This window comes from Schistocerca nitens, chromosome 6, assembly GCF_023898315.1.
Source record: "Schistocerca nitens isolate TAMUIC-IGC-003100 chromosome 6, iqSchNite1.1, whole genome shotgun sequence".
NCBI classification, from domain to species: domain Eukaryota; kingdom Metazoa; phylum Arthropoda; class Insecta; order Orthoptera; family Acrididae; genus Schistocerca; species Schistocerca nitens.
The window spans coordinates 475545365-475617453 of NC_064619.1; the positions used below are offsets into that span (position 1 = coordinate 475545365).

General features: G+C 42.7%; 1 protein-coding gene across 1 annotated transcript; it reads left to right on the forward strand.

Moving 5' to 3' along the window:
* Nucleotides 1-9836: 9836 nt before the first annotated feature.
* Nucleotides 9837-31168, forward strand: LOC126262830 (allergen Tha p 1-like). The gene is made up of 3 exons (XM_049959683.1): nucleotides 9837-9910; nucleotides 18219-18354; nucleotides 30810-31168. The coding sequence occupies exons 1-3, from the start codon at nucleotides 9851-9853 to the stop codon at nucleotides 30995-30997; spliced, it is 384 nt and encodes a 127-aa protein (XP_049815640.1). The 5' UTR covers nucleotides 9837-9850; the 3' UTR covers nucleotides 30998-31168.
* The last annotated feature ends 40921 nt before the right edge of the window (nucleotides 31169-72089 follow it).

The following is a 72089-nucleotide window of genomic DNA, read 5'->3' on the forward strand; positions in this document are numbered from 1 at the left end:
GTGCTGGACGTGCAGACCGCGTGAGACGACGCTTCATCCAGTCCCAAACATGCTCAATGGGGGACAGATCCGGAGATCTTGCTGGCCAGGGTAGTTGACTTACACCTTCTAGAGCACGTTGGGTGGCACGGGATACATGCGGACGTGCATTGTCCTGTTGGAACAGCAAGTTCCCTTGCCGGTCTAGGAATGGTAGAACGATTGGTTCGAAGACGGTTTGGATGTACCGTGAACTATTCAGTGTCCCCTCGACGATCACCAGTGGTGTACGGCCAGTGTAGGAGATCGCTCCCCATACCATGATGCCGGGTGTTGGCCCTGTGTGCCTCGGTCGTATGCAGTCCTGATTGTGGCGCTCACCTGCACGGCGCCAAACACGCATACGACCATCATTGGCACCAAGGCAGAAGCGACTCTCATCGCTGAAGACGACACGTCTCCATTCGTCCCTCCATTCACGCCTGTCGCGACACCACTGGAGGCGGGCTGCACGATGTTGGGGCGTGAGCGGAAGACGGCCTAACGGTGTGCGGGACCGTAGCCCAGCTTCATGGAGACGGTTGCGAATGGTCCTCGCCGATACCCCAGGAGCAACAGTGTCCCAAATTTGCTGGGAAGTGGCGGTGCGGTCCCCTACGGCACTGCGTAGGATCCTACGGTCTTGGCGTGCATCCGTGCGTCGCTGCGGTCCGGTCCCAGGTCGACGGGCACGTGCACCTTCCGCCGACCACTGGCGACAACATCGATGTACTGTGGAGACCTCACGCCCCACGTGTTGAGCAATTCGGCGGTACGTCCACCCGGCCTCCCGCATGCCCACTATACGCCCTCGCTCAAAGTCCGTCAACTGCACATACGGTTCACGTCCACGCTGTCGCGGCATGCTACCAGTGTTAAAGACTGCGATGGAGCTCCGTATGCCACGGCAAACTGGCTGACACTGACGGCGGCGGTGCACAAATGCTGCGCAGCTAGCGCCATTCGACGGCCAACACCGCGGTTCAAATGGTTCAAATGGCTCTGAGCACTATGGGACTCAACTGCTGAGGTCATTAGTCCCCTAGAACTTAGAACTAGTTAAACCTAACTAACCTAAGGACATCACAAACATCCATGCCCGAGGCAGGATTCGAACCTGCGACCGTAGCGGTCCTGCGGTTCCAGACTGCAGCGCCTTTAACCGCACGGCCACTTCGGCCGGCCCGCGGTTCCTGGTGTGTCCGTTGTGCCGTGCGTGTGATCATTGCTTGTACAGCCCTCTCGCAGTGTCCGGAGCAAGTATGGTGGGTCTGACACACCGGTGTCAATGTGTTCTTTTTTCCATTTCCAGGAGTTTAGTTATCTTTCTTGTACCTATATTTGTTCGTTCAAAATCTGCGGTAGTTCTTTTGAGATATGTCCACACCTCTTTAACTGAAATGCCTACTTTATAGCAGTATCCAAATCATTAGCGTACTTGAAAAGCGTCTCATCATTGCTCAGTATTTCAATACCGCTCTTCCTTCCATTCGGATTCCACCGAATGATTTTCTTGAATTTGTCTATCCTTCATCACTAAATTACGGTCTGACTCTATATCTGCTCCTGGGAAGGTCTTACATTCCAAAATCTGATTTCGGAATATCTGCATGACCATGATGTAACCCAGCTGCAATTTTTCCGTGTCTGCGTCTGTTACAAGTACACCGCCTCCTGCTGTGTTTTGAAGAGTGCATTCACTATTACTACCTGGAATTTGTTTCAAAACTATCTCATACCTACTACCGAACAAATATTCACCCTCAACTCTTTCCTCTAAACCTTCCTCTTAGTACAGAGTTCCAGTCGGCAACAGTCACTAGATTTTCATATCCCTTCAGTTACTGAATTACCCGTTCAACATCCTGATATACTTCCTCTCTCTCTTCATCTTCTGTTTGCGACATTATCATGCATACCTTAACCATCGTTGCCGGCACAGGTTTGCTGCCGATTCTGATGAGTAAAGTTCCATCACTGAACTGTTCACAATAACTCACTGTGCGCTCTACCTTCCTAATCATAACGAGTCCGAATTCCGTTTTACCATTCTATGCTGCTGTTGATATTCATCTGACTAGAAATCCTTATCTTTCTTCCATTTTACTTCACTTAACCTCATTAGGGTCTATATTTGGAGTGTGCTTTTGTATTTCTCTTTTCAGATTTTCAATCTTTTCGACCACTTGCAGACTTCCGGCGCTCCTCGCAGTGATTCGTAGAATGTTACCGTCTCGTCAGTTAGGAATTGTTAATTGAGTGAAATGATTGAAAGGTGCATGTGACGTGGTAAGAAAAGATACTGACGTATCACAGACGACCATATTATATCGACGATATACGCCGCATATCAGGAAACCGATCGACTTAAGCGTCTTCCACAAAATGCATGGCGTGTGGTAACAAGCAACTTGGGAGCGGCTGGTAGCATTTATGGAAGTGTTTGAATGACGGCGAAACCACGAGTCGATAGATTTGGACGTTTACGTCTCACAATGAGACTGTACGGATTTTTCCTCACCACTTTGATTCATACTGGCAGTCTGTGAAGGACATAACTAGGACTTCAACATCTGTAAATAGCAAGACACAACTCTAAAGCGTTTTCGAGGATATCGAGTCCGAACATTTTGTGCGTCCGTATGTACTTCGTATAGTCTCTATCAACCACGGATTTCACAGCCATGCGCGTAAGTACTTATTTTCATAAGCGCAGGGTCTGTGGATAGAATATCACTTAGGGTGCACTTTTTTTTATTTCATTCCCGCGTAATTCTAACAACAGGTATCCTTGTGATCAAAAAGAACCGCTAACGAATGTAAGCTACGTTTGTTTTGCAACAGAAACATTGAAAAATCAAGGCACATGTGAAGATCCGGCGTTCATTACACGTACTGTATGTCACAATGACTGTTGTTTCCCATATTTACGTGATCAGTACCACCCTGATACCTACAGTGCTCCGTAGTTCACACTTTATATTTGCCACACATGTAGATAAAATAACATCAATAAAATGACGGTCCTGTTTTGGATGAGAGTTCTTGTGTATCTATTTTTTCCAATTTCATTACGAAAATCTCGTTTTCCCTTTTTCAGGATAACTATTACGAAAATCATAAATGAATCATTCAATAATGACAGCTTTCACAGTCACAATAATTACGTGGGAGGAAAAAAATAGAGGAGGAGACAATCGATCCCTGGACCTTGCTTTGCTGAAATTAACCGCTAAACACGCTCGGATGCGGACTTCTCGAGTGCCAGCTACCATACGAAACACCCTGATCATCTGAAACATTATGACCACTGCCCACAGCGACGCTAGGTGCCGTCTGGAGATGTTGCTGGCACGTGACACGGTAACGAAGGTATGTAAACGGATTCAGAAAACATCGTTCTTGTGAAACACAAATAGCTCTTTATAGTCATGAAGTGATGAATGCTGTCGACAAGGGATGTCAAATTGATTCCGCATTTTTAGATTGCCAGAAGCCTTTCGACACCGCTTCTCACAACCGTCTTCTAACCAAACTGCGTGCCTATGGAATATTGCCTCAGTTGTGCGACTGAATTCGTGATTTCCTGTCATAAAGGTCACAGTTCGTAGCAATAAACGGAAAGTCATCGAGTAAAACAAAAGTAATATCCGGCGTTCCTCAAGGAAGTGTTATAGCCCCTCTATTGTTCGTGATCTATATTAACGACATTCTGAGTAGCCCAGTTAGATTGTTTGCAGATGATGCTGTCATTTACCGTCTTGTAAAGTCATTACATGACCAAAACGAATTGCAAAATGATTTAGGTAAGCTATCTGTATGGTGCGGAAAGCGCAAATTGGCCCTGAATAGAGAAAAGTGTCGCATAGTGCTCAGAGCCATTTGAACCGTTTTTGAACTAAAAAGAAATCCGCTAAATTTCGATTACACGGTAAGTCACACAAATCTTAAGGCTGTAAATTCAAGTAAATACTTAGGTTTTACAATTACAAATAACCTAAATTGGAACGATCACACAAATAATGTGGGTAGACCAAATCAAAGACTGCGATTCATTGACAGAACACTTAGAAGGTGCAACAGGTCTACTAAAGAAACTTCTTACACCACGCTCGTCCTCCCCATTCTGGAGTATTGCTGTGCGGTGTGGGATCCGCATCAGTAGGGACTGACGAATAACATCGGAAAAGTTCAAAGAAGGGCGGTTCGTTTTGTACTACGGCGAAACAGGGATGGTAGTGCCACAGACATGACACGTGAATTGGAGTGTCAATCTTTTTCGTTGCGAGTGGATCTTGTCATGAAATTTCGATCACCAGTTTACTCCTCCGGTTGCGAAAACATTCTGTTGGCAGTCACCTACATAGGGAGAAATTATCATCATGATAAAATAAGAGAAATCAGTTCTCACACAGAAAAATTTAAGTGCTCGTTTTTCCCACGTGCCGTTCGAGAGTGGAACGGTAGAGAGACAGCTTGAAGGTGGTTCACTGTATCCTCTGCCGGGCGCTTTATTGTGAATAGCAGAGCAATCACGTAGATGTAGATGTAGCAGACACGGACGGGGGATCAGCCTAGCGAAGCTATGGGCTGCAGATGGGAAAAATCCATTGAGATGAGTGACTTTGCAAAAGTCGGATTATTATTATGCAAAGCCTATCAACGAGTGTCTCGAAAACGGTGAAGCTGATCGGAAGTTCACCTGCTACTTTCGTGAGCATCTACGAAAAGAGGTAGAAGGAATGTGAAACAACCACGAGGCGCTAAATGGTTGGACGTTCACGACTATTCACAGAACGTGGGGTTCGGAGGCTTGCCTGTTCTGTAAAGTAGCATCCCTCCCGGAAGTGCACAATACTGGTGCACGCCCAAGTACGAGGTGCATTCAAGTTCTAAGGCCTCCGATTTTTTTTTTTTCTAATTAACTACTCACCCGAAATCGATGAAACTGGCGTTACTTCTCGACGTAATCGCCCTGCAGACGTACACATTTTTCACAACGCTGACGCCATGATTCCATGGCAGCGGCGAAGGCTTCTTTAGGAGTCTGTTTTGACCACTGGAAAATCGCTGAGGCAATAGCAGCACGGCTGGTGAATGTGCGGCCACGGAGAGTGTCTTTCATTGTTGGAAAAAGCCAAAAGTCACTAGGAGCCAGGTCAGGTGAGTCGGGAGCATGAGGAATCACTTCAAAGTTGTTATCACGAAGAAACTGTTGCGTAACGTTAGCTCGATGTGCGGGTGCGTTGTCTTGGTGAAACAGCACACGCGCAGCCCTTCCCGGACGTTTTTGTTGCAGTGCAGGAAGGAATTTGTTCTTCAAAACATTTTCGTAGGATGCACCTGTTACTGTAGCGCCCTTTGAAACGCAATGGGTAAGGATTACGCCCTTGCTGTCCCAGAACATGGACACCATCATTTTTTCAGAACTCGCGGTTACCCGAAATTTTTTTGGTGGCGGTGAATCTGTGTGCTTCCATTGAGCTGACTGACGCTTTGTTTCTGGATTGAAACATGGCATCCACGTCTCATCCATTGTCACAACCGACGAAAAGAAAGTCCAATTCATGCTGTCGTTGCGCGTCAACAGTGCTTGGCAACATGCCACACGGGCAGCCATGTGGTCGTCCGTCAGCATTCGTGGCACCCACCTGGATGACACTTTTCGCATTTTCAGGTCGTCATGCAGGATTGTGTGCACAGAACCCACAGAAATGCCAACTCCGGAGGCGATCTGTTCAACAGTCATTCGGCGATCCCCCAAAACAATTCTCTCCACTTTCTCGATCATGTCGTCAGACCGGCTTGTGCGAGCCCTAGGTTGTTTTGGTTTGTTGTCATACGATGTTCTGCCTTCATTAAACTGTCGCACCCACGAACGCACTTTCGATACATCCATAACTCCATCATCACATGTCTCCTTCAACTGTCGATGAATTTCAATTGGTTTCACACCACGCAAATTCAGAAAACGAATGATTGCACGCTGTTCAAGTAAGGAAAACGTCGCCACTTTAAGTATTTAAAACAGTTCTCATTCTCGCCGCTGGCGGTAAAATTCCATCTGCCGTATGGTGCTGCCATCTCTGGGACGTATTGACAATGAACGTGGCCTCATTTTAAAACAATGCGCATGTTTCTATCTCTTTCCAGCCCGGAGAAAAAAAATCGGAGGCCTTAGAACTTGAATGCACCTCATATTTTGGAGCATGCCGTTCATCGTACGTTGTTGAACATGGAGCTCCGCAGCAAACTACCCCTACGTGTTCACATGTTGATCCAACGACATCGTCAATTACGACTGCAGTGTGCGCGCGACCATCAGGATTCGGCAGTTCATCAATGGAAACGTGTCGGCTTTTCGGTTGAATCACATTTTTGTTATTCTAGATCGGTGGTCGTCTCCACAAACGCCCTCATCGAGGGGAACGGCGCATCGAAACATGCAGCGCGCCACGGGCGCAGGCCGGTGGGAGCAGTATTATGCTATGGGACCTGTGGCAGTACTCGAAAAAACCCTGACAGCGGTGAACCACCTGCATTCCTTCATTCTTTGTCTTCCCCGACGGCGACGTCATCTTTCAGCAGTATAATTGTCCTTGTCTCGGGAGTCAGAAGTGTGACACAGTGATTTGAGGAACATTATAGTGAACTCACGTTGACAGTTCGGCGGCCAAATTCGCCTCGTGTAAATCCTATGGAACCCATCTGAGGCGCTATCGGGCGCAATCACCGCGTACGCTAATCAGGAGCCCGCTATTTGCGCGAATTACACGCCCTGTGCGTAGACACACACATTCACAAACATACCAAGCAACTGTGAGACTCCTGATGCAAGGAAACAGTGATATTTTTATTTTCAAAGGCACAAAAAAAAGCTTTTAAGCAGGTGGTCATAATCTATTGGCACATCATTGTATATAAATACGCATAAAATTTTCAAACTTGATTTTCTCAAAACAGGTTGAGAGCTTCGTCTTCCTGTTTACATTTGCTGAAGTCGTAGTTCTGCCCTACACATCCGGTCAATATGAATCAAATCGGTGAGGGGTTCGTAAGTCGCTTTGCCAGCACAAGGACATGGAGGCTTCCTCACTCTGGTAGTCAGAACAGGCTGCGAGAATATAATGTTGATACAGGCGCTTTTTGGAGCACGTTGTTCAGTGCACATAGTTGAACAGGGGTCTCCATAGTAGACGATTCTTGTGCGTTACCATTTTGACCCAATGACACCCTCAATTACAGTTACAGTGGGAACTAGATCACCGAGATTGGACCGTGGCTCAATGGAAACGTCTAGTCCGATGAGTCGCGTTTCTAACTACACGAGGTCGATGGTCGTGTCCGGATACACCGTCACCCATGGGAATGGCCGGGCTGCTCAGAACATGCACAGCACCACAGACGTTGCTGGTCGAGACAATACCACGCGTTGGAGGACATTCATCTAGGCTTAAACTGAAAATGTAGTAATGATCGAGGGTGTCACGACAACTGTGGACTAAACGAATATTATTGTGGTCCACCGTCTCCTCTTCTCCAACGGTGAACGTACCTTTAAGCAGTATAACTGCCTATAAGATCAGAACCGTGCTACAGTGGTTTGACAAGAATGATTGTTAACTCAGGCGACATCTATGCCTCCAGTCTGAACGTGGAGGAAGGCAGTTGGGACAGTAATAGTCGATGGTTCTGCGTCCATAAACCACTGGCCGTAATATACTGGTATTACGTTATGTGTGCGCCGTCATGTGGTGCCACATACCTCCGGAAATTTACCAAGGACTTACCAAGTCCATGCTACGCTGAATAGTTACTGTACTGCGTTTCAAAAGTGAACCAACGCGCTATTCAGCAAATGGATGTAGGTTTTGGTTCTTCAGTACACGTATTCATATTTCCCCAAAGATATTGAAACTAAAAGGCCCCTACTCTTCCCTAATACGATCTAGTACTTCGTCTATAACGACCCCATCATCCACTAGGCGTTAAATCCTAATATATTTCCCTCTCCTCTAGTCATTATGTGTAAAAGTACTGTAGAGGGTGACTACTCCCTTTGCGTCACAATTTGAGACTCAGATACAAGGGGCATTCTACAGCTAGCTTATATATGTAAGCAGCCATCTCAAATAATTGTTAAACGTAGATTTGCTGGGTGATTCGAAATGAATGGGACAAATAGATAGTATTCCTGTGACTTCGGTAATGACTATATTTCAGAAATAATACGCACCGAAAGTTTAACTCTCACAATTTGGGTTGGCAACAATGAAACAATGGAAAGTCGCCGTTATTTTCACGCTGTCGTTATTATTCTAAATAGTGTCATCCGCGATAAGAAAAGGCATATTGTATCATTTAATTCGCAAAAATATAGTCAATAATCGTCGTTAAGACACTTTTGAGCCAAGTTTGATAAAGTAGCATCACATCGTCACAATGCTGCTGAATGGACGAAGCAGTTCCAGAAGACAGAATTCATATACAAGAAGAAAACCACTGCAGGACCTACTGTCGAGGATGAAGTGGTGAAAAATATTCTTACCATCTACGAAAGCTACCAAGCGGGGAACTGAATGTATTGCAATCGACAGTGTGGCGAGCGTTGTGCAGGCGTATACAGTTCAAGATTTAAAGCGCTCAAATGTTTCAGGGTCCAAAATCAACCGATAAACCAAACCGGAGAAAATCATGCATTTATTTTCAAGTGCGGATGGAGGTGGATGATTTCTCAGACAGGCTTTTGTTGTCTGCATAAGCCACATTCAACTTAAGTAACAAAATGAACAAGCGCAATTTGAGAGTATGGTGTACATAAAACCCGTACGTATGTCTGCAACAAGTAAGTGATTCTCTGAAACTTAATGTTTTTTGTGCCGTAACCAGGCGTCTGGTCTTTTCTTCTTCGCAGAATCTAACACTACAGTCATGGCCTATCTCGATAATCTTTCTCTCTGGTTGTTGCCTCAGTTCACGGAAGAAGTTCCCGACTTCATTTTACAGCGGGACGGAGCCCCATCACATAAGCATAGCGTCGTGTGTAGCCACCTCAATGAACATCTTTCACAGCTCTGAATTGGTCGTGTCGGCTCAAGTGATGTGCCATCATGTTTTGGCGCACCAGGTCATCAGACCTTGTAGCACCGATTTTCTTTTCTTTTAGGGATATGTGAGCAATATGGGTTACGAAACCCCGAATTCCACAGAACTTACAGTAGCTGAGGCATCAGATATCCAGCGCCTTTAACTCACTGATTGGCCTACGTTGGAACGCGTCTGGCAGGAAATGTAGTACCAGATAGACATGTGCTGTCACAAATTGGCCCCATATCCAATATCTTTCAATGTCCAGGGGAACTGTCAAAGTTAATCTTTCGCTCTATATGTGTATTTCTAAAATAAAGTCATACCGTGGTCACACAAATACTATTTTGTCACATTCATTTTGAATCACACTGTGTTTACTTAAGCGTTGCCAATATTGGGCCAGGGGACACCAAGAAATCTGCGTTGCCGCCCAATGGAGAGGAACATTAGGATGCGATCCTCGGAGACATGTTGTTAAACATCAGTGACTTTTTACTATTTCCAACGTGGCAGCTAACATCCCTACAATTAGGATTTCGTGTGTGAAAAGTGTCGCCGCAAAGTAGGAAACACCGAATTCTGAGTTGAGGCAGAGCAGGAAGGCAGTGATTAGAAACAGTTTTCGCAGAACGATAGCCGGAAGAGACTTCTCCAGATTGCTGCGTGTCACGCAGTGCGGACTGCTGCGGAGGTATAAAGACGGACGATGGGCGAAGACAGACACCGCTCTCCGCCGTCCGCCATGAAGCTGTGTGGTCTGTTGCTGCTGTCCATCGTCTGCACTGCGGCCGCCGCCCCAGGGGTAATATGATCAGCTTTCCGTTAAGCCTTGCTTTTTCCGGTAGTATAGATTCTCCTTCTACTGTACACTGCCGTCCATGTCTTCTTCTCGAGTACTAATCACTTCATCACTTCATTCCCAAGAAACAAACGTATGCAGCGTGTTGCTAACTTCTATAACTGTCTTCCGTACAATTTTATCTCTTCTACTTCACTTATAAAATGAAATGATCGAAGACACCGTAGTACATGTGTCAAGAATCTGTACTTCGGTGACGGTTTCAAGATCGTTTTTATTGCTGGCATATTCTAAGCTGTAAAACACTTCAGACGTTTCCAGTTTCTTCTTCATCGCTTTCCCACAATTTTCATTTTCAATTCTGCGTCGCTCATTACGCACAGTTTCCGACATTTCATTCTCAGTTCTGAGCTTGGGACGGCATCGATAGGTTTCTTTTCGGAATAAAAATATTTGTCAGATTCTTGTGTTCCTTGCTTATTTTATCTTATGAAGCTTTGCCTCCTAAGTAGCAGTGATGGTTCAGGCAGTAGACTCATAAAAACCACTTCCAAACCTTCTGTTTTAGGTTTCTTATAACTTCGCCAAATCACTCCACGTGATTCTCGGGGTCGATTCTTGTACATTTGCATCTGCACTGCACAGTTCAACGTTCAACTGTTGATAGAGGGTTCCTGTGCACTCCAGCTCTTGGCATTTCATTCACGTATTGTGAACCAAAGTCAACTGTCAGCACTTCTCCAAAAACATTTTCTCATGTTTATCATAAGAAATTTATTTTACCATGCACATTACGTGTAATAACTATGGGAGTAACGTGTTTCCTGACTAAACGTGTCGGACATACATGACATATGAAGTCCTCCTTACAGTCTCCTGATGAATCCAGTTGAACATTTCGGTAGCGTTACCGCTGTCATTGAGAAAAGTCTATGAATAATATTGTCCACCTCTCCTTGATACCAATTTCTACGGTTCTGTCTTCGGCCAGATAAAGAATTTGTAGGGGACCTACTTCGAGAATGAATCGCACTTGACGTGAGAAATGTTGTATATGTCAAAATACGGTCCCACTCTTTCCCACAACTAGAGTAACAGATCTACGGTGGTGTAATAAAATACTGTCCAAAACTTTCGCGTATGAAAGCGAAGTACAATGAATTTGACGAGCATCAGCGTCTTCCTGCACTTCGTTACCATTCTCTACTTATGCAATAACTGTGTACACAAATGGGTCGTATCCTAACTCTATTATAGATTAGCCTCCGTTATCTAACGCATCACTTACATACAGTTCCATCACATTTCCTTGCGATTCGCCCGACGTCACTCACACATTCGCCTCAAATTATCTAGATCTACATCAAAATTTTCAATCACATGTAAGTGCCTGCCAGTCTCTTCTTCGAACCACCTTCACAATAATAATAACCTGCGCGCCATTCCTGCAGTTGAAATGCTTTGAAATGTGCCGTGTCAAGGCGGTGACTCCAGCCAGCCAGCGATGTTCCTTCTGTTGCTCCAAAAAGTACTAAACTCTGAAAAGGGGTGGATTATTTAACATGGCATGTTAACAATATGCATTAAATAATTCCAACATTTATTTTAATACATATATTAAAATACACTACTGGCCATTAAAATTGCTACACCACGAAGATGATGTGCTACAGACGCGAAATTTAACCGACGGGAAGAAGATGCTGTGATATGCAAATGATTAGCTTTTCAGATCATTCACACAAGGCTGGCGCCGGTGGCGACACCTACAACGTGCTGACATGAGGAAAGTTTCCAACCGATCTCTCGTACACAAACAGCAGTTGACCGGCGGTACCTGGTGAAACGTTGTTGTGATGCCTCGCGTAAGGAGAACTGCGTACCATCACGTTTCCGACTTTGATAAAGGTCGGATTGTAGCCTATCGCGATTGCGGTTTATCGTATCGCGACATTGCTGCTCGCTTTGGACGAGATCCAATGACTGTTAGCAGAATATGGAATCGGTGGGTTCAGGAGGGTAATAGGAACACTGTGCTGGATCCCAACGGCCTCGTATCACTAGCAGTCGAGATGACAGGCATGTTATCCGCATGGCTGTAACGGATCGTGCAGCCACGTCTCCATGCCCGAGTCAAGAGATGGGAACATTTACATGACAACAACCATCTGCACGAACAGTTCGACGACGTTTGCAACAGCATGGACTATCAACTCGGAGACCATAGCTGCGGTTACCCTTGACGCAGCGTCACAGACAGGAGCGCCTGCGATGGCAAAACGTCATTTTTTCGGATGAATCCAGGTTCTGTTTACAGCATCATGATGGTCGCATCCGTGTTTTGCGGCATCGCGGTGAACGCACATTGGAAGCGTATTTTCGTCATCGCCATACTGGCGTATCACCCGGCGTGATGGTATGGGGTGCCATTGGTTACACGTCTCAGTCACCTCTTGTTCCCATTGACGGCACTTTTAACAGTGGACGTTACATTTCATATGTGTTACAACCCGTGGCTCTATCCTTCATTCGATCCCTGCGAAACCCTACATTTCAGCAGGATAATGCACGACCGCATGTTGCAGGTCCTGTACGGGCCTTTCTGGATACAGAAAATGTTCGACTGCTGCTTTGGCCAACACATTCTCCAGATCTCTCACCAATTGAAAACGTCTGGTTAGTGGTGGCCGAGCAACTGGCTCGTCACAATACGCCAGTCACTACTCTTGATGAACTGTGGTATCGTGTTCAAGCTGCATGGGCAGCTGTACCTGTACACGCCATCCAAGCTCTTTTTGACTCAATGCCCAGGCGTATCAAGGCCGTTATTACGGCCAGAGGTGGTTGTTCTGGGTACTGAATTCTCATGATATATGCACCCAAATTGCGTGAAAATGTAATCACATGCCAGTTCTAGTATAATATATTTGTCCAATTAATACCCTTTTATCATCTGCATCTCTTCTTGGTGTGGCAATTATAACGGCCAGTAATGTACTTATAACTTTTACACACCTTTTGTTCTGCTGCACTCTTTACTAATTATACATTCGATCGATCATAGAGAGCAAACTTTTTTATTGGTACTCTTAACATGAATAGCTTGAAGATGTTAGATAATAATAATTAACGATTCTTTCTTCAGTTAACATAACAGCAGTACATGTTTTATTATCTGGTACATCATATAATAATAATTATTATTTTCATACAAAGGAGTCTCCCATATTATAAATGTCACATAATTTGTATCACACATAGTACATTGTACATCGTACACACATCATATTTATTCTTGTTGACGGTTTTTTACCTGGTTACACTGTCATTTCGTATGGGGACGCTACATCGGCTTGTGTACAGACTTTTAATTGCATTTATGAGATGAGATGGATAATGCGTTCAGTCATCATATTCCATACCACTCCCTGTTCATCATTTAATGCCTTTTCAAATTCTATAATAGGAAAATGGATTTCCCTATTGAATTCTCGTCTCTCTTCTACTACTTTCTGTAGTTGTATACCATTTTCGATAGTTGATCGCCCCTTTCTAAAGCCTGATTTTTTTATACGTGACAGATGTTCCATGATACCTTTTCGTCTTGCATTTTGGTATACAATGTATAGGCTGAAACCAGGAAACTTACGCCTCTATTGTTATTACATTTATTTTTATCACCATTTTTAAAAGTAAATGTTACTTTGGCCTTTAACCAGTATTTTGGTAGTTCTTGCTTCTCAAAGTATCTTGTTTACTATGTACCATTGTTTAACATTAATTAACGCTCCTCGTGAGTAAAATAAAAATTGTATCAGATTTATTCAACGAAATTAAAATTATCTTCTCGATTCTTGTTCATCTGAGCTAGTTGTCTGTCCATAAAGAGTTTGTCGACATGACGTAAAATAGTAACTTTGCATCCTTTCCATCTTTTTTATGTTTTGCGAAATTTGATTCTTAAGTTGGATAACTCTGTTTTCATTAGAATTTCTCTTTAACAGTTGCGTTATAATTTTGTTTGTAACTTTCAGGAAACCGAGAACCGCAGAAATCGACCTGTTGCCTTTCGCAATCACTTTTAAGCCATTTTCTCCAGAGCCCCCTTCAGGCATGATTTCAGGTGGAATAGTGGTAAAACGCTATCTTGTCCTAGAGTCTGTTGGATGTGATTTTCCATTTCTATGATTCTCCCGTTCTTGTGTGCATCTCAGTTTAGCATAAAATATATTTTCACCCCGTTGTGGTCACTATTCCGAGTATATTATTCAGTATTGAGTTATTATAAACTCTCAATTTATGTGACCGAGAACTCATGTACGGTACTTCCGTTTTGGGTAACTTATGTGTACAACAGACGTTACAGAAATTCAATTAGTGCGTGAAACCTCAGAACATACATTGAAAGGTCTGATTACAATAACGATGAAGTCCAAAAATTGTAGTTTCTGGAAGTTTTCCATGTAATTTCTTTTTATCGTCGTGTGGAAATACTTGACTTACGACGGTCTCGTTTAATGTGATGGAAGTTTCCACTTTTGTCAAAAGAGATGAAGAGACAGTAAAAGGTCAATTATTATTCTGATGTCTGAGAAACTCAGGTGGGACTCTCATCAAAATCTTATCTCTATTTTTTTTTTTCATTTCATTCATGTAGTGCAATTGTTGTGACCAGAGTTCCAGACATTCAGCGCCTAGCACTCGAAGGAGCATATATAAGAGTTGGATACCTTCGAGGTTAATCTAAGCATGGGACTACGTGGGATGTTCAGCAAAGACTGGCACTAATCTTTGAGTCTCTTGAGTGAAGCCATCTATCATCGTCAAATAAATCTACACGACAGACCGTGCAATTATCGGCAGTGTCGTTTTCCGCGCTCTCTTAGTTGAGCTGGAGTGGTGGATGTAAAAGACTGCATTTTCGGCACCTCCAAAACTTCCACTTCTTTTAGTTTCGTGAACAGCGTCAAAAGACATAATTTTCTGATCCCCTGAACAAAGATGGCTGGGTGACATACGACAAATTCTAGAGAGATTTTGTTGAGTGTACCATGTCAGTTCGAGCCTGTTTTCGTTGGCCCAAAGCATTCCAAAACGGCCGGAAAAGTTGCGAACGGCAAGGAGAAGGCGCGCCCATTGCGGCCTTGACAGAAATAAGTCATTATTCGTAGTGATCGACGTTACACTCCATTAAAAAAGTTTTGCACGTGTCTAGAAAGTACGCACACCGGATACGGCGATTCCTTACTGTACACTTATTCGCCCACTGCTTGAATACTGCTCACCGGTGTGGGATCCGTACCAGACAGGGCTGTTGGAAGTGATAGAGAAGACCCAACGGAGAGCAGCGCGCCTCGTAACAGGATCATTTAGTGATCGCGAAAGCGTTACGGAGATGATAGATAAACTCCAGTGCACGACTCTGCAAGAGAGACGCTCTGTAGCTCGGTACGGGCTTTTGTTTAAGTTTCGAGAACATAACTTCACCGAGGAGTCAAGCAGTATGTTGCTCCCTCCTACATATATCTCGCGAAGAGACCATGAGGATATAATCAGAGAGATTAGAGCCCACACAGAAGCATACCGACAATCTTTCTTTCCACGAACAATACGAGACTGGAATAGAAGGGAGAACCGATAGAGGTACTCAAGGTACCCTCCGCGACACACCGTCAGATGGCTTGCGGAGTATGGATGTAGATGCAGAATTGTGTAGAAGCCTGAAGGAAACGTAAAGGCATATGAGAGGCAGTTGTGACGTTGGGGTTGATAATGGAAGCAAGACCGAAGAAAAAGCACGAGGCGTTCAAAGGACTTGTCGACTCAGTAAAAGTGTTCTATAATCTCAAATGGTGTAAGATGTTCGAAATTCAGAGAATAATAGGAGCAAGCTAGAGGGAAAGATGGGTGATATATATAACATGTACAAGAATCAAGACATAACAATAAGACTGGAAAATCAAGAACGAAATGTTAGGATGAAAATGGGCGTAGGACAGGGATGCAGTCTTTCGCTCCTACTGTTCAATCTGTACATCGAAGAAGCAATGACAGAAATACATAAATGGTTCAAGAGTGGAATTAAAATTCAAGATGTAAGGATATTAATAAGATTCCCTGATGACATTGTTGTCCTCAGTGAAAGTGAAGAAGAGTGATAGGACCTGTTGAATCGAATGAACTGTCTAATGTACAGAATATTATTTTAGCGTAAATCGAAGAAAGTCGAAAGTAATGAGGAGTAGCAGATATGAGAAGAGCAAGAAATTTCGCATCATAACTGCTTATCACGAAATAGATGTAGTTAAGAAATTCTGCTATCTAGGCAGCGAAATAACCCATAATGGACGGAGCACATGAAAAGCAAACTAGCTGTGGCAAAAAGTGCATTCCTGTCCAAGAGACGTCTACTGGTATCAAACGTATTCCTTATTTTGAGGAAAAAATTTCTGAGGATGAACGTTTGTAGCACAGCATTGTATACTAGTGAAAAATGGACTGTGATAAACCGGATCAGAAGATAATCGAGGCACTTGGGACGAGGTACTGAAGGCGGATGTTGAAAATTAGTTGGACCGGAAAGGCAAGAAATGAGGTGGCTCTCTGTAGAGGCGTCGAGGAAAGGGATACATCGAAAATACGGACAAGAAGAAGGTACAGGGTGATACGACGCTAAGACAGCAGGAAATAATTTCCATGGTACTAGAGTTAGCTGTAGAGGGTGAAAACGGTATAGGAAGACAGAGATTAGAATACATCCAACAAATAACTGAGGACGTTGGTTGCAAGTGCTGCTGAGATGAAAAGGTTGGCACAGGAGATGAATTCATGGTGGGCCGCATCAGACCATTGAGAAGACTGATGATAAAAAAAGCCTGAGAATAAGTCCATGGTCATCACAATTTTCGATTACCTCCATACTATTCGAAGGGACACTACGGGATACTACAATCATTGCAGCATACTAATGACGGCCCTAAGGCAATTGATAAAGCATGTTGTGTGGTATAAGCTCCATTAGGATTGTGCCAGGCCTCTCGTTGCCTATACTGTGACATAGGCTTCGACCAGAAAAGGCGCTTCTACAGCAACCCATGTACTTATCAGTCCATACTTCCCTGTATCATAATACCAAAAAGGACCTTCATGGACATCCTTTTTACAACGATGCTCTGAGAATGAATGTTTTACACTAGATTTTGAGGTGTATGACAAATAACGACCTTCACTGTATCTTTCAGGAGTGGTAAAGGAAGTGCGACAAGTGCTTCACATTTTTGTGAACCTTACTGAAGATAACAAAAATTTGACTTCAGAAAACGAGTGCCAGGCTTAACTGAAAGTCTCTTGCACATGCTAAATATCTAAATATATCCTCGAGTGTGAGCTCATTTGAGCGTACACTGCTATCAAGAAGAGAATAGCAGTGACACATCGATAAAAGACGATTTTCCGTATTTGAAGGTCTATCCATTTCCTTTATATGTGTAGTATACTATTTTCTTGTCATTTCAGTTGTTTACGTAACGTAATAGGAAGAAAAAAATATGGAGAGAGTCACATCGAATAGTCGTCAGATCGAACTATAGATTGAATTTTGAAACGAATTTTTGTGGACTTGTAGTCCGTCATCCCCGTATTGATTCTCCTCTGTTTTCATAACAATGTTATTGGTTCAAATGGCTCTGAGCACTATGGGACTTAACTTCTGCGGTCAACAGTCCCCTAGAACTTAGAACTACTTAAACCTAACTAACCTAAGGACATCACACACATCCATGCCCGAGGCAGGATTCGAACCTGCCACCGTAGCGATCGCGCGATTCCAGACTGTAGCGCCTAGAACCGCTCGGCCACCCCGGCCGGCTAACAATGTTATTCCAATTAGCACTTTACAAGCTTATCATCGTGATGTACGATAGCGTTTACCCACTCTTTTGTTCTTTGGGAATATTATGACAAGTCTTTTCTGGTAAACTGGTGATACGTTTCCTGTGTTACAGATTTGTGAACTCAAATACAATTTCTGTTTCCTGCACCTCTCACGGTTTTTAATTACTTCGACTCATGCTTTCAGGTCGTTCAGTGCCCTGTGATCTCCTGACCCTTGCTGGGTCAGTTTTTAGTTGTACGTTAGTTTTGATCTAATAGATCTTCGTAAAATTACTTATCCATCTTACAGAAATTACTCTCGTGTGAATTTTGTTCTCCGCTTTGCAAAAATCTCCGACTCTGCCACAAAAGCTGCACCACTTACAGTCTTGTACAACGAATCCTTCAGACTGATGAAAGTAATTACCCTGTTCTCCAGGAGACGTACCCGTCGCCGTACGAGGACGCTGATGCCGACGCCATATTGCAGGATGACGCCAAGGTGGAGTCCATCCTCAAGTGCCTTCTCAGCGATACGGACGACGTCTGTAGTAAGGAGGACAAGCAGGGCAAAGGTCAGAGCACAGTGCTAACCAATCTCTCTCTCACATATAACACTCGTATTGCGTACCGTTATGTCGACATTCTCCTTTCTCACATTTCCTTTGCGTCTTCTACACTCAGTTACAAGGCATGAAAAAAATCACGTTATTCGCTCTGGTTAGGAAATGTAATGCCTGGGAGAATTCCTAAAATTGTGCGCTTTCCAAGCTGCTAGGTAGTGATAAGTCACTTACATAGGTCATACTTTACGGGAATCAAAGTGTTCATCTTGTCTTAATTTTTCTGAAGCGGCGGGGTGCTAATTGAGGAGTAGTAAGGTGCTGAGTGAACTAAATTGTATGCAAGATGTCTCTCCTAAGAGTCGTCAGGCGCATTTTGAGTGTGTGTGTGTGTGTGTGTGTGTGAGTGTGTGTGTGTGTGTGTGTGTGTGTGTGTGTGTGTTTCGGCAGCACTGCCTGGCCCGAGCTGACTAGTACAGCCATCCAGTAGCAGCGGGGCTGAGTTGCTGCTGGAGTAATGGTTATTCTTGCTGTTTTACTGACCCTGTTATTGCATATCGATAAAAAGAATATCGAATACACTACTTTGGGACTGCTGTGTCGATTGGGCACGTAAAATCCAGCTTTAAAAATCATTTTGCTTGTAACGGGAAACAGACTGACGGTTTTCATCGGCACTGGGTGTCCACATGAAAGACTATATGAGCAGTATTTGTTTGGGCCGACTAAGCGTCTGACTACTCTAAGGGTAGACATCCTGCATTATCGAAAAATAATCGAACACTTTACAATTAGTGAAATACAATACAACAGTGGCAGCACTGATAACTAATACACTGAAGCGCCAAAGAAACTGGTATAGGCATGCGTATTCAAATACAACAAGCAGAATGCGGCGCTGCGGTCGGCAACGCCTATATAAGACAAAAAGTGTCTGGAGCAGTAAGGTCGGTTACTGCTGCTACAATGTCGGCTTATAATGATTCAAGTGAGTTTGAACGTGATGTTACAGTCGACGCACGAGCAATGGAATACAGCATCTCCAAGGTAGCGAAGAAGTGATGTTTTACGCGTACGACCATTTCACGATTGCACCGTGAATATCAGGCATTCGGTAAAACATCAAATCCCCGTCATCGCTGCGGCAGGAAAAAGATCCTGCAAGAACGGGACCAACGACCACTGAAGAGAAGCGTTCAACGTGACCGAAGTGCAATCCTTCGACACATTGCTGCAGATTTCAATGCTGGACCATCAACAAAAGTCAGCGTGCGACCCATTCAACGAAACATCATCGATATGGGCTTTCCGAGCCGAGGGCCCACTTCCCTACCCTTGATGACTGCGCGGCACAAAGGTTTATGCCTCTCCTGGCCCCTCAACACTGACAATGGACTGTTAATGACTGAAAACATGTTGCCTGGTCGGACGAGTCTCTTTTCAAATTGTATCGAGTGGATGGACGTGAACGAGTATGGGAGCAACCTCATGAATCCACGGAATCTGAATGTCAGCAGGGAACTGTTCAAGCAGGTGAAGACTCTGGAATGGTGTAGCGCGTGTGCAGTTGGAGTGTTATGAGGCACCTGGCAAGTGTAGATACGATTCTGACGGGTGACACTTAGGTAAGCATTCTTAGTCACCTGCATCCATTCATGTCTATTGGGCATTCAGACGGACTTGGGCAATTCCAGCAGTACAGTGCAACACCCCACACGTCCAGAGGTGTTACACAGTGGCTGTAGGAACACTCTTCTGAGTTTAAACACTTCCGCTGGCCACCAAACTCCCCAGATATGAACGTTACTGAGCATTTCTGGGGTGCCTTGCGACGTGCTGTTCTGAAGAGATCTCCATCGTCTCGTGCTCTTACTGATTTACCGACAACCCCACAGGATTAAGTGTGTCAGTCCCCTCCAGTACTACTTCCGACATTAGTCGAGTCCATGCCACATCGTGCTCCGGAACATCTATGTGCTCGCAGGGGCTCTACACGATATTAGGCAGATGTACCAGTTCCTTTGGCTCTTCAGTGTAAATAACCCAGTTAAAACCAAGGCTCACCACATCAATAAATACAGTTTTTAAAATGCTCTGGTGCCAGGTTATAAATTAAGAAAAGAAAGCTAGCCGCGGACCCAAAATAAAATGTTCTTCCTTTTCTTATCAAAGCAATTTAAAGTACTGAGCCGTTGTAGCAAGACTTATTAAGAGCCACACGGCGTTGTGCGTTAACAAACAAGAATTTCAAATGATCAAACAGCTACACGTAGCGACTGCACAAACAACGAAGCCTTTTCAAGCAATTAAATTTTACATACAAAATTCATTAACGAAGAAAGTGGCACGTTCCTTAATAGCGCCATATGGCAACGCTGATGGCAAAATTGAACAATCTTATGTGAACAAATTTTTACTACTCACAAAACTTTAATGACATTTAAGGCAAATACAGCATAACAAAATCAACGGTCGACGGCCATGCAAACTAGTTTTACAATAGGAGAAGGTGCTTTAGGATTTACACGAAGTCTGGTTAAGAAAAGATTACCATTAACAATTATTTTAATGGCCCTTACGCTTACTCCAAAATACAACCCCGCGTATAAAATTAGTAAAGATTACGGTGCAATAGTCGATCAAAAACACCAGGTACAAGGGGTGAAGTTCGTGACACCTCCGCAAGAAATTGACTAGAATATATACGCTGCCACAAACGGCCGAATAAAACTTGACAGTGATGCTCGGATTTAGCTTAGCAGCATTTAGAAGGAATCAGTTGTAGTTAACGTGAGGGGAAACTAATTACAAATAGTAAGCCCCCTGTCCTATATCATGCGCAACTGAAATATAGAACGAAGCGTTAGGTAAACGCTTAATCTCAGGGGGTCACAGGCAAGCAGATAACAGTACAAACAAACGAATCACAATGTAGTTATTATAAAAATGGCTAGTACTGCAGACAACTAATAACAATTAATGCGGATTTACTAGACGCAACTGGCCCCTGTCTTACTAAAAGCCGGCGGATATGGCCGAGCGGTTCTAGGCACTTCAGTCTGAAACCACGCGGCTGCTACGGTCTCAGGTTCGAATCCTGCCTCGGGCAGGGATGTGTGTGATGTCCTTAGGTTAGTTAGGATTACGTATTTCTTAGTCTAGGAGACTGAAGACCTCAGATGTTAAGTCCCATAGTGCTAGTATCCATTTGTACCATTTTTTTCTTACAAAAAGATGACTCTGTCGTTGATGTACGAAGAATGTACATTACTAAAAATGATTTGATCAAAGCCACAAGACCAACTGAGAGGCCCTTTTCCTGTTTCACTCTTGAAAACAATAAACATGGTATTGAATAATGGCTAATCTGTCCCATAACATACGCATAAGCAGAATTAAACACTGTTATAATAAAATATAGTACACCAATAAATAAAACTAGGCTGGTAAGCACTGAATAGATAATATGCCAGACAAGTAACTTACCGAATTTTTTCCTGTAAGCGCTGGCCTACGTCCTTATTCAGTGAAGCCACTGTACCCAGGAACGTAGTCAGCAGGAGTCAAAATCCAAATAACAATGCACGGCTACCACACATCGCGAAAACGTGTCAAGCAAACCGTCTAAACACAGTCGGATAGAAAAATACAAACGAATGCCTTCGATTCCAATAAAATATCGGATGAACGACCACTAATACCAGGTAGTACGGTAGTGTTCCTGTGTTTTCAGGAGTACGATGCGAAGTTGCTTTGGACACGCAGGCATGTTCAAAAGAACAGGAACTGCAGCGGACAGCCATTTTGAAATACGTGAAATTATGTTCGCAGTTGCGAATGTGGAAAACGATAAGCTGTATAATGGAATGACGCCAGTAAAAAAAAGTTTTATGCAATAATTTCCACCAGCCGTATGTATTGTAGAAATTTATTTTCTGAACTTCTTATGTGTTACCAGTTTCGGCATTACATTGACGCCATCTTCAGGCCCCACACGTCATAGTCGTAAAATCGCTATACACGGATGGAGTCATGTAACTGGATACGTCAATCAAATCGTTATGCAACAGCTCTTGGTAGCCAGGTGACACAAACTTGGGCGGTTAGCAAACATCAATAATTTTACGACTATGACGTGTTGGGCCTGAAGATGGCACCAATGTAATGCCGAAACTGGTAGCACATAAGAAGTTGAGAAAATAAATTTCTACAATACATACGGCTGGTGGAAATCATTGCATAAAGAAATACTTACCAACCGTTGTCCCATGTTCCATAATGGATCAACAAAGATTACAGTAAAAATTTGTGCCAGACCGAGATTCGAACCCGGCTTTCCACATATCACGAGCGGTCGCCTTACATGCATGCATGTCAGAAGGAACATTGCATCATACTTCTGAATAGCACAACACAGAAATATCACATTTATCCTCCGACACCAGGTAAGCGATTTTGAAATGAAATGTCTCCCCTGTACTGGAATGTACGTATTGGATGTACGAGTGCAGGTTGTAGACATATAGTTGAAGACTCATTTCGGGTCTGGCCGTGAAGCGTGCTCGGGTAGCCTAACAGTGAGGCAACCGCTCGCGACGTGCGGTAAATCCGCTTTGGAGTGCCGGTCCGGCACAACTTATCTTTGTCGTCATTCCATATACAGCTGATGGTTGTCCATATTCACAACTGCGAATAAACTTCATGTAATATCATATAGATCCGAAAGGAACCAGGATGCAGTGGGTCAGAGGTCAGTTACGAACAAAATTACTGCACATTACATAAAGGGCTCACTCCTAGTATCATGGTGTGAAGAGCCATCAGCAATGACTTCGAGTCACAGACGGTAATAACTGAGGGAACTGCGATGACGGCACAACGATACGTCACGGACTTCTTGCGTCCTTGAGAGTTACCTCTAATGTGACAGTACAGTGGTGCGATTTTTCAAGACGATAACTATCGATTACATTTGGCTCAGGTCTCTATGAACCATCTAAGTGATGGTTAGTTGCTTCTGTAGCCATCAAGATCCCCAGATCAGTCCCCAGTAGAACACGCATGGTACCATCTCAAATGTCACCACAATCCCAGTGCCAGCACCCTGGATATCATTGACTAGATACAACAGTTGTGGGCCAAGCAGATAATTCGACTGCCTTATGACATCCTTTCCAACCGAAACAGTGCATGCATGCACGACAGACGCCAGGCGGATAAATGGGCTCATACCTCCAAATTCTTTGTGTAAATTTCACTTCATTTTGTAATTACTGATATAACGCCACGTATCATTATTCCGGTTCCTTTTCCCCTTCTTGGTGAGCCGTACCAGAAATGAGTTTAGCGTTAAACATAAGATTGTTATTATATACATTGTTATTATGCACTGAAGAGCCAAAGAAACTAGTACACCTGCCTACAATCGTGTAGGGCCCCCACGAGCACGCAGAAGTGCCACAACACGATGCGGCATGGAATCGACTAAACTAATGTCTGAAGTAGTGCTGGAGAGAATTGACTCCATGATTCTTTCAGGGCCGTCTATAAATCCGTAAGAGTACGAGGGGGTGGAGATCTCTTCTGAAGAGCAAGGCATCACATTTATGCTCAATAACGTTAATGTCTGGGGAATTTGGTGGTCAGCGGAAGAGTTTAAACTCAGAGTGTTCCTCCAATTTCTCTGCAGCAATTATGGACGTGTGGGTTGTCGCATTGTCCTGCTGGAATTGCCCAAGTCCGCCGGAATGCACAGTGGATATGATTGGATGCAGGTTATCAGATAAGATGCTTACGTACGTGTCACCTGTCAGTCGTATCTAGAGGTATCAGTGGTTCCATATCACTCCAACTGCAGGCGCCCCACACCATTACAGTTCCTCCACCAGCTTGAATAGTCCCCTGCTGACATGGAAGGTCCGTGGATTATTGATGTTGTCTCCATTCCCGTGTAAGTCCATCCGTTCGATACAATTTGAAACGAGACTCGTCCGACCAGACAGCATCTTTTGTCATCAGCAGTCCATTGTTGGTGTTAACGGGCCGAGGCGAGGGGTAAAGCCTTATGTCGTGGAGTCATTAAGGGTACCCGAGTGGGCCTTCGGTTGCGAAAGCCGGTATCGATGATGTTTCGTTTAATAATTCACTTATTGATGTCCCAGCATTGAAATCTTCAGCAATTTGCGGGAAGAATGCACTTCTGTGATGAACGATTCTCTTCAGTCGTCGTTGGCCGAGTTCTTGCAAGATCTTTTTCCGGCAGCAGCGTTCTCATAGTTCTGACACTTTGCCCTATTCCTGATATTCACGGTACACTCGTGGAAAGGCCGTACGGGACCCTTCATCACTACTTCGGAGATGGTGTGTCCCATCGCTCGTGCGCCGACTATAACACCACGTTCAAATTCACTTAAATCTTGATAACCTGCCATTGTAGGAGCAGTAACCGATCAAACAACTGCCGCAGACACTGGTTGTCTTATGTAGGCGTTGCCGATCGCAGTGCCATTTTCCTCCTGTTTACATATATACGTATTTGAATACGCATTACTGATATCTGTATTACCTGGATGTTGAGCTTCAGCTGTCTGATCGTGCCTGCGATAGATGCTCCTATTTCGTTTCTTGCCAAATTACAGTATGGCTGCTTGGAAATGTCACTAGAACACAAAAAGAAAATACTTTTCGATTCCGCTCCAACACCAGCTTATTACATCACATGTCATGTTACCATAAAGTTCAAAACAAGAAGTCAGTATCCAATTCTTTGCCACGTACAGTCCGATGGAAATTTGTTTGCCAAACTACAATATGGCGGACGATTCAAAGCACATGAATCTACAGACACGCTGCAGTTCTATACTTAGAGACCAGACTTCTACGTCCATGTTGAGTAGAGATCACTCATACGCATGCCTATACCAGTTTCTTTGGCGTTTCAATGTATTGGCAGCAGAAAAAGACAAGTCTACATCGAACATAGTTCTTAATTTAAGGAAGGTAATTCTGAGAATGTACATCTGGAACAATGAATTGGCTGGTTCAAATGGCTCTGAGCACTATGCGACTTAACTTCTGAGGTCATTAGTCGCCTACAACTTAGAATTAATTAAACCTAACTAACCTAAGGACATCACACACATCCATGCCCGAGGCAGGATTCGAACCTGCGACCGTAGCGGTCGCTCGGTTCCAGGCTGTAGCGTCTAGAGCCGCACGGCCAGTCCGGCCGGCAACAATGAATTATATGGCAGTATGGACTGAGGAGAAAACTAGAAAAGAAGAGAATCGATGTATTTTAGCAGTGATGATACTGCAAATTGTGTGGTCTGATGAGGTTAGAAAGAGGAGGTTCTCCGCAGAATTTCAAGGAAAAGAATACGTGTAAACCACTGGCTACACTGTTTGGAAGAAAGGAAAGGATGACAGGGCGCGTCTTAAGACATCAGGTAATAACTTCCACAGTTCTTAAGAAAGCCGTTAAGTGTGAAAACCGTAGGGAAATGGCAAAGTCGTGAATTTATCCTAGCACTAATCATAAAATTGAAAGTAAATGTTGGTCTGCGATGTTGACACCGGGGAGGAAGCTATGGACGTGGCATCAAACGAATCAGAAGCATGATTAGCCCAAAATAAAAAGCGTCTATCTAAGATTACGCTTTCCTCACCAAATCATACTTAGCACTAATGTATTTCTAATATTTTTATTATACTCTATTCACTTTTACTTTCCCTTCTTACAACGTACGACAAGAATCATCTTAAAAACTGAAATTGTGAAATGGAAGCCTCCTGTGTGGAGAACATTTCTCTGTCCATTTCTGGTTCAGTCTCAACGGACCAGCCATTACTTTGTGGACTGCAGGACGCACGGTGGTTTGTCCGCAGCTCGTGGTCGTGCGGTAGCGTTCTCGCTTCCCACGCCCGGGTTCCCGAGTTCGATTCCCGGCGGGGTCAGGGATTTTCTCTGCCTCGTGATGACTGGGTGTTGTGTGATGTCCTTAGCTTAGTTAGGTTTAAGTAGTTCTAACTTCTAGGGGACTGATGACCATAGATGTTAAGTCCCATAGTGCTCAGAGCCATTTGAACCAAGCCATTTTTGACGCACGGTGCTGGACGTCGGACTTGCAGACAGACCAGCTGCTCTTGAGCCTTGTTTACGCGGAGAACTGCTATTCCTGAATTAGCTGTACACTGCACAGACAGTTGCAAATATCATGCACATAAGGTCAGAAATCAGTCCTCCAGCAGACTGTACGTTCTAGACTGACTTTGTATCTCGTATCTGTCTCCAATGAAATGAAGACTGCAGCACTTTCACCGCTACCGAGACTGCGCGCTTTGTATGACCTGCTTCAGGGCATCAGAGAACTTCGATAATTGTTCCCTGAGAAACAAAAACACCAATGCGTCTTCGTGGTGTCACCTCCCAAATTTGAAGAGACTACACTCTTTTGGCAACGAAAGCTAAACACTATTGAGACTTCTGGGCTGACACACTGCATTTAGTTATTTTTAGACCAGAGGATATTCTTTTCCTGTGTATGTTACAGGATTACGACTTGTAGCAGAATTTTAAAGGACATTGACGATTGTTCTCATTTTATTTTTCGATAATGCCTATCTCTTGGACATCACTGCTGTATTTTCCGATGATGATATTTATATCAAATTTGGTTTCCAATAAATAAGTTATTTATTAATGATGATTGCACAGCATTAAAGTGAAGCAATTACATAATTAATCATCGACAAAATATAAAACTTAAGTCTTTTAACAAATTTAGGTAGTGGTTAAAAATATTTGTGTAAAAGTATGTGAACAATATATCGTCTGTATGGTACTTTCGGCTAACCATCTACATAGTGTACATTTACTAAAAATCTATCTCCATGAAGCCGCTTTTATTTTTCAATACAGTCGATAACATTTTCCATCTGCCTAATTTTCTGAAACATTCAAGTCATTCATTCCGTTAATCATGTGTTTTGGTATAAAACATTTATAATTTCCCGAAAATATAACAGCCTACCAGTTGCGGAATTAAAGCATTATCGACCGTTTCCCATAGTTTCGACAACTACAAATTTTTCTTCTTCTGAAAGAAAATGGATCTATTGAATAAATTATTACAAAATAGTGCAAATGTCGAACAGACAAGAAACCAAGCACTTTAATTTGTTCACGTAGACTGCTTTATCATTCACGGCTACTTCCCTGTTATGTTTCTTCATAGTTTATAATTGAATTCCCCCCCCCCTCCCCCTCTCCAACATTTTTGTTTGTTTTTTGATTTGTTATATTCCCTCCTTTCCATAAGCATATTTTCTTTAACGTTAGTTGAGAGTTGCTTAATATCGCTGTATGCATTTATGCCATTTTACATTATGTTAATATGTGTTATGAGGGGTATATGTTTTAGATAATGTTACTAATATGCAAAGAATTGACACTGTGTTCACTTGCGCTTTACAAGCCATATGACTTTAATGTATCCCTCCCCCCCCCCCTTCCTGCTTCCTCCTGTTTGGTTAGTCTTACTCCTTTTTAATTCTGGCTTTTACTTGCTGAATCAGGCATTCACTGCTCAGTGAGCCTATGGGCATACTCGATAGCGCAGTAAGCGCTATCTGCCATACTTTACCTATTGCCATCTCCTGCACATCTTAGGGCTCATGTTACTAGCTTTGCATGCACAATACTAAATGTCTGCTGGATCCAGACTCAAGAGCATTTTATTGTAAATGTTTTACGACAAAGCCATACAGAACTGGACTACTGCACTTAATTATACATTGCGACTGTTGATATTTGTGGTTCATATGCACACTGTGCCAGACAAGACTCTTTTGGCTCCAAGATCAGTTGTTGATAACATATGAATCTGAGTACGCTTTCCTAAAAATTTTGTAATTTTTGTTTATCGAATTTGGTTCCTTCTCTGTTTGACATTTGTAACTACACTGAAGCGCCAAAGAAACTGTTACAGGCATGTGTATGCAAATACAGAGATATGTAAGTAGGCAGAATACGGCGCTACAGTCGGTAACGCCTATATAAGACGACAAGCGTCTGGCGCAGTTGTTAGATCGGTTACTGCTGCTACAATGGCAGGTTATCGAGATTTGAGTCTGAACGTGGTGTTATACTCGGCACACGAACGATGGGACACAGCATCTCCGAGGTAGCAATGAAGTAGGGATTTTCCCGTACGAACATTTCATGAGTGTACCATGAACATCAGGAATTCTGCAAAACGTCAAATCTCCAACATCTCTGTGACCGGAAAAAGATCCTGTAAGAACGGGACCAACTACAACTGAAAAGAATCGTTCAACGTGACAGAAGTGCAGCCCCTCCGCAAACTGCTGAGATTACAGTGCTGGACCTTCAACAAGTGTCAGCGTATGAACGATTCAACGAAACGTCATCGATACGGGCTTTCGGAGTCGAAGACCCACTCGCGTATCCTTGATGACTGCACGACACAAAGATTTACTCCTCGCCTGCTCCAGTCAACACCGACATTGGACTGTTGATGATGAAAACATGTTGCCTGGTAGGACGAGTCTCGTTTCAAATCGCATCGAACGGATGCTCGTGTACGCATATAGAGACAACCTCATGAATCCATGGACACTGCATGGGGCCGGCCGGAGTGGCCATGCGGTTCTAGGCGCTACAGTCTGGAACCGCGTGAACGCTACGGTCGCAGGTTCGACTCCTGCCTCCGGCATGGATGTGTGTGATGTCCTTACGTTAGTTAGGTTTAAGTAGTTCTAAGTTCTAGGGGACTGATGACCACAGATGTTAAGTCCCATAGTGCTCAGAGCCATTTGAGCCCTTTTTTTTTTTTTACACTGCGTGCAAGCTGGGGTATGTTCAAGCTGCTGGAGGCTCTGTAATAGTGTGGGGCGTGTGCAGTTGGAGTTATATGGGATCCCTGATAGTCTAGATGCGACTCTCACAGGTGACACGTACGTAAGCATCCTGTCTGATCACCTGCATCCTTTCAAGTCCATTGTGCATTCATACGGACTTATTGAGCATATCTGGGATGCCTTGCAACATGCTGTTCATAAGAGATCTCCACTCCTCGTACTCTTACGGATTTATGGATAGCTCTGCAGAATTCATAGTGTATATTACCTCCAGCACTACTCCGAACAGTGGTCGAGTCCATGCCACGTCGTGTTGAGGCACATCTGCGTGCTCGCGGGGTATTGAACAGGGTTACCAGTTTCTTTGACTCTTCAGTGTATTTCGTAATAATTTGTTCAACAGGTCCATTTTTCTTCTGAAGAAAACAAATTTATATTTGCTGAAATCCGGGAAAAAATTTGATAAAGCTTTAATTCTGCAAGTGATTGGCTTTTATTTAGCAAACTTATCAAGTGAGCCACGTATAGTATTTTTTAATAATTGAATAATTTTTGTGCTTGTTTTCCAATGTATATCTTCCATTGCTTTTTCTGCTGAACTGCTGAGTTGTTATCAACTCCTGTCATTTCATCGACAGGATGCCTTGCTATTATCTATTAATAACCCATCCATAATATCAACAAAGACCAATTCGTATTGTAAAGTAGGTAAGGTAAGGTCATTGCTAGTCACCAGTGTTATTTAATATGCAGTAAAAGCGCCAAAAACACACAGTGAAAAAGCTTTCAGAAGAACAGTATGTACAATAACGGTCCTAAAGCTCGCAATGGAGCTGGCCGATCCGGCAGAAATAAGGAAGATTTGACACAACTGCGAATGCAGCGAATAAGAGACAGAATATTGCTCGAAGACAGATATTTGTAATACGAATGTTGTAACGAGTAGTAGAAAACAGAACAGCAAATCTCATAACATCAAAATTGGGGGGACACAGAGAAGACATTTTCCTGTGTACGAAGCAAGATCTTCAAAATCGAGAGGAGATGGAGCGTAAGCGGAGAAAGATACCCTGCACTAAATGTCACTACAGTTGATAAAGATATTCTGGAAAGATTCGCGCCCTTAACACAGCATTGCGTGAAATTGAAACGTGGATTTAGTTAAGTCTAGAGAAGAATAAACTGGGCCCGTTGATGTATCATGTCAGAAAAGGGTGCTAAAATTTAATGGACGGACAAACAATGAATGTAGAGCTGATAGAAAGGAATTCTATGGAAAACACGATAGAAGAGGGACTTTACTGTGACCTCTTCTACGGCATCCACAAATATTCAACATGGTGCAGGAATGAACAGCAGAGAGGAAAATATTGCAGTAAAGAGGATGAACAGATGCTAGATGTTGGTTATGAGAAGTATCAAGAGACGAAATGCTTAACGTCAGGTTAGTGAGAGGTGAACGACACTGCTACACCATCCCTTTAATAGAAGCCTCTCTGCGATAGAATGTGACGCTTTTATTATTTCGCAACTCGTGACGTGGGAAGTGTATGATCGGGACTGTTTCCTTTTCTTCTGTTTTCCAGACATGCTGCCTGAGGCGCTAGCCACACAGTGCGCTAAGTGCACCGAGAAGCAGAAACAAGGCATGGCCAAGTTCTTCGCCCACGTGTCGAAGAAGTTCCCCGACATGTTCAAGCAACTGGTCGCCAAGTACGACCCCACGGGCGAGCATCTGCCCAAGTTCGCGGGTGGTCGCAGCCTCACAGCCTAGCCCAGGGGACGCCACTGCTAAGGTGCTTCCAGCTATATAGGGTGCAATGTCCAGCGAAAAAACTACTACTGGAATTAATTATACTAAGTTATGTTCAGTTTAATTTGAAATTATATCAAATAAGTGTGACTGTACATACCTAAGTAAATTAAAACAATATGTTCTCTGTTTTGTACTATCTATGTCGTGACCAGACTTGTATTCCACACGCAGCGTTCTTCTGTATCACAGTTCATTCTCTTCATTCCCGAGATCTAAAAGAGTGAGTTCACGTATCTTCTGACTTCTGGGAAAATTTTATATTTTCCAAACAGCCATCCACTAACATAATGTCTCTGAAATGTCAGATTAGGTATCTGAATTGACTGATGATTACCTCTGGAAAATGGAATTCATTTCTTCTTGTCATGGAGCGATAATAACATAGTGAATGTTGCAGGAAAGTGTTACACAACCTTTAGCTTCCATTGAATGTGGCCTTTACTGTAAAAAAGGTAATGCCATGTACGTAAGCTAACAAAGAGACTAGATTTTCTTTAATTAAACTATCGCTAAGGAGATGAATCGCAACCTTACAGTAATTAGTGGTACTCGTCCCTAATTGATGTACAGATTTTATCATGGAGGTGGTAGATATTAGAGACATTTCTTTTGAAAGGCTAGAGGAAGTATGAAACACCTATGTATGTCAATTATAAAACTTCCGCCCTGCTTGTTCTTTAAGTATCGTTTGACAACTTGAGACTCAGACCAACCTGGTTATACTGGTCAGATATTCAAATCGTCAGAGTTTTGTTAACATTAGTGAGAAGAGCTGCAGGAAAACGATTTTGCGTCTCGTAATAGTTTATCCCTAAAAATTAAGAGAAAGCACTCTCAAGATGAATCTAGAACCATGTAATTTGCAGCACACAAATACTTCTCCCATAATGACTGTGCCACTAAAATAGGAGAGATTCGGACGTAAAAAAAAAGGGGGGGGGGCTTTCTGACTAAGACGCCAGTTTTTGGTGAGAAGAAAAATAAATGATAGATTAGCTTCTAAACTGCACGTCGTCCCCTCATGGAGAAGATAGCTGAAGCAAAGTCAATGGGTCATTACTTAGGTATAATTTTTGACTTTTGATTGGTGTTACAATTTAAGCTTATTTTCTTATTTAAATTTCGTTGTTGTTGTTGTTGTGGTCTTCAGTCCGAAGACTGGTTTGATGCAGGTCTCCATACTACTCTACCCTACGCAAGACTTCTGATATCCGAAGAATTATTGCAACTTACATCCTTAGTCTGCCTCTACGATTTTTATTCCCATCACTTCCCTCCAGCACTAAATTGGTGATGCCTCATAATGTGTCATATCAACCGATTGCTTCTTGTATGCCCTCTGCTTCGGCCACAATTAGTTAGTTTTCTGCCCAAATAGCAAAACACATTTACTCTTTAAGTGTCTCGTTTCCTAATCTAATTCTCTCAGCATCACCCGATTTAATTTGACTACATTCTTTATCTTTGTTTTGCTTCTGTTGGTGCTCATCCTGTGTCATCGTTTCAAGACACTATCCATCCCTTTCAACTGCCGATCGAGAATCTGTGGGACCACCTCGAACAGGCTGTTCGCATGAACCGTGGCGCAGCTGGCCACGGTACTGGAGCCGGCATGGCCCCATTTCCCTGCCGCTGCCTTCCACTCATTGACTCCCTTCCTGCAGGTCTCGAAGCGATCCACACTGCAGGTCGTTTTTGAGGGTTTTGACAAACGGCCACATTAGTGTGACTAGATAGTGTATTTACTTCACCTCAAAACCTAAGAACTTAATAGAGCCAATTTGAATAGTAATTATACTGCGATTAAAATAACGTATAAATCATGTAGTTGTTGTTGCTGTTGTTGTTGTGGTCTTCAGTCCTGAGACTGGTTTGATGTAACTCTCCATGCTACTCTATCCTGTGCAACCTTCATCACCCAGTACCTACTGCAACCTACATCCTTCTGAATCTGCTTAGTGTATTCATCTCTTGGTCTCCCTCTACGATTTTTACCCTCCACGCTGCCCTCCAATACTAAATTGGTGATCACTTGATGCCTCAGAACATGTTCTACCAACCTATCCCTTCTTCTTGTCAAGTTGTGCCACAAAATCCTCCCCAATTCTATTCAATACCTCCTCATTTTTATGTGATCTACCCATCTAATCTTCAGCATTCTTCTGTAGCACCACATTTCGAAAGCTTCTATTCTCTTCTTGTCTAAACTACTTATCGTCCATGTTCCACTTCCATGCATGGCTACACTCCATACAAATACTTTCAGAAACGACTTCCTGACACTTAAATCCATACTCGATGTTAACAAATTTCTTTTCTTCAGAAACGCTTTCCTTGCCATTGCCAGTTTACATTTTATTTATCCTCTCTTCTTTGACCGTCATCAGTTATTTTTCTCCCCAAATAGCAAAACTCCTTTACTACTTAACGTGTCTCATTTCCTAATCTAATTCCTCAGCATCACACGATTTAATTCGACTATATTCCATTATCCTCGTTTTGCTTTTGTTGATGTTCATCTTATACCCTCAAGACACTGTCCATTCCGTTCAACTGTTCTTCCAAGTCCTTTGCTGTCTCTGACAGAATTAGAATGTCATCGGGAAACTTCAAAGTTTTCATTTCTTCTCCCTGAACTTTAATTCCTACTTCAAATTTTTCTTCAGTTTCCTTTACTGCTTGGTCAATGTACAGACTGAATAGCATCGCGGAAAGGCTACAAAGGCTACAACACTCACTCCTTTCTCAACCACTGCTCCTCTTTCATGCCCCTGGACTCTTATAACTGACGTCTGGTGTAATAGCCTTTCGTTCCCTGTGTTTTACTACTGTTACCTTCACAATGTCATAGAGAGTATTTCAATGAACGTTGTCAAAATCTTTGCCTTAGTCTACAAATTCTATAATTGTTGTTTTGTCTTTCCTTAACCTATCTTTTAAGATAAGTATTCCCTATTTCGTTACATAAGCAATTTTATCTTGCAAGTTGAACTCTACATTATAATTACTCCTGAAACAAGAAAAGAAATAATTTCTTCAAGGGTTTATGAAGACCCGGAAACGCCTCCAAACGGAAAAGGCTGTTCTGACGTCAGAACTACACGATCCTGTGGTTTGCGGAACTCGACACCAGTCGTTACAGGCGCTATACCATGAGGATCTTCCTGGAATATCAGTCATCCACCACGGTTACGTAACCAGCAAATCTCGCGTTACATACTGACCATTTCCACCATCGCAACTAGTGGTCGACGCTGACGTCAGGGCAGAATCACGAATCGGTGGTTCGTCCAAGTTTTTCGGAATTGTCCTTTTCATCGTCTTTTCACAGTTTTGCCGGGGATGTGCGGCCTATGGCGCCTTGCCAAGGTTCGCGCGGCTACCCCCTCTGAGCACTATGGGACTTAACTACTGAGGTCATCAGTCCCCTAGAACTTAGAACTACTTAAACCTAACTAACCTAAGGACATCACACACATCCATGCCCGATGCAGGATTCGAACCTGCGACCGTAGCGGTCTCGCGGTTCCAACCTGACGCGCTTAGAACCGCACGGCGCGGCTACCCCCGTCGGATATTAGAGTCCTCCTTCGGACATGGGTGTGTGTGTTGTCCTTAGCGTAACTTAGTTTAAGTTAAAATTAAGTAGTGTGTAAGACTATAGACCGGTGACCTCAGCAGTTGGTCCCATAGGAACTTACCACAAATTTCCAAAATTTTTCTGAGTATCCAGAAGTAAGACATATTGAATAGGTGCTGCAACGAATTGTTTTTGTGTTTCAATATTGCATCTGCGTTTTGAAAATTGATCTTCTGTAATTTCTTCAGGTCTCTGTAGTCAGACGGTAACTACTCAGCTACCTCTAGCAGGAACTATATGTCAGTATCTTTCACTCTGCAGCTGGGTGTGCGCTGTTATGATACTTCCTGACAGATTAAAACTGTGTTCTGGGCTGGGACTCGAATGTGGACTCTAGCGATTCGTGGGGAATTCTCTTACCAACTGAGCTATCCAGGCACATGGCACGACTTGCTCTCACATGTTTGCTTCTGATACTACCCGCTTTATGAACTTCACAGCAGTTCTCTCGCATACCTAGCGTGACTAAAACTCCTGGGAGAAAGGGTACTGTGGAGAAACTAATTTGCCACAGGCCACTTTTCCGCGAAAGGTAAGGTTCCGGGCTCCAAGTCCCGGTCAGCATTCACTTTTAATATGTAAGGAAGTTTTATATGTCAACTAGTTTAAAAAACACTGCTTCGCTAGCGTAGAGTGTATAGTCTGCAAAGATTGTTTTAATTTTATTTATCTTATCTAGTTTTTATGTTCACAAATTGCAATATCACGCTAATTAAGGCCATAGAAGCACAGTTTTTTCCGAACGGACCTCTGATCAAAATGCGATTTGGTACTTGGAGTCGGTGGTCTTAGTTAATACTGCCTTTTGAATTGTGGTGATATTTCCATACAAACTTTCTTTTCCAAGTACATATTTCTTTAGATGTGAAGTACAATTTTCGGAGACTTAGCTGTAAGTTGCTTTAATACAACAAATCTTTTCATAAAAATTTCCAATCCCTGTTTCCTTCCTTGTAGGTTGAAATTCCAGAAACACTGAAACCTGTTCTTTTTTATTTCCAGCCAAGAAGTCAGATACCAATTTTCATAGACTGTATCTTTATAAATGCTTTAGTATTTCTTTAATAATGTTTTATTTTTAAAAAAATGTTCTCATCCACTATTTCACCCCAAAGGGGCAAATGCCAATCTTCGTAATTGTAGCTTCAAAATTGTCTCAATAGCACATATTTCTGAAAAACCTTTCATCTCGTATTTCACCCTCTCACGGGGTGGAATGTCGAAAAATTTCCTCTTACACGACTCTTACAGTATAACATCAACACGTCTCCAAATTTCAAGTTTCCGTCCTTAGTGGTTTGGGTTGGGCAGTGATGAATCAGTCAGCCTATAAAGACATTTCCTTTTGTATATAGGTAGTACCTATGTGGGCTCCAGTATCAGAGTCCACTTTAAGCTAATGCTACTATCGTTATATAACCCTACCACTGCTATTGTAATTTAGTATGCTTTTACCTAAATAACAGAAAACCCTGTCTCAGTGTTGACACGTATAACCCTCTTACTAAATTTAGTTTAGTTTCCAGATAAAATACACTATGGAAGGATAGTCCTGTTAATAGCAAAAGCTAATCAATAGTGGTACCCCTTGTACAGGATTTGATGGTGCGTTGTGTCTAATGGATAAATAAATCAGATTATTCAATTCTTTTCCTAAGATCTTACCCAGTGGTTAGAAAGAAGCTCAGTAAGAATAATATTATATTGAAGCTAGGACAACACAGTTACAAGGTCATTTAGTGGTTTAAAACATGTACCAATAGTATCCAGCCTATCAAGGCAATGAAACAGTGAAGTATTGGAAAAGCAGAAGTATGAATTTTGACTACTTTCTTGCTACTGTTTAATTTGTTTCTTTAAATAAATATTACTCCACTTAAACAATGTTGGACTACACCGTTACACATTACGTTTTTAAAAGAGAAAAAGTTCAGTAGATAACTTGAAGGAAGCTAAAACAATTACGCCAGGGGGAACCTTCAGAAAAGCACTATCCAAAATCAACAAACTTAAATTCTAAGATACTTAGATACTAAAGCACACACTTTTTATACTGAACAATTCAATTCAAGAAAACCTCTTTCTTGCTGGAATTTACTTTCAAGAGTTATTATTCTTGGAGCTATCTCTGTACATTCATTTAAGAGATTTTAATAACTTGGCTTCACTGTGACTGAGTTTTAAGTAAGCAAACTTTTACTGTAGCACTTTGCAGTAGTTAAGAAAACTTTCTCATTATTTACACAAAAACATTTTAAATGGTGACTCTTTATTAACTTGGCACTTCATAAGCCTGAAAAAACAGGACACTCGGATTAATCATGTTGTGGCGCAGCAAGACAGCCACGCCACTCTGAAGTAGCCGAAAGGCATGCGTTACTGACGCAGGCTAGAGATAGGTCTGAAACAGGATACGTAATGAATGCTATAAAGAAAAGTACGTAGCTCCTGGAATACTTAACTTTAATCCATCCTTGTGGTACATGGCTCTTGACGATACAAGTGAGACTCTTTAGATACAAGCTATGTAAGGCTAATGGCGCCTTGCTAGGTCGTAGCCATGGACTTAGCTGAAGGCTATTCTAACTATCTGCTCTGCAAATGAGCGAGGCTTTGTCAGTGTGCATCGCTAGCTACGTCGTCCGTACAACTGGGGCGAGTGCTAGTAAGTCTCTCGAGACCTGCCGTGTGGTGGCGCTCGGTCTGCGATCACTGACAGTGGCGACACGCGGGTCCGACATGTACTAATGGACCGCGGCCGATTTAAAGCTACCACCTAGCAAGTGTGGTGTCTGGCGATGACACCACAAATCAAACACCAGGAAGGAACCCTATACAGGTGTATTACTAGGGTGAAATAACAGGGTTAATCCGTTTCTTTAAAGTTCAAGAATGATTATTAAAACACAGTTCAAGAATGATTATTAAAACACAGTTAAAAAGTGAAATAAAAAACAGTCTTATCTGGTGACTGTAGGCTTGGGTGTGGCGAACGATTATGACGGCTACACTACCCACAATATGGCCTGCAAGTACCTTGCTGTATGGGCTCAATTTCTCTTCTTGGCGTCGTTCAATTTTACATACAGTAGCCCAACAACTCTCAGGTATGCCGCAAGCCGTTTTCAGTCTTCATCCGAGGCAATTTTGTGCAAATTTGCAGGCAAAACTTCTCCTGCTTCACAATGGTGTTACCTCAATCATTGCTGCCTACAGACTGTGTGGTTTACGTCCAGCGCTTGCTCTAGGTAGCGCGCCAATTCGCCCTTGTCACCTTTTCCACTCCCAAGAGCCACTTTCGTTTCAAACAAAAGCACAGTGTCTTTTACATAACACCTATTTCTTACATTGTTCCTAAGCGATACCATTTTTTACAAATGTCAAATTTAGATCAACATGAAAAGTTTACACACATAAATATTTTTAAATACAAAAGTCATCAGAAAATCAGTTAACGTAATAAACAGTTTACATAGTATTTTCATACATTACTCAAATACAATGCGAAGAACTTCAACCTCTAGTATAGCACACTTTATTTTACAGAAACTGTAGTACCAATATGCGAACATTTTAAAGCAAAAAATTATAAGAACTTAAATGAACCATAAACAAATAGTGTTATAGTTACTTTTCGCAATTCGAATGACATTTCGAATGTTTACAGGATATTTTTAAATCTGATAAATTTATTCCTCCTAAGTAATAAAGGCACTAAATAAATCTGTTCAAGCTGTTATCTAACAAGCAAACGTCACCAACTTGAAGTCGCATTTTAAAGAGGAAAAAAAAACACACTTGCATGATATCAACCCCAGAAATCGATCCCAAGCGAAGAATTTGGACATAATTCTGATCGTACGGAATTATGACTTTTTGATTGTAAAGCTTTTAGACTTCCGCTCGCACCGGTTATTTAACAATCGCTCTGTCCCACCGGAGCCGCTTGAAGCCCGAACGCAAAGTTCTGTACAGCGGAGTGCTAACCACAGTCCTCGTACACGTGTGATGTTGCAGGTGAAGGAAGAGGAGGAGGGAACTGGACATAACTGCCCAAAGTGTTTTGGTATCTTGTTCAAGAGCACACGTTACTCTACGGAAAAATAGGTAGGTAGTATGAAAATATAAAATGTCAACCTCATCCACAAATACAGAGTCGCCATAAATGTTTACCTCGATAACAAAACCATGTAATCCTTTACTGGATACAGTAAATGAAACGTGGATTATACCACATATGCCTCTAATACTTAAGTTTTGAATCTTACGTAAACATGTAACACAGGTGATACACATCAACTTTTAAATCACTATAATATAAGCAACGCTGGTAACACGCAAAATATCAAACCGGTATTCAGTCTCTTGCCACACATTCTGCAATACGTCTGGTGTGATTGTGTCAATGGCATCTCTGATGTGTTGTTGCAATGTCACAATATCAGCAACTGTTGTCTGTACACAATATCATTCAGATACTCCTAAAGAAAGAAATCGAAGGGAGTACTGTCAGGCGATCTAGGAGACCATGAAACTGTACTGTCTCTGCCAACTCACCTGTTGGGAAAGGTTTCAGTAAGAAAACTGCGAATTCCTAGGGCCCAACTGGGGGGAACGCCTTCTTGCTGAAAAATGACAGTGTCTTGCATATCCTGGGATATGACGTAATTCAGCAACATATCTAGTTAAATATATCCACTTACATTGCTTTCAAGGAAGAAAAATGAGCCAATCACTCGATCACACTCAAATGGTTCAAATGGCTCTGAGCACTATGCGACTTAACTTCTGAGGTCATCAGTCGCCGAGAACTTAGAACTAATTAAACCTAACAACTAATTAAAGTTAACTAATTAAACCTAACAAACATCCATGCCCGAGGCAGGATTCGAACCTGCGACCGTAGCGGTCGCTCGGTTCCAGACTGTAGCGCCTAGAACCGCACGGCCACTAAGATCACACTCACACATTAAGCTTGGGACTGTTCTGAATGTGTTCTCGTACGATATGAGGAGTTAACGATGCCAGGTTTGGACGTTATGGTGGCTAACTGAGCCACAAACATGAAATACAGCCTCATTGGAAAAACAACCACGCTTCAAGAAATCGTAGTCCTCATTCAGACGATTCAGCATGTCCACTGAAAACTGTTTACTTTTTGGGTGATCATTTGGTTGTAATGCCTGAACAATTCGTACCTTATACGCATACAATTTAAGACGTTTGTGAACCATTTCATGCACTGTACTCTTAGTAACTTGAAGCTCACTCGAAGCTTGTCAAATCGATTTCTGTGGCGACGTAGTGAATGCAGTTTGAACTGCCTCCACAGTCTCCTTCGAAACAGACGGTCTGACGCTGTTTGTCCTTTTCTGAACCGAGCCCGTTGCTAAAAAGGTTTCTCTCCATGATCTGGTTAACCTAACATCAGGTGCTTTCTTTCCATAGTGCGAAACAAACTTTCGCTGCATAGTAATCGGTGATTTGGTTTCTGCTAGCCACACATCACATTGAGCTTTCTCTTGGAGGGGAAACCATTTTTACGATATAGCTTACACAGCGCTCCTTGCGGCGAAAGTGTTGAATGAGTCACAGCTGTAAAGAAATGTCACGGGTTCCCTAGTATATCTGTAACAAAAAAACAAACGTTATCATCATAAACTCAATTTTCATTTAAACTTGAAATCAGAGTACACTTTTATGGACATCATGTACATTCAATGTTCTTGTAACAGTATTTCCTTACTGATATTCTGTACATACATACACACTTCAATATAGACCTCAATAAACATAAGCAACTGAAGAGTTATTACGAAATGTAGTTAACGATTTTCGACTTACAATGTAATCATGCCAATCATGTTGATGAATAGCGCATCTCCTGCAAATGCACCTCACTTTAACCGCGTCAGTTTTAAAATACAACCAAAATAACGCAAAACAGCAATGTTAATAATTCAATGTCGCTACGATAATTGTTTAATGAAACTCATTCGTTTTATTATTTACATTACATTTGAGAGCCACCACATAAAAATGTTCAATGCATAGAGATCTCTGTCACCAGCTACAGGCTAGAAACAGTGCACTTTGACACTTTGAACAAAGCAAATTACCAATGTCAAAACAGTTGTTCACATTGGGCGGCTGCAGTGGGTTGGAGCGTGTGACAACAGGTGCGCCCGCTTTTTTAAAAGCTGTGCGTTCAGAAGGTCATTAAGGGCATACGATCAGAATTACAGTCCAAATTGTTTCGAATGGTCGATTTCTGGGGCTGATACCTCGCAAGTGTCTTTCTTTCCCCTTAATATGCGAGGTAAAATTGGTGACGCTTCCTCGTAAGACAAGACGTACTACTGCGTGGTTATTAAGACCTAAAACCTGATAATTAAAAATCATTAAAATAGTATCAGATACAGGAGAATCGTCACAGTGAGTAAATTTAATCATTTAGGGGAAATAATAGGGGCAAAGGATCTAGATAAAGAAGCAAACAAAAATAGAACCGAAAAAATGGAAGTGGGTTCCGATGGGTACTTACAGTTAAAAATTATTCTCAGTAAAAACAGAAAGACAGCACTGAAACTCTGTCACAATACCGGAGTGTCTTCATGCAGCGGAACGTCTAGGCCTCAGTAGAAGTAAGCAACTGAAGTGGTCGAGAAAATGGAATGGAAGACACAACAGAAAATACTTGGTTCAAGAAAAGGTGGAAGAACGTGGATAAGAAAAAGTAATAAAAAAGTAATATACTGAAAAACTACCTGATGCTTTCAGGAAAAGCAGCATTTCATTTTATGGTCACCTGGTACGAATGAAAACGGAATAACTGACTAAAAAGTATGTGACCATTTCGACAAAAATCCCAAAACTCAAATCAGTTGGTTCAGAGAAGTGAATCAGGCCCCAGCAGGAAAAATACTTCACAGGTCAACTTTTCAAAACAAGATTAGCAAAATCGGGAGATTTCCAGGTAAAAATAAGAAAGTTAATAACGGTGTGGACAGATAAAAGAAAAGAATACAATTAAAGAGTGAAGAAATACTGTACAAACCGAAAATTAGGATAGAAGACAAATCATGAGGAAGTTATTTCAGGTGGTCCATACGTGGCCGTTAATCGCAGAAAGAAGAAGAAGTAGTAGTGGTAATGTAATGGTGTGTAAAAATTGATGAAAGTAGGGGAAGGTTGCTGTTGATGGACTGGCTCCATCAATGGGATGGGATTTGTCTCTGGATATTACCAATAGGCAAATCATAGCAGTCATTAGGTGTATTCTAAGTTGTCAGTGACTTGCGATGTTAGTAGTTAGTTGTTCCACGAATACACAAAGCAACAACGTAAAATTGTTCTTGTAATTGACTAGTATTAGTTATCGAAAGGTCAGAGTGATACTATAATACGGATGAAATCTCTGCAGACTTCTTTACAATGTACGAGCACTTCATATCTGTTATATTCACAGTATGAAGTTAGGTGCTGAACACAGACACTAAATAATGATTATGAGCAAAGCTGTGCCCGTGGCCTTGAATGAGCCACTTCGAATTTTGTCTAATCTTAGGTCTAAGTCGGCCACCATGGACTAAATGTTAGTAATCGTTTCGTTACATTTTTTCTGTTAGTTCATCAGTGTTTCAATAGTCAGTGAAATGCCGTTATTTTACCTTAGAAGGCGACATTTCCCCTATTAGCCTCCTTGGTTTCGATTGCATATTATTCGGTTTCAACAGACAACAAAAAACTCCTAAAATTAAAAATATGAAATGTATTGGCAGCTATTTACAAGCGTAAATTATGTAACAGCTGTTACACTGTAGGTCATTCATCCAAACCGCCTGGCCGAATGAAGGAAACGATTTGTGTTGTTTCATGAAAATTGGTTTTATTTTTCAAATGATTTACTAACATTAAATCTGTATAGCTTCTGTGTCTGCTATAGTGAAGTGCAAAAGGAAATTTGTAGGCTTCGCCGAAAATAAAATATTTATTAAAATATATGAGGATTTTATTATACATTTTCTTTAGAGGCCCATTGATACATACTTACCCTATCTTTCTCATGATATGTCACTGCTAAGTAACATAATTCGATAAAACTTGAACTACATGTAGAAAGAACTCCCACACTGTAGTACAGATGGTAACTGAAAGAAATGAGCAATGTGGCAAACAGAAATAGCGCTTTTATTTAAAGACAATGATTACATTGAAGTCACTGCGATTCATTATGGTCTCCTGGATGTTATGTAAGGTTGGACTTGGTTCTTAAGAGGATGTGATCACCGCGAACGAGAGCACATACTCTGCTGCGTGCTTCCATCCTGGACGCAAGGCTGGTGTGGAGTTCTTGTGATAGGGCTTTCCATTCCTCCACCAGATGGGGTGACAACTGCTGGATGGTCATTGGTGCATGTGGACGTTCTGCACGTGGACAATGGGATACAAGTCGGATATGCACAGTTAGATGCGATCGCACATGAAAATAAAGTCGGGACCAGACTTACCCCTGAAAGGATGCACCTACGGTCAGTAGTACAATATTGCTGACAGGGTGAACATACAGTGTTCAAAAATCAGAAGGGAAGTACACCCATGCAATATTATGCCTTCCCATACGTAACACCTGGACCACCAAAACGATGACGTTGTACAATGCTGGATGTGCTCTCATATAGCGTGAACATGTAATACACCCAGGAATGCTGTTCAGGTTGTTGTTGTTGTTGTGGTCTTCAGTCCTGAGACTGGTTTGATGCAGCTCTCAGTGCTACTCTATCCTGTGCAAGCCTCTTCATCTCCCAGTAACTACTGCAACCTACATCCTTTTGAATCTGCTTAGTGTGTTCATCTCTTGGTCTCCCTCTACGATTTACCCTCCACGCTGACCTCCAGTACTAAATTGGTGATCCCTTGATTCCTCAAGACATGTCCTATCAACCGATTCCTTCTTCTAGTCAAGTTGTGCCACAAACACCTCTTCTCTCCAATTCTATTCAATACCTCCTCATTTTTATGTGATCTACCCATCTAATCTTCAGCATTCTACTGTAGCACCACATTTCGAAAGCTTCTATTCTCTTCTTGTCTAAACTACTTATCGTCCATGTTTCACTTCCATACATGGCTACACTCCATACAAATACTTTAAGAAACGACTTCCGGACACTTAAATCTATACTCGATGTTAACAAATTTCTCTTCTTCAGAAACGCTTTCCTTACCATTGCCAGTCTACGTTTTATATCCTCTCTACTTCGACCACCATCTGTTATTTTTCTCCCCAAATAGCAAAACTCCTTTACTACTTTATGTGTCTCATTTCCTAATCTAATTCCCGCAGCATCATCCGACTTAATTCGACTACATTCCATTATCCTCGTTTTGCTTTTGTTGATGATCATCTTATATCCTCCTTTCAAGACACTGTCCATTCCGTTCAACTGCTCTCCCAAATCGTTTGCTGTCTCTGACAGAATTATATTGTCATCGGCGAACCTCAAAGTTTTTATTTCTTCTCCATGCATTTTTATACCTACTCCGAACTTTTCTTTCGTTTCTGTTGCCGCGTCTCAATATACAGATTGAATAGCATCGGGGAGAGGCTACAACCCTGTGTCACTTCCTTCCCAACCACTGCTTCCCTTTCATGTCCCTCGACTCTTATAACTGCCATCTGGTTTCTGTACAAATTGTAAATAGCCTTTCGCTCCCTGTATTTTACCCCTGCCACCTTCAGAATTTGAAAGAGAGTATTCCAGTCAACATTGTCAAAAGCTTTCTCTAAGTCTACAAATGCTAGAAACGTAGGTTCGCCTTTCCTTAATCTTTCTTCTAAGATGAGTCGTAGGGTCAGTATTGCCTCACGTGTTCCAACATTTCTACGGAATCCAAACTGATCTTCCCCGAGGTCGGCTTCTACCAGTTTTTCCATTCGTCTGTAAAGAATTCGCGTTAGTATTTTGCAGCTGTGACTTATTAAACTGATAGTTCGGTAAATTTCACATCTGTCAACACCTGCTTTCTTTGGGATTGGAGTTATTATATTCTTCTTGAAGTCTGATGGAATTTCGCCTGTCTCGTACATCTTGCTCACCAGATGGTAGAGTTTTGTCAGAACTGGCTCTCCCAAGGCTGTCAGTAGTTCTAACGGAATGTTGTCTACTGCCGGGGCCTTGTTTCGACTCAGGTCTTTCAGTGCTCTGTCAAACTCTTCACGCAGTATCATATCTCCCATTTCATCTTCATCTTCATCTTCGATTTCCATCATATTGTTCTCAAGAACATCGCCTCTGTATAGACCCTCTATATACTCCTTCCACCGTTCTCCTTTCCCTTGTTTGCTTAGAACTGGGTTTCCGTCTGAGCTCTTGATATTCATGCAAATGGTTCTCTTTTCTCCAAAGGTCTCTTTAATTTTCTGTAGGCAGTATTTATCTTACCCCTCATGAGATAAGCCTCTACATCCATACATTTGTCCTCTAGCAGTCCCTGCTTAGCCATTTTGCACTTCCGGTCGATCTCATTTTTGAGACGTTTGTATTCCTTTTTGCCTGCTTTAGTTGCTGCATTTTTTTATTTTCTCCTTTCATCAATTAAATTCAGTATCTCTTCTGTTACCCAAGGATTTCTACTAGCCCTCGTCTTTTTACCTACTTGATCCTCTTCTACCTTCACAATTTCATCCCTGAAAGCTACCCATTCTTCTTCTACTGTATTTCTTTCCCCCATTCCTGTCAATTGTTCCCTTGTGCTCTCCCTGAAACTCTGTACAACCTCTGGTTCTTTCAGTTTATCCAGGTTCCATCGCCTTAAATTCCCACCTTTTTGCAACTTCTTCAGTTTCAATCTACAGTTCATAACCAATAGATTGTGGTCAGAGTCCACATCTGCCCCTGGAAATGTCCTACAAATTAAAACCTGGTTCCTAAATCTCTGTCTTACCATTATATAATCTATCTGATACCTTTTAGTATCTCCAGGATTCTTCCATGTATACAACCTTCTTTTATGATTCTTGAACTAAGTGTTAGCTATGATTAAGTTATGCTCTGTGCAAAATTCTACCAGGCGGCTTCCTCTTTCATTTCTTAGCCCCAATCCATATTCACCTACTATGTTTCCTTCTCTCCCTTTTCCTATTGTCGAATTCCAGTCACCCATGACTATTAATTTTCATCTCCCTTCACTACCTGAATAATTTCTTTTACCTCATCATACATTTCTTCAACTTCTTTATCATCTGCAGAGCTAGTTGGCATATAAACTTGTACTACTGTGGTAGACGTGGGCTTCGCATCTGTCTTGGCCACAATAATGCGTTCACTATGCTGTTTGTAGTAGCTTACCCGCACTCCTATTTTTTATTCATTATTAAACCTACTCGTGCATTACCCCTATTTGGTTTTGTATTTATAACCCTGTATTCACCTGACCAAAAGTCTTGTTCCTCCTGCCACCGAACTTCACTAATTCCCACTATAGGTAACTTTAACCTATCCATTCCCCTTTTTCAATTTTCTAACCTACCGACCCGATTAAGGGATCTGACGTTCCACTCTCCGATCCGTAGAATGCTGTTGAGGTAAGTTCCTTGAATTTTCATATGTACTGGTAAGTGACAATGTAGCCCATTCTTCCAAAGATGTTTAAGGCGAAGCATGGTTGTTAGGTGGCTACTTGAATGAGTGTTAATTTCGCGACTTATATGAGACTTTATACGTCGCAACGAATAGATTGATATGTCACATGACATACTTTGGTGATAGTGAGCAAATTTGCCTATCAAAATGTACTGTATGCAATGCAAAAAGGTATGACACTCGATTCGACTGTATTAACACACCGAACCAAAATCTTGCACGTCTATGAGCAAAAGGTGAAAAAAGGTGCTGGAAAAGACGCTTGAGTTTGGTATGAACTCAACTTGCCTGGGCCACAGCCCACATACAGCGAAAGGCTTTTAGCAGTGTTTGACCTGTGACGAGGGAGACTGTCAACGCAACAGAAGGTCCATCAAAGGAAGCACGTGACAGCCAAGCGCTGCCTGCGATGGAGAAATTGCGTTGAGGAATTTGCAGATGGATACAAACAGGCCTGAGGCGCAACTAAAAGAGAGTCTCATTTCTGATTACGTGAAAGGTCCGTGGTGCTCTCGTGATGTTAGCGTGTAACTTTTAGGCTTCAGGAGCAAACACTGTCCAATTGGCCAAAATAAACTCGGAATGAGAAGAAGTGGCAACATTACAGGGCAGTTTGAAGGTACACCCTTTGCGATTGGCACAGTAGTTTCCACGAGATGAAAGGAATGCTCCCATTCGTGTATAAAGCCATGACACGAAGCACGAAAGGACACAGGTGGAGGACAGTTTACTACGAAGAACAGTGTACCGAAAACTTCGGGGACTCTCCTCTGTCAAGTGAAGAACACGGCACATCACGCTCTGCACGACGCCAAAAGAGGAATTTTGTATGAACACTGTGTTCACTTTGGCTGACATTCAGCTGGAAATTAGCTGAAGAGTCATTGAGCTCCGATAGCACAGAAACGAAAGAGCCATGTAGTTAATTGTTCTTGTGAGAACTGAGACGGCGTGTAAATATACACGTTGCTCCATCTGTGCACGTGTACATTCCTGTATTTTCCCAGACTAGGGATGAGTGCATGTTTCCTCGCCTAACGAGGAACATAGGGCAGCTTCAGCTGATTTTTTATTAGCTTTTTATAGGATTTTCGGAGGGCCATACAACTGACATGAGGTCACAGGTAAAGGTAAATGCCGCTGGCAGAGGCGTATAAATATTGGATTACCACCTTCCGTGCAGTCCACTATGAGCACGAGAAACCTTGAGTAATCTTTTGCATATCTTGTCACAAAAACTAACCATCCTCCGTAGGCTTGATTGTCATCCTCTGCTGTCTAGCAGGTCTTCTAATCGCTCCTCGGTACAGTCGACTGACTATTGAAAGTGGTTCCAACAAGTAACCACTGGGAAACACAGCTCTGTATCGCAATAAATCAAGATGTAAGGTAATACCACGATACTACAAATATCAGGGAATACTTTATCACATATAAGACTGACCTTAAGGCTTGTAAGCTCACATTATCACAATAAATGTCATACCTGAAATGTAACCACTCTCATTATTACGTCAGATACGTAATGCACGTAGTAAGTTAGTCATATTCATGATTTCTTCTTCAAAGTAACATACCGTACTTATTATTTAACACAAAATGACATTAAAATTTAAGTCATTCACGAGCAACTAGTTCAGAATATGTGTGAACTTCAAATGACACGACGAACCTTCTCGTTGTGCACATTGATTCAAACCCAGGTCATGCAGACTAAGCAAAGTTTTCGTGACTAAGAGAAACTAATAGTTATTCCTGACTAGGCATACAGAGAGTGATATGCCTCGATTTTAGACAGTATCAGTTAGCAAATATCAACTTTGAATTACATAACGTAAACATTTTTAACGGACGCGAATTCCTACCCAGCATCTATTGCCCCTGTTAATGAACTACGAGAGATCTTAAATATTGCTTCTTCACAAGTAACTTACTTGAAATGCCGTGAGGTAAAGCTTTGTGTTGGACAGGGATTCAAACCCAGAACCTAATAGGATTGTTATCGAAGCACAATCAACTGTGACATATCGGATTTTGTACGCAGTAACTAGATGGTTCAAAAAATGGCTCTGAGCACTATGGGACTCAACATCTTAGGTCATAAGTCCCCTAGAACTTAGAACTACTTAAATCTAACTAACCTAAGGACATCACACACACCCATGCCCGAGGCGGGATTCGAACCTGCGACCGTAGCAGCCCCGCGGTTCCGGACTGCAGCGCCAGAACCGCACGGCCACCGCGGCCGGCAGTAACTAGATGTTTTAACTTAAATGACGAGATGAAACATTAATTCTTTCCTTCCTAGACTCCAACCCGGCACGTATCGCTGTTATATTCTAGAGAAAACGAACGTTAAATATGGGTTTGTTACACCACCAGCGACATGTGAGCATGTTTGAACTAGAAATAATATTACTAAGAGTTCAGTGCTATCTGGGTATCGAACCCCACTCATATCGTTGTTGACTACACACAAAGAGAAGTCAGCTACCGAATTTTTCTCCACCAGCAGCTCGGAATATCATCCGTTAACTTACAGTAATCTCGCAAATAGTTCTGAGTCTCACTGAGAGTCAAAAGCGTCAGATATCGTTAGTGTTGACAATGAATTAAAATACATCAAAAATCAAAATTATTGTCCAGAAGCAGACACATGTTCTCATGCTAGAGCTTGATATTACACAATGAAAACTTTAGTGTCAGGCCAGGATTCGAAACCATTCACGCGCAATATGTTGCGATGTTGAGGAATGTACAGTTTTGAACAAACAACAAATTGTAATCGAGCTGTATTGTCACGAAGGGATCAAATTCAGCGTTAAGGGCGGTCTGAGTTTCATTCCCAGTTGAGAACCAATTTTATCGACATACAGACGCCCAAATAAAAGATGGAATAAGGGTCCTGTGACCCTATATGGCGACTGTTTCGTCACTAGAAATAAATAACTAGTATAAGAAAGGTTACTAGTGATAGAGATTCTACATGTCGCCACTCCTGACTTTATTGTGGTTCAACCTAACATCTACTTCGTAGAGAAGGAATATCACGTTTAATGTGAATTTCAGACCACAATGCCATTATACCTTTTTCACTTGGCGTAGCCAGAAGAGAATAGAATCTGACTCTCCCTATCAAAAACCATCAGCAGAAGTCGGAATCGAACCCACACCATAAGTACATGAACCTATCATCTATCCAACAGACGACCAAATCCTCTTCTCCGTGACTCATTTTTCCATCATAACGTCGTTGCGCCACACTGGATTAGAATTCTGACACACAGACTCTCTATAGAGGTTTGCAGCATATTCAGTACAGTCATCTACTTGGTTGACTGAATCGCCATGAACTAGCTGCCTTGGCTACCCAGTGCATACATTCGACTCTACTTTTGTAATCACCGACATGAAATCACTTAACTGCCACCTACACAGAGCTGCCGGCCGCTGGTGGCCGAGCGGTTCTGACGCTACAGTCTGGAACCGCGCGACCGCTACGGTCGCAGGTTCGAATCCTGCCTCGGGCATGGATGTTTGTGTTGTCCTTAGGTTAGTTAGGTTTAAGTAGTTCTAAGTTCTAGGGGACTTATGACCTCAGCAGTTGAGTCCCATAGTGCTCAGAACCATTTTTACACAGAACTGTCAACAGTGTAGCGTGCAGAAATATTTTTAGGAAGTGTTCCTTTCCACTTGAACTACTCTATTGCGCTATCGGTTTGTTAAAAACGTCGTGCAAAGCAAAAGAATAGCTGTAACTGTCTGTCTCTCAGAAATCTAGATCTGGCCATATGCATTATCCTACAGCACTGTGGAATGTTAAAGTTCTGGAGGAACTGTTGTTGACTTCTGGAGCTGCTGTAGCTACCTGTGAGCTCGTTGCATGTGGAAAAAGGGCTAACTTCTGCGACATTTTTTCGGGTTTAATAGATGGCCAGGCAACAGATACATCTCGAAACTTTTGTATTATATATGGGGAGAGCGCATCGTGCCAAAATATGGCCGAGGTAAGGATTTTCTACATTAGCAGTTGTGTGGTAGTGGCACTTAATTCTTCTTCCAACCTTGTTTGACAGCTTTGACTGAGAATAAGTTTCCTACATGCAAGTAATCAATAAACTGCATGTGCATTGTCAGACTGTTATAGGTAACATCAGAGAATTCCCATATATTGTTGATGATTAATTTCTCTCTCATGTTTTATTAACACTAAAATAAACCTTACGAAAATTGTGCACTGTATTATAAGAAATGAAATAAAACTACCTACGATAACCTTATGACGAAAGTCTCTTGTAATACAACTGAGTATCTGCACTCAAGTGTGCCTCTATCTGCACGAATTATAAAATAATACTCACATTTCGATTGCGTCTGTTTTTAATTGGTACGCTGTGTCATACTCAAGAGATATGCATATGTGGCATTTCGTAAATAAAGTTATGTATTCCTAGAAACCCAAAATTTGCTTGTCAGCAGCGGAAAGAGGCGTTACCTGTTGTGCAGCATTGTAAGTTTTTTACCATTGCACTCTGAGCCTGAAGTATTTTCCTGCGATTTCCTTATCGATTTTTGACCTGACTGCTTGTAGCTCTTTCACAGAAGGGATAAAAACGTTGTAGTGAGTGATACTGGAACCGCAAACCAGAACAGATGCTTCTACTTGTGAGCACGTTACCAGAGAGGTAGCGAATAAGTAGGTTTATTGGCTTCCTCTTATGAGACCAGTAGCGCCTAGAACTCGCAAAGCGCTGATTAATGGACGAGATTAGTGGCGATTTCCACGTGAAAAGTCTTTCCTGGGCTGGCAACCGTAAATTTACAATCTTTTGTTACATCTCATGCGATAATAACTCACGTTAGTCAATGGAAATGACAGGAAAAATCAAGTGAACTTTGAGGCTGACGTGACTGCCACTGCCTGTAATATGTAATGCGTCTGAATTGCATTTCTGTAACTAGGTTTAGGAACTGGAGCGTAGCTACTTATAATACTCAGAACTGACTGCAAACTAAGCATCATAAATCATTTACTCTCACAGTTGTTTTTATATTTCTTTCGTAAGTGTACTCAAAACTATGAAACTCATTCACGGACGTTTTCGTGCCTGGCCGATTGTCGAACACAACAAACAAATAAAAATGAAAAATTAATATGTGTGTTTGAGTGTGTGTATGTGAGTGTGTGTGTGAGGAGAGAGAGAGAGAGAGAGAGAGAGAGAGAGAGAGAGAGAGAGAGAGAGAGAGAAATCTAAAAAAAGAATGAGAGAGTAAAAAATTGTTGTAAAGAAATTGAATCATGACATGTAAATAAATCGTTCATTAAAATGACACGTTCCACATCATTACGAAATGTCGTATTCATGATCTATGGAACTAGTATTAATCTAATATAATCTAATCTAATGATATTGCTGACTAGCCATGAAGAGTCATTAATTATCGAAATTTTCGCCAATATCAGTAACCAAATCTAAAATTGAAAATAAAAGACGACAGTTTTTTTTTAATAAACCGGGACACGTATCAAGACCCCTCTGTCCCTGTTAACTAACCACGAAAGATGTCTGATATACCTCCATTCAGGAGTAACAAAGTGTGTCTGCATCTAAAGATAAAGCACATGATGTGAAGTTCTGTGGTGGAGATACGAACCCAACATGTAATTGAATTGTTAACTAAGTAAAATCAAATGTTACGTATCGGTTTTTCTAACCAGCTGCTAGGTGTTTCGATCTAAAATAAGTATACAAATTTTTGTTCCTTAGCGACAAACGAACCACACACCTGTCGTCCTTATTTATCATCCACGAATGTAGCTTAAGTATCAGTTGCTTACACACGAACAGTAAGATTTGTGAGTGTTTGACCAGAAATGACAACACCTATTGCGATTGTTGGCAACACGTGAACAAACATTGAAAATGCACGTTAATTTCCACTAGCAGGCCAGTGTGCACGTGATAGTGCTTGAAATGAAATTATGAATATTTTTGTACTGGATCAGTATTCGGACCCAAATATTTACCTTTGAAAGACACCTAGAGAAGATTCCAGTCTTGGGAAAAGGAACGAAATGATTGATCTCTACTGTTCCGAGAGATTCAGATCCTCGAAACAGGAGATACGAATTGGAATCACAGTCCAGCACCAAATTTTTCAAGGTCTTTTGTTCAGTCAAGTACAAGTAAAATAAGAGCCCTGTTCCTTTAAATGGCTATCGGTTCATCAATTAAAATAAAATTTTCTAATGCAAGTAAGTTTACTGGCGACAGTATTTCTGTTTACCATGACTTCTGCCTATGTCATTTCCCAACGCAAACCGGCTCTGCCTAGTTGGTAATGAAGGAACGTGATGTTTAATGCGGATTCTTAATTTTAACGTCTTTCTCTCGAGGTTACCAGAGTTAAAGTAAATCTGTTTGTAACTCTTAAAGGTAAATCCCTGAACCCACGCATTGCACCTGTGACAGTTCGTTCCACCAGCCTATGTGGCCACATTTCCCAGCCCCAGGAGTGTGCTGTAACGGATGATGTTCTTAGCTTACAAAATGAATCGCGGTGGAAAAAATGCAAGTCTATTAAATGGTTAAGTAGAATCAAGCTTCTGACGCGCAGATTATGCTATCTCATGTCAGCAGGATGTAAAGACTCTTCTAGGCATCATAGCCTCGATGTGAAGCCATTTTGAAATTTTCACTAATTCGGCAAATTTCTTAGTTCGAGATAATCCACTGTGAAGTGTGAAGTTGCCGGATAATTCGATTATCACCGTCATTATTATTATCACTTTCTTTATACCACTGTTGGAACACATGTGCTTGAACGTCATTTAATGCCTTTTGGTCATTATAGAAACAGTTGACCAAGAACAGGTTCTTCCCCTATCCTCGGAATGCTTTTCATGTTAATATCTTCAAACATCAGCAATTACTCGTAGATTACATTAAAACTAATGTAATTGATGAAGACCTTACTTGATAACAAAAACGCGCTGTCTTTCTTCATTTACTTGAGCCCAGAAATGGCTGTCGAATACTGCCAAACCAAAAGCCAAGGGATCCTACTGCCTTCCGATATACGTCCTGTCAGTTCTTCCATATGATTTGGTCGGCGTGACCTATTTCAAGTTGTGTATGACAGAGAATGTTTTAGAAAATCAATTGTTTTTCTTTGCAATAAACAGAAAGATTTTCATTCTAAGCTATCCGAGTTGCACTGCGGTCCGAGAGCCACGTTAAACTGTAGGTTCCCCTATTAGGAAAGTCAACTCAGACGTCGTAGGAAAGCAACGGCATACCACCACCAACAGAACCGTGCCTATTACAGCACTGTGGTTTTCAAAACTAGTCTTCCAACTGATAACTGCTTTACTTTACTATAGGTTCGGAAGTTAATGATCTTTGGGTTATTAACATTTTTGTGTGTTCATCCTGTAGCTTCGATACCAGTAAACGTAAGTAGCCGGCCGAGCACTGCCACCGTTCGCGTTGTCAAGGTGGTAGACGACGATGCTGTCGACCCCAGTTACGATCTTGGTCATGGCTATGTTTCAGTCGAATACCTCTATGTGCCCTTCTGTGTATTTCGAGATATACTTTCATACACTTGGTACGCAACCAAATTGATTTCTGATAGAGCTGTATTTACCAACATGAATCAGGTATGTTTTAAGAGCAGTATATCGGAAAAGTCAGTGCAGCGAGATTTTGCTTGTGTGTTGCGCATGGTGCAAAAAATATTTCTGTTTTGCTTGTTTCTGTGATAGGTTTCACTCCACTGAATGCGAGCAAGCTCACGAATAGACTGTCAATAATTTGAATTACGCAGTAATGCACTTAAAAGATGTATTTTTGCATTATGTATCCCGATGAAACTAACTGTAAATAGATTATATACCTCCTTGCTTATTACTCGCGCTTCTCGATGCTTTCCTAAAAAAATAAAAATAAAGAGAGAGAGAGACAGAGAGAGAAGACAGAAATCTATTTCAAATATCAGCTCGGTGACGCCATGTTCGTCTCGTGATGTAAAGCAAGGATAGTTGATAGGTAATATCTCGTTGTACTAGCGATATGTGTGGCTACAGGATTCTTTCTTTTCTCTCTGCAAACAACCAGAACAGAATTCAGTAACAAAATGGTAAGAACACCTATGCAGTGCGCCACTTAAACACTCAGCCTTTCTCGGTTATTTTGTTAATCGTTAACAGTTGTCAGTAATGTAGGAAACATCTTTGATTACTGATTTATTACTACCATTGTTATTGTTATTAGTCACCTCTGAAAAGCTTTCCTATCACTCATTGCTGCCGATGCACGTAACAAATGGATCAGGATGAATGGAATGTGGGATGTTTCGTCACGGAGAATATACATTTTTATCTCTGCGTCATGTGTTCAGGTTAATATGAAAATCTCAGTAAGAGAAGACGACTACGGGATGCCAGTGATGCAGGCAATAATATCCAACTACTTATGTCGACTTAACACCATGACGTCCAACAAATTGGCATCTCAGTGTATTTTGATTACAATTCGTTAGCATTCTTGCAACCTCGTTCTAGTGAGCATGCTTAATACTTTGCATTTTGAACACCGAGCAATAACACACAAAGATAGTAGATGGAAAGATACAAAGAAAAAATCAGACTCATGGGTGTGGATCCAGGTTCATCATTAGAAGACTAAACAAGAGGGAAACATTACAAAAGAAATGAATACGCTGGTTAGTATACATTATTTGTATTCATCTGAAGATGAAAAATCACAGATCTGCACAGTGCCCGCATCTGTAGGGCCTCTATGCTAAATTTCCACAGTAGCAATTAGGAACTCTCTGCAGACATTTGCTAACAGCGGCTCTAGCAACTTACTTTTTCTCTGGGAGGCTTCAAATATGGGCAATTTTGTCGCCTTAAAGCCAATTGTATATTTTAAATATCACTTTTGAATAGCGTTCACTTCTCCATTAATTAATGCATGGACCTCAAAACAACCGATTTGCATGAGTAGCTTTAGAGCAGGTTCTGAAAGATACAGACACAATGTTTCACATACATTTATCGTAGGGAATCAAAGAAAGAAACCAAACACATTACATTGCATTTACTCTCTGTGCTTTGACTAATACATACGAATCCATTGTTGTTGTTGTTGTGGTCTTCACACCTTTCCATGCTAATCTATCCTGTGCAAGCTCCTTCATCTCCCAGTACCTACTGCAACCTACATCCTTCTGAATCTGCTTAGTGTATTCATCTCTTGGTCTCCCTCTACCATTTTTACCCCCCACGCTGCCCTCCAAGGCTAAATTTGTGATCCCTTGATGCCTCAGGACATGTCCTACCAACCGATCCCTTCTTCTAGTCAAGTTGTGCCACAAACTTCTCTTCTCCCCAATCCTATTCAATACCTCCTCTTTAGTTACGTGATCTACCCACCTATATTCAACATTCTTCTGTAGCACCACATTTCGAAAGCTTCTATTCTCTTCTTGTCAAAACTATTTATTGTCCATTTTTCACTTCCATACATGGCTACACTCCATACAAATACTTTCAGAAACGACTTCCTGACACTTAAATCTATACTCGATGTTAACAAATTTCTCTTCTTCAGAAACGTCTTCCTAGCCATTGCCAGTCTACATTTTATATCCTCTCTACTTCGACCATCATCAGTTATTTTGCTCCCCAAATAGCAAAACTCCTTTACTACTTTAAGTGTCTCATTTCCTAATCTAATTCCCGCAGCATCACCCGACTTAATTCGACTACATTCCATTATCCTTGTTTTGCTTTTGTTGATGTTCATCTTATATTCTCCTTTCAAGACACTGTCCATTCCATTCAACTGCTCTTCCAAGTCCTTTGCTGTCTCTGACAGAATTACAATGTCATCGGGAACCTCAAAGTTTTTATTTCTTCTCCCTGGATTTTCATACCTACTCCAAATTTTTCTTTTGTTTCCTTTACTGCTTGCTCAATATACAGATTGAATAACATCTGGGAGAGGCTACAACCCTGTGTCACTCCCTTCCCAACCACTGCTTCCCTTTCATGCCCCTCGACTCTTATAACTGCCACCTGGTTTCTATACAAATTGTAAATAGCCTTTCGCTCCCTGTATTTTACCCCTGCCACCTTTGGACTTTGCAAGAGAGTATTCCAGTCAACATTGTCAAAAGCTTTCTCTAAGTCTACAAATGCTAGAATCGTAGGTTTGCCGTTCCTTAATCTTTCTTCTAAGATAAGTCATAAGGTCAGTATTGGCTGAAGTGTTCCAACATTTCGCAAGATTTTAAACATGGCTGCAGCAGCAACTGTTAAAATTCTTCACAATAAAAGATGACAGCCAAAAACAGTTGCAGGATAGAATTTTTTATTAAAATTCTTGACCAAGGTTTCGGTACATATAAATATACCTTCATCAGAAGTAAAACTTCCTGAACAGAAAGACACATGCATTATAAAAGCCACATCAACCAAAGTTTTTTTTTTTTTTTTTTTTTTTTTTTTTTTTTTTTTTTTTTTTTGGTGGTGCTGAAGTCTGATCAACTTCGTTGATTTTTACTTCTGTAGGGAATGGAAGGGGTAAAAATTTTCTCTTTATTTATTTATTCTTCTTTCAGCTTTAGTTTGGGCTCCTTTAACTCGCTGCTTTTGGTGTGTGTTTGAAAACATGTGTGTAGAAGTGCTAAAGGACGACGTGTCCTTAAATTATGGAGAATTACGTAGGGATATCATTTACGGAGGCTCAAATACTATCGCCTTCGGTACTTTATATTTGTGGTTGCGTAAGGGTTCTACCGCACCTACTGTGGTGAGTTGTGGTGTACTGTCACGTATCATGTCCAACTTCTGAAATAAGGTTCGTGCCTTCTCCTTGACCTTGTCTGAGAGGTAAGATTCGCTTAAGGCTCGATGAATGTCATGATTTCGGATCCACCACTGGGCTCCTGTGATCCATCGTAGGCATCTGCTTTGTACAACCTGTAACTTCTTGTAGTTAGTGGCACACGTAGTACCCCAAGAGGTCGATCCATACAAAATAGATGGTTCGACTGTGGCATGGTACAACTGGAGTTTCGTGCGTTGGCTGAGGTATGAGCTCTTCAGAAAGGGGAGGAGAGCTCCCAGCATTTTGAGGCCAGACGTCTTCTTCTCCATAATGTGATGACTATACAACAGTTTGGCGTCTAGATGCACTCCCAGGTATTTTACAGTTGTTGCCCAGGGGAGTGGCTGGTCTGATATCCGCAGGCGGTCATTGATGATGGGTCTCCGACGTGTGAAGACAATAACTTTGGTTTTTTCTGCATTGACCGTTATTTTGTTCATGTGGGTCCAGTGGTCCACTAAATCTAGTTGGCGCTGCATCCGTGTGACGAGGTGGTCCATTCTGGTGCCTGCAGTCAGGAGCGCTGTGTCGTCGGCATAGAAACTGGCAGTAACATGTGGCACCGTCGGGAGGTCGTTAATATATAAATTAAACAGCAGTGGAGAGATGACCGATCCTTGTGGCAGTCCTTCAAGGACAGGCCGTGTTGTTGAATTCTTGTCATCAATGCGAACATATAATCTGCGATCCTGAAGAAAATTGTCAAGAAGTTTTAAATAGCAGTCTGGTAGGGGAGTGGTACGTCGGAGCTTGACGATCAAGTTGCGTCGCCATACTTTATCGTAAGCCTTCTCTATATCGAGAAAGACTCAAATAGTATGTCGTTTCTTGTTGAAATTGTCTTGGATAGATTCCGTGATGCGCAGTAGTTGTAACTCAGCCGATAGCTTCGCCTGGAAGCCAAACTGCTCCGGTCGGATGATGTTGTGTGCCACAAGGATGTCCAGCATGCGTTTAAGTAGGACACGTTCCAGTACCTTTCCCAGCGTCGGCAGTAAACTTATGGGTCTGTAGCTGTCCGGGTGTGAGAGATCCTTGCCCGGTTTTGGTATTGGCACTATTCTGGCAATCTTCCATGCCTCTGGAAAGTATCCAATCCTGAGGCAGCTGTTCACTATCCGGGTGAGAAGCACAACAGGCTTTCTCGGGAGGTGTTTCAATTCCGTATTGCTGATTCTATCTGCTCCAGGTGAGGTGTGTTTGCTATACTTTATAATCCTCCGAATTTCCTCCGGCGTTGTCAGCCGGGGCATAGTGTTAGTCGGGGCGTCCCGAATAGCTTCCCATTCCGCCGCTGTGTCCTCCTCTGCACGGTGGAGTGCATCATCTCCATCCTCCGTGGGGGGCGTAGTCATCTGTTGTTGGTATGTATCCGCATACAGCTCCGCCTGCGCCAGTGAGTCGTACAAGAGGCCAAAGGGTCCTCGAATTGCCCTTTTGGGGGGCTGTTGCTGTCTGAGACTTTTAACTATTCGCCATTCATCTTTGGTGCGTAATAGAAAGTTGTTCATTTTGAGTTCCCACGTGTGTTGCTTCCAGTCCTGAACCTTCCGCCGGAGTTCTCGGGTTAGTCTGTGAGTTTCCCGTCTATCGTCCGGATGGCGGTAACGGACCCATCGTTTCCGACAGCGATTGCGCCTTGTCTTAAGCTCCTGCAGTGGTGGTGGAAACTCGTCATAATTGACTTCTGGTTGCAGGTGCTCCGTGAGTGCTCGTTGTTTCGCACTGGTAATCTTCTTCGTGAGTAGTGCGACTGCCACATCAATCGCTTCTCTGGTAGTAACAACCTGGGTTGGTCGCACATTGTTGTTGAGGTACGCTTGGAACTGCTGCCAGTCGTAAGTTCTTGTCGTCGGCAGTGGGAGTTGCAAAGTAGCCCTCTCTATGAGTCCTAACACCGGTCTGTGGTCCGACGAAAGATCATCCAACGTCCGCAGATGGAGATTCGGGTTGATGTTCTTGATTATGGCGATGTCTAGAACATCTGCGTCTTGTGTCTGGACGTAAGGTATCCTCGTCGGTTCCCGTGGTCCATGGACGGAAACATGTAAATTCTCAGCCAGTGCAAACAACATATGTCCTTTTGGGTTAGTCTTACGGGAATTCCAGGCAACATGTTTACTATTAAGATCCCCTCCAAGGAGGATCTTGTCGTAACCCTCTGTAACGGAGTAAAGATCTTCTGGGTGGAGAGGCTTCTTTGGGCTAAGGTAAGCCGCAATACAGGTAATGTTTCCGAGCGTCGTGTGGATTGTTACTGCCGTGGCCTCTAAAGTCTGGAGTTGGGGTAAACGTTCTTGGTGGTGACGAATACATTTTTTGATCAGAACTGCGGTCCCTCCACCCCGTTGGTCCCGTCTGTCCGTCCGGTAGATGTGCATGTTCCTCAAGCGGAGGTCGGTTGACTCGCGGAGATGTGTTTCGGAGACAAATGCTACGTCTATCTTGTGGCGATGTAAGAAGTCCGTGAATTCTATTTTCTTCAGTTTCAGGCCGTTGGCATTCCAAATGCAGAAGTTAAGATTCCTCGCGTGATGCCGTCTATCCATTTAGGGTGTTTGAAAAGCTGTCAGTACGCTTTCTACAAGCGAGAGGATAGACGTCAGCTTCTGCTGGATGGCGGTGAGTAGTTGAAGAATATCTGTTAACGCTGGTGTAAAGGTGGTCGACCAGGCAGATGACGTCTCCGCTGGTGTTGGAGTCGGCGGATGGGCATGTAGTGCTTCGGAGTACGAGCGCTGTTGGCTTTTCTGTCGTCGAGTCACTCGGGGTGCCGGTTGTGGTCGAGAGGCGATTGTTTCCACAGGGAGAGGTGCCGTTTGTTGTTGGGTGGCCGGAATCGCTGCCATGGCCGAGTTCTTAAAAATTATAGGCCGTTGTGGGGTCGACTTCTTTGGTGTCCTTCTAGTATATTTCCGTAGGAGTTCTTGAAATTTGGGGCAGCCACGGAAGGTCGCTGGATGTTCTTGTTCACAATTGGCGCACTTTGGGGGCGCCGTCCTAGGATGGGTACAATTCGATGATTTATGGGATCCACCGCAGCGGACGCAGCGTGCTGGCATGCTGCAGTAGTTCGCTGTATGCTCGAAACGTTGGCAATGTCGGCACTGAACTGGTCCTTCTTTACTATTATAGGTTTCGATTATCACTCGTGTGTAGAGCAGGTATTTGACATCATATATCTTGTCACTGTCTTTTCCGGATGGGAGGGTGACTCGGTACACAGGTTGCGGTATCAATTGTTTCGTCTTCTCGTCGCGTTCCTTAAATTGGTAGACTTGTAGCACTTTGAAGCCTTTTTCCTTGAGGGCATAGTAAAGTTTTTCTTCGGTAACTTCCGCCGGAAGGCGTTTGACAACTACTTTCAGTTCCCTGTCGTCTGGCGCTTGATGAGTAAAATAGGAGAAGTTGTGGTTCGTGAAGAATTTTATTGCACGCCTTTGGTCTTCGAAGGACTCAAAGTGGTATTTGATGCGGTCCTTTTGGTATATAGCTTTAAGGTTGCCCTCTAGAAGTCCGTTGAGCGTTTCATTGAGGTGAACGTAATCCTTTGTGTAATAAATTGTGACTGGGGGCACTTTGCGAAGCACATTCTTGTCTCTGTCCACGGCTTCTGCGGCATTAGAAGTTTGTGCCTGCGGCTTGTTGGTGGTTGATGGAGGCGCAGCTTGAGGTGTCAGTGGGGCGAATCGGTTCGTTGTGGGGATGGTCTCCGTTCGTCTCTTAGCCGGGTTGGCTAAGTCCTTGGCTAATGCGTTGCTTCTGCGCCGTTTGTTGTGTACGAGCGTAAAGTCCCCCTCTGCGTGTAGGGAGTCGTTGTCGTTGTCTGCTGGAAAGGCCGCTGCCATCTCCGCGTCGTCGACCGTTTGGTGGGAGTGCTGTGATTCGACATCTGAGTCCACAGATGGAGATGCCAGACAGGTGTCGTTATCCTGCTCTTGCGTTTCCCGTGAATAGCGGATAAGGCGTTGTATGTCCTTCAGCGTTTCTTTGTCCTCCTCCCGACATATATCGAGTCTTCTGGCGTAGTCCTGGCGGTCGTCTTCATTGCTGCGTCCGTCGTGATGTGATGTATGGCCGACGTCCGAATACGGTTTCGTCGTGTGGTGTGTAGTTTTCTGCGGTCGAATAGCGCCTGTCGATCGTCGTTCTATCCTGTCATGAACCGGTGCCGTAGCCTGGGTCGTCAACCTGGGATCCGTCCTGTGTGGAGCGGCCGCTGGAGCGTCCGGCGGGCCAGGCCCAACCGACCGACCAGCGGCCGACTCCAGCGCGTCCGAGGCGGCTGCCCCGGCCGAGCGCGCATCGTCCTCGCTCGTCGGCATCGCGAACTCCCATCAACGAAAGTGAGAAACAGAAGCTTAAGTAACGGTGAAATTACTAAAGTAATACAGGCACAAAATCTTTAGTACTTACTAAAATTACATCATGCAATGGAGAATAATAAAATAATTATGCCAAAGGCGTCGTCAGTAATTTAAAACATCATCTCCATTTGTACAACATGTGTAATGGGCACAGGATCATAGCGAACAGTTTAACGCCGTTACTTCGCCTATGAACTATTGAGACACGAGTGTGAAAGCACTAAGGCTGATTGTTTCGCCGCGAGAGGGCACTTGCATGTGCAAGACTCGCGTATATTAAAATCCATAAATACATACATAAGCGCATCAAAAATTATTAAAGGTTATGTTAATTCAAACTCTGTCTTAATAAATAAAACGTATCAGGCCAATTAAAGACATTTAAGTAAAATAAAAATATAGAACCAAAGTTTACGTGTGTCCTAGTGTCAAACGGATAAAGCTTGCGCTTGGAACATCTAACGAGAGAAGGCACAAGTGTAATGCGCGAGAGTCTCGCGTAACGTAGGCATGAAATACATACTAGCGAAACAACCAAAATGTTATAATAAATCGAAACCATCTGTCATTATGAATAAAACATAGTAGTCATTTAACCACACATACATATTGAAATTCATAACTAACAGACAACACAATACGTAGGATCCCAACAAGACAGGAAAAGCGCATTTCACCGGCATCAACAAGCAAGAAAATAACTACTAGTCAGTCAGACTATATTACATTAAGGCAATGAGGGGTTTGAAACTGTCCAAAAAAATTTTGTTTCGAAGCTGCACCTGTTCATTAAGAACAAAACCATCTTTTAGAGACAGATGCTTAAAAATCTCTAATTCTTCGAGCAAATCTAGTTTGTAACCTTTATTAGCTTCATGAAGCAGCTCTACGTCGTCCAGTTCACTTGGTGTGTGCCGTAAGAGCCAGAGATGTTCAGCAAAGGTGGAATTATATACGTTTTCCCCATTTTTACCTAACATGTGTTCTTTATACCTAACTTTAATGGGTCTACCTGTCTGCCCTATGTAATAGTTTGGGCAGTCGTTACAAGTAATTTTGTATACACCGGACTTAGTGCTGAGTTCTTCTCGTGCTCCAATATTATGAATTACTCTACGTTTCAGGCTATTATTTACGGAAAAAGCAACTCTATAACCGTATTGTTTCTGTAAAAGTCTTCTTATCTTATATGAAACGTTACCTAAAAATGGAATAGAAATAAAGTTATTACTCTCGTACTTATTTGCCCTGTTATCTCCTAAAGTAGAAAATTTTACAGCTGTTTCTTTCTTAGCAATTTGGTCAATTAATTTAGGGTTGTATCCATTGTTAGTAGCTATTGATTTTAATAAAGATATTTCATTTTCAAAACAATTCTGTGCTAAAGGTGTGCTCACAACGCGATGAACTGCAGAATGAAAAGAGGCGATCTTGTGAGTTTGAGGATGACAGGAATCTGCTGGAATAATATTATCAGAAAAAGTTTCTTTACGGAAAATGTCAAAGCTAATAGTGTTACCCGATAACTTAAGTTTCAAATCAAGAAAATGGAGTTCTCTCTCGTTATTTTGTATCTCTTTTGTAAATTTCATTTTCTCGTGGAAACTGTTGAAAACATGAAACAGTTGTTGTAGATCTTGGTCACACCCTTGAAATAGTATTTTCTTGCTTGTTGATGCCGGTGAAATGCGCTTTTTCTGTCTTGTTGGGATTCTACGTATTGTGTTGTTTGTTAGTTATTAATTTCAATATGTATGTGTGGTTAAATGACTACTATGTTTTATTCATAATGACAGATGATTTCGTTTTATTATAACATTTTGGTTGTTTCGCTAGTATGTATTTCATGCATTACACTTGTGCCCTCTCTCGTTAGATGTTCCAAGCGCAAGCTTTATCCGTTTGACAGTAGGACACTGTTCAGCGCGCGATGCCGAAGAGTGCGGACAACGGAACGCGCGCGTCCGAGCCAGCCGGCTGGGTCGCGCCGGGGCCGGCCGCTGGCCGGTCGGTGGGGCCTGCCCCGCCGGCCGTCCTGGCGGCCGCTCCCCACAGGACGGATACAACGGCGACGACCCCTGCAACGACAACGGATTCTGACAGGCAAGATAATGAGGACAGGACCACGACGAGCGATATGCGAATGCAGAGCGGAGGACACCGTACGTCAAACCCCTGTGACGAGAGAAATCAGCTAACACAGAACGATCGGCACCAACGGGAACTCAGACGTGAAATAAAGCACCTGATTCTGCAAAGTCAGGAAGTATACGACAACCGGACTAGTACAGTTCCTACTTCACAGCCTGAAGAACAAGTAGACGACGTGGAACAATTTTCTCCACCGGAAGACGACGACGAAATGGAGGGAGTCTCCTCTGAAGAAGTTTGGACCATGCAGCCCACCGAAGGAGAGGGCGATTTTACACTAGTTCGCCAAAGAAAACGACTCAACGCTTCTCCTAAGCAGAACAACTCTCGGAAGCGACAACGTCCAGAAGAACTGAAAACTTCCAACCGTTATGCGGCTATTGCGACGGAAGATACTACGGATGCTCCAGAACGTATGGACCAGACGAGTGACGTCAATCTCGAAGCAGATAAAGAGGGGACAGATGGCTCTGGCCGTAACTTACTACGCAAAGTCCCGCCCGTTACTATTTACCATACCAAGAACTACATGGAACTCAACAAGGCGCTGAAAGCGAATATTGACGGCAGTCTTAAGGCCATCTACCAACGAGACAGGATCAAATATCATTTTGACTCCTATGAAGATCAACGGCGGGCCATCAATTTCTTTGTGTCGAATGATATCCACTTTTTTACACATCAGGCCGCAGAGGACAAGGACCTCAAAGTGGTTGTCAAACGTCTACCTGCCGAAGTTACGGAGGAAGAACTGAAAGACGCACCGATAGAGAAGGGTTTTCCTGTCATCAACGTCCACCAGTTTAAAAATCGAGACGACAACACGAAGGAATTACGACCTCAAGATGCTTACTGTGTCACGTTGCCAGCCCAAAAGGAAAACTACAAGATTTACGACATCAAATACCTTCTATATACTAAAGTCGTTATTGAAACCTACAACAGACAGGAAGGACCTGTTCAATGTCGCCACTGCCAGCGATTCGAGCATACGGCTAATTATTGCAGCTTGCCTGCTCGCTGCGTTCGCTGTGGAGGGCAACACCGATCTTCAGCCTGTACTCATCCCCGAGGGGCTCCGCCGAAATGTGCTAACTGTGAAAAGGACCATCCCGCCACATGGCGTGGCTGCCAGAAGTACCAGGAACTTCTCAGGAAATACAGACAACGGTCTTCCCCGCAGCCCTCTCAACGGAGGACTCGTGTCATACGGAACTCCAACCTGACGCCACACCCTCCGCCCCATCGTCAGCAACCGCCACAAGAACAGCCGGCGGTGACACGGCAGCCAGTAACACAGCCTCCTCCTGAAGCACTTCCACCTCGACAGCACCGCCAACATTATTCATACGCCCACGCAGCATCACCACGCCGACCGGAACCGGAAACCTACGTCTCACCAGCTCATTTGATGGAATCTATAGCTCCAGCGCTCTCTGATGTCGCGAAACTTCTCACCGCCGTGCAGCAACAACTAGTGGGGATACTTTCTTTAATCGAAAGTGTATTGACGTCCTTTGGAACACCTTAAGATGGATCGCCCTGGGACCACGAGAAACCTGAAAATCTGTATATGGAACGCCAACGGAATGAAACACAAGAAAACAGAATTCACTGAATTTTTACAACGTCACAAAATCGACATCGCACTTCGCACCTTCGTCCCACAACTGAGCTCAGATTTCGTAACATGTACGTCTATAGAACGGACAGACAAGGCCAACGAGGTGGAGGGACCGCAGTTCTGCTTAAAAGGGAACTGCGGCACCATCATGAAACACTACCACACCTCCAACATCTGGAGGCAACAGCAGTAACGGTTCGATCAGCGACAGGCAACATCACTTTCATTGCGGCGTACAACAGCCCCGGTAAAAACCTGGTGCCAGACGATCTAAGGAGTATCTTCACCAATTTTGACAAAATATTCCTCGGAGGTGACCTCAACAGCAAGCACGTCGCGTGGAATTCCCGGCGTACGAACCCTCGTCGACGAACTTTGATTGCCATGGAAGAAGAACTGGGCATCACAGTCCATGGCCCACGAGAGCCGACACGGATTCCTTACGTCGATCGGCAAGAAGCAGATGTCCTAGATATTGCTATCATCAAAAATATTGAGACGAACCTCCAGCTCCGCACCGTCGACGATCTTTCGTCTGACCACCGACCTGTTATCAGCATAGTGGAACACGCAACGGCCAACCTTCCGCCCCCAACCTCACAAACTCTGAACTGGGGTCAATTTCGGACATATCTTGACAACAATATCTGCCCGACGCAGGACGTTTCAACACCGGAAGCCAACGACATCGCGGTACAAACTTTGACGCAGAAGATAAAGGCAGGCAAACGGAGGGCAACTACTCACACGGTCTACCCTGTACTAGCTTTCGATGAGTTCCCGCCTCTACTCCAAGAACTGAAGACACAGAGAAACAGGAGTAGGCGACGTTGGCTCCGCTATAGAAACCCGATCGATCGACGAGAAACATACGTCTTAACACGAGAACTGCACAGGAGAGTGGTCGAGTGGCGACAGCAGGTCTGGGAAGATAAGATGGATGAGTTCTTACTTCGAACCAAGAACGAATGGCAGGTAGTCAAGAACATACGACACCAGCGGCCACCTAAACGAGCCATCAGAGGACCAGATGGCCTCCTCTATGACGAACTCGCCCAGGCGGAGCTGTATGCTACGACTTACCAAGAACAGATGTCTACACCAGCGACCCCCGTGAACGACGTCCGCCTGCAAGAACGGGAAGCCGTCGTTACAGCAGAATGAACTGCTTTTCGTGCTGCGCCTGTGCAGAGCCGCCCACAACTCACCACACCAGCAGAGATCCGTAAAATTATCCGGAAGACTCGGAATAATGCGCCGGGCAACGACTCCATAAGCAACACCGATTTGAAACAGTCGCCCAGGAAGCCAACTGTCCTCCTTACCCGAATTCTCAACAGCTGTCTTCTGCAGGGATATTTTCCTACGGCATGGAAGACGGCTCGAGTAGTTCCAGTACCCAAGCCAGGTAAAGACCCAGCAGAACCCAACAGTTACCGGCCAATTAGCCTCTTGCCGACCCTTGGCAAGGTGCTCGAGAGAGTGCTGTTGAAGAGGCTCCATGACACGCTTACAGCGCATGATGTTATACGACCCGAACAATTCGGTTTCAAGGACAAGTTATCTGCCGAACTTCAACTTTTACGGATCACCGAACGGATACAAGAAGGATACAACAAGGAGCACTTCACGATTGGTGTCTTCCTTGACATCGAAAAAGCTTACGATAAGGTGTGGCGGCCCAACCTTATCGTCAAACTGCATCGCACTACCCCTATTGCGGATTGTTACATTAGACTCATTGACAGCTTTCTGCAGGACAGGAAACTGTATGTACGAGTCGACGACAAAAACTCCGAAATGAAACTGATCTCCGCAGGAATTCCACAGGGCTCTGTCATTTCGCCTCTGCTTTTCAACATATATATAAATGACATCCCCACAGTCCCCCTTGTTACGGCGAGTTTTTATGCGGACGATACGGCTTTTCTGACAACTGGACGACACTTGGACCTTCTAATCGCTAGGATGCAACGGCAACTTGCTGTAATGGAACGCTGGGCGCTGCAAAATAAGATAACGATCAACCCGACGAAGACGGCAGCCGTTCTGTTCACACGGAGGAAACCAGTTCTGAACGACAGACTCCAAATAGCTGACCAATTTATCCCTTGGTCGCAGGGAGTGAAGTATCTCGGTGTCTACCTTGACAAAAAATTACTCTTTACGCAGCATATTGACGACAAGAAGACGGCAGCCCAGAAGATGGCCAGGTCATTGATTCCGTTCCTGAAGAGTAAGGATCTCAACCCTAAGACTAAACTCCAATTGTATAGGGCAACAGTGGAACCCACAATGTTGTATGGCTCCACCTCGTGGGGAACTACGTGCGTCTCCAACTACAAAAAACTCCAAGCGCTGCAAAACATTTGCTATCGATGGATCACAGGAGCTCCATGGTGGACACGAAACGTCGACATCCGCACCGCACTCCACGAGACCACTATACAAGAGAAGGTCCATGACAAGGCTCTACGAGTTTTTGACAAGATCGATGCCCTTAGGGGCGAAGTTCGACAATTAGCATCGGTAGGAACGGTAAACCCTGCAAGATGGCACAAGTATCGAGTACCGAAGTCAATAACGTTTCACCCCCCATAGGCAATCTGTCATAACACGAGGAAGCAGTCCCACATAACAGCCTTGACACATTTCACCCTCCACAGGAGATAGACATCACCAAAGACAGCAGGCTAAAGGACCCATTGCGTGCCCAAGCCTAACTGAATGTGTAATAAATAAAGTGTTTTCCTTTTATCCTTACATCCCATCCTAGAAGAATAAGTCATCAAGGATGATCTCTTCAGTCCACACCACACACTATATATTTAAAAAAAAAAAAAGTAGGACATAGGTAAATTTTGGTTCTATATTTTTATTTTACTTAAATGTCTTTAATTGGCCTGATACGTTTTATTTATTAAGACAGAGTTTGAATTAACATAACCTTTAATAATTTTTGATGCGCTTATGTATGTATTTATGGATTTTAATATACGCGAGTCTTGCACATGCAAGTGCCCTCTCGCGGCGAAACAATCTGCCTTAGTGCTTTCACACTCGTGTCTCAATAGTTCATAGGCGAAGTAACGGTGTTAAACTGTTCGCTATGATCCTGTGCCCATTACACATGTTGTACAAATGGAGATGATGTTTTAAATTACTGACGACGCCTTTGGCATAATTGTTTTATTATTCTCTATTGCATGATGTAATTTTAGTAAGTACTAAAGATTTTGTGCCTGTATTACTTTAGTAATTTCACCGTTACTTAAGCTTCTGTTTCTCACTTTCGTTGATGTGGCTTTTCTAATGAATGTGTCTTTCTGTTCAGGAAGTTTTACTTCTGATGAAGGTGTATTTATATGTACCGAAACCTTGGTCAAGAATTTTAATAAAAAATTCTATCCTGCAACTGTTTTTGGCTGTCATCTTTTATTGTGTTCCAACATTTCTACGGAATCCAAACTCATCTTCCTCGAGGTCGGCTTCTACCAGTTTTTCCATTCGTCTGTAAATAATTCGCGTTAGTATTTTGCAGCTGTGACTTATTAAACTGATAGTTCGGTAATTTTCACATCTGTCAACACCTGATTTCTTTGGGATTGGAATTTTTATATTCTTCTTGAAGTCTGAGGGTATTTCGCCTGTCTCGTACATCTTGCTCACCAGATGGTAGAGTTTTGTCAGGACTGGCTCTCCCAAGGCCGTTAGTAGTTCTAATGGAATGTTGTCTACTGCCGGGGCCTTGTTTCGACTCAGGTCGTTCAGTGCTCTGTCAAACTCTTCACGCAGTATCGTATCTCCCATTTCATCTTCATCTACATCCTCTTCCATTTCCATAATATTGTCCTCAAGTACATCGCCCTTGTATAGACCTTCTATATACTCCTTCCACCTTTCTGCTTTCCCCTCTTTGCTTAGAGCTGGGTTACTATCTGAGCTCTTGATATTCATACAAGTGGTTCTCTTATCTCCAAAGGTGTCTTTAATTTTCCTGTAGGCAGTATCTATCGTACCCCTAGTGAGATAAGCCTCCACATCCTTACATGCCTGCTTAACCATTTTGCACTTCCTGTCGATCTCATTTTTGAGACGTTTGTATTCCTTTTTGCCTGCTTCATTTACTGTATTTTTATATTTTCTCCTTTCGTCAATTAAATTCAGTATTTCTTCTGTTACCCAAGGATTTTACCTACTGGATCCTCTGCTGCCTTCACTACTTCATCCCTCAGAGCTACCCATTCGTCTTCTACTGTATTTCTTTCCCCCATTCCTGTCAATTGTTCCCTTATGCTCTCCCTGAAACTCTGTACAACCTCTGGTTTAGTCAGTTTATCCAGGTACCATCTCCTTAAATTCCCACCTTTTTGCAATTTCTTCAGTTTTAATGTACAGTCCATAACCAATAGATTGTGGTCAGAGTCCACATCTGCCCCTGGAAATGTCCTACAATTTAAAACCTGGCTCCTAAATCTCTGTCTTACCATTATATAATCTATCTGATACCTTTTAGTATCTCCAGGATCCTTCCATGTATACAATCTTCTTTTATGATTCTTGAACCAAGTGTTAGCTATGATTAAGTTATGCTCTGTGCAAAATTCTACAAGGCGGCTTCCTCTTCCATTTCTTAGCCCCAATCCATATTCACCTACTACGTTTCCTTCTCGTCCTTTTCCTACTGTCGAATTCCAGTCACCCATGACTATTAATTTTCATCTCCCTTCACTACCTGAAAAATTTCTTTTACCTCATCATACATTTCATCAACTTCTTTATCATCTGCAGAGCTAGTTGGCATATTAAGTTATGCTCTGTGCAAAATTCTAACAGACGGCTTCCTCTTTCATTTCTTAGCCCCAATCCATATTCACCTACTATGTTTTCTTCTCTCCCTTTTCCTACTGTCGAATTCCAGTCACCCATGACTATTAAATTTTCGTCTCCCTTCACTACCTGAAAAATTTCTTTTACCTCATCATACATTTCATCAACTTCTTTATCATCTGCAGAGCTAGTTGGCATATTAAGTTATGCTCTGTGCAAAATTCTAACAGACGGCTTCCTCTTTCATTTCTTAGCCCCAATCCATATTCACCTACTATGTTTTCTTCTCTCCCTTTTCCTACTGTCGAATTCCAGTCACCCATGACTATTAAATTTTCGTCTCCCTTCACTACCTGAACAATTTCTTTTATCTCATCATACATTTCTTCAACTTCTTCGTTATCTGCAGAGCTAGTTGGCATATAAACTTGTAATACTGTAGTACGCATGGGCTTCGTGTCTATCTTGGCCACTATAATACGTTCTCTGTGCTGTTTGTAGTAGCTTACCCGCACTCCTATTTTTTTATTCATTATTAAACCTACACCTGCATTACCCCTATTTGATTTTGTATTTATAACCCTGTATTCACCTGACCAAAAGTCTTGTTCCTCCTGCCACCGAACTTCACTAATTCCCACTATATCTAACTTCAACCTATCCATTTCCCTTTTTAAATTTTCTAACCTACCTTCCCGATTAAGGGATCTGACATTCCACGCTCCGATCCGTAGAATGACAGTTTTCTTTCTCCTGATAACGACGTTCTCTTGATTAGTCCCCGCCCAGAGATCCGAATGGGGGACTATTTTACCTCCGGAATATTTTACCCAAGAGGACGCCATCATCATTTAATCATACAATAAAGCTGCAAGCCCTCGGGAAGAATTACAGCTGTAATTTCCCCTTGATTTCAGCCGTTCGCAGTACCAAAACAGCAAGGCCGTTTTGGCTAATGTTACAAGGCCAGATCAGTCAATCATCCAGACTGTTGCCCCTGCAACTACTGCAAAGGCTGCTGCCCCTCTTCAGGAACCACACGTTTGTCTGGCCTCTCAACAGATACCCCTCCGTTGTCGTTGCACCTGGGGTACGGCTATCTGTATCGTTGAGGCAAGCAAGCCTCCCCACCAACGGCAAGGTCCATGGTTCATGGGGGGAGGATGAATCTATGACAAAAATAAATTATTCGAAGAATGTCCTGTGAAAGGAAAAATAACAGGATGTGAAGCTTTAATTATAGTGCACTGGATCCGAAACAATGAAATTAATTCTGTGACACATTGATGTATTGCATACTAGTGTAATAAAATACTCATCAAATGAAAACGGTTTTGTGTCTCCATCGCTAGAGAGTGTGAAACACAAATCATAGACAGATTTATGGTTCACCACTCAACAACATTAAAGCATTTTACATTGCGGAGAGTGAGGAGTGGAGCAGACATTGTCCGCAGAATGCGAGGCAGCGCAGTGCCTCAGCCCCCGCTGGGAGGCTGCAGATGGGTCCCAAAGAACTCAGACACATGCGGTGTACAGAGGCAGATGGTCGACCAAGAAATCTCTCCCTAAAATGTTGTTGAACCAAACTCTTATTACCAATGTCACAGAAAGCGAAATATATTGTAGATTCGCTTGAACTAGACTCATAGTTTCAGCACTGAGAGGAAAGGGGTGATAAAAGTTTTGTCGATGTGTGCTTTGGGTTGCCAGGTGTCGTATTAGCTAGTCTCGAGTTTTACCTCAAGACTAAGGTCGTAGTCAAGAGTGATGTACTCCAGGAAGTGTCGCAGTCTAACATGTTGCCAGATCAAGCATATTGCTGGACATAGAATTCTGAGGGGAGCAGAACCGTATTGTCCACCTTGCGTGAACGACTAGGTGGTCAATTT

Coding starts and splice junctions, on each gene's coding strand:
- LOC126262830 (XM_049959683.1), top strand. CDS start 9,851: ATGAAGCTGTGTGGTCTGTTGCTGCTGTCCATCGTCTGCACTGCGGCC. Junction 9,911..18,218: donor CTGCGGCCGCCGCCCCAGGG/GTAATATGATCA, acceptor CCTGTTCTCCAG/GAGACGTACCCGTCGCCGTA. Junction 18,355..30,809: donor GGAGGACAAGCAGGGCAAAG/GTCAGAGCACAG, acceptor TCTGTTTTCCAG/ACATGCTGCCTGAGGCGCTA.